The following is a 72,089-nucleotide window of genomic DNA, read 5'->3' as shown; positions in this document are numbered from 1 at the left end:
TAATCCGATATGACCTAAATGGAAATGACACAGGTTATAACTCACACATGCTCCACAGTCACAACTAGCAGCAATGAGCATCTTCAATGTGGAGGCTTCAAGCGTAAGATTATACAACCAGTGTAAAGCAGCACCTTCTTGAGAGGGGTCATCTAGGTATTGAAAAGACAGGGGGCCAGCCGTGCCCTACAAATACACTGCAGAGTACAGAAAAGGAGCAAACTCCCCCAGGACCAGCAAAGCATGGAGGGGAGGCAGGCCAGAAGTAATCACCCTGCCATAGTGACCAATGTTAGCTGCCCCCGCAGATTGACAACAGAGATGCACACATGGTATCTCCTTCCGATGGTGTTCAAAGCCAGGTGACAACCCCGTTCCTGGTGACTGCAAGACTGTGCACTAGTTAGAAGTGATTGACATCCCACAGAGACAGGCAGTGCCCCTTCACAGTAACAGCAGGGCTGCTTGGATAGGTAGATTTCCTCTGCCTTTGGCAAAGCTGTACTCACTGAAGCTATTGATCCCCTCAACTCTGGGTCATGTCCAGCACTTGCGGGGTGAGCAGTTATAAGGTAGTCTTTTGTACATCTTCAGCAGAAATTCAGCTAGTCGACAGATTGGCTGGGGGTCAATCCACTTGTTCCTAGATCATGTCTAGCGCCTGTGTGGTAGAGCAAATCACTGTGTGATAAGACCGTTTTTTGCCAGCCTTCAGCAGAAATTTAACAAAGTGGCAATTCAAATGGGGATCCCCTGGATCGAAGCAGGAAAAACCACCTGGCTCCGTGTGCATATGCCCCTTCAACTGAACAGGGCTTTTAACAACTGTATTCTTTCTTCCCTTAGTGCATCACAGGAGAAAGTTGCCTTTCCCCAGATCACATAGTCAACACTTGTTTTGTGAACCCTTCCATAACCATAGGGAAAGGTGCTGGTTTATGGAAAGCAAACCCCACCAGTACTGTAGGAGGTCCTCCTTAATGGAAACTGAATACCCGGTGCCAACATTTTCAGTGGTGCAAGAGCCTTGTAGTTATTTAATGAAATCCAACCATGAGCTTTGTGCACCAGTAAAAACTTGTCACCTGCAAGCGAGGATATGTCTAAGGATTTCTAGACAAATTTTTTAAATGCCTAGTGGCTTGTAGGCACCTCCCAGAGCTATGTGAGCCCAGCGGTTGTCAAAGATTCCCAGAGGCACGGCCCTGCCTGGGACATGTCTCTGTCTTGCAGCTCCCTCAAAATAGGTGTTTCAGTGTGTTGGGCTCTGCTTCCCTAATTTTATTCCAGCAAATTATGTAATCTCCCTGTCTGCTGAAGGACCGATTAAGTAACCCAAACTCCAGGTGGATCTGTGCTGGTGAAGTGAAGTATGGGAGTGAGAAGATAATTTTATAGCAGCGTGCCGTTATATTGTTGAAAGCTCCTGCACCGCTACCCCTGAATAACTCGCTCCCATATGTGATCATTGGTGTCAGTTTTGATTCCACTATGTGGAGGAAGAACATCAAGGATGGTCCTGCTGTTTTCCTTTAGAGGCATTTTAATATGACAGCCAGGACCACCCCTTTCCTTTTAATGGCTTCTTTCTGGGCAGAAAAGGCAAAGTTTCTGTCAATGATGACCCCCTAGGTATTGATACTTGTATGAGTTTTCAATCCGGAAATCATTCCAGAACAATGTGGGAACTCTGTTTTTCCTGCTGTTGAATGTTATGGTTTTGGTTTTCCTGACATTGATGGTCAGGCCATTGGTCAGATAATAATACCTTGTGGTGTTAAGAAGCTTCTGCAGCCCCACCTGGGTATGACCAATTAAGACCACGTCACTGACATAGAGAAGTCTTGAGATTGTGGATCCCCCCTATTTTGGGAGCATGGGCATTTCAGCATTGCAGCTGTGGTGTTAAATCTGCCACAAAGTTTCCTGGATGGGTGCTGGAACGCACCTATCCAAGAAAATAGCTTGACCTGCACCAATGTGTCCTTGTGAAGAAAGATCAACATGTCAAGCAGGGCCTACAAAATCTTCCAGCTTGCCAGCTTATTCCAGAGTTTCCCCCAGTCGACCTTGTCAAAGGGTCCCCTATAGTCAATGAAGAAGAAGTGCAACTGCATTTTAGCGTTTTTTGCTGCATCCATTATGAAAGAAAGTGCCAGGATATTTGTTGCTGAACTTGACTTTTGTTTAAAGCCAGTCTGGTTAAGTGGGATGATAGAATTAGTGGAGGATGACAAAATGAGTTCTTTGTGCAAGGTCCCAGTGAAGTATGTTGCTTCATTGGCAATGAGTGCTACTAAATGATAATTGGTAGGCAAAGCTTTGTCGCCACTTTTAAATATAGGCAAAATTATAGACACTCTCCATGATGCTGGTAGGATGCCTAGGCTTCTAACCTTGGAGAAGAAGGGTGCCAAAGTTCTGGCCTAGAAGTCAGCATCCTGTTTAAAGATTTCTGGAAGGACAAAGTTGATGGGCCATTTCTGTTTTTTTAGCGGGGTCTTCTGCTATCCTAGAGTAAAATGCAGACTTTCGTCCCCCGGTCTGTTCTGAAAGAACTTAAGTGTTTTGTTTATTGCTTTTTTGAGCACCCTGAGTAGTGCCACCTGTTTGCTTTGCTCGTTCCTGGTGTGGACTAAATGGGCAGATCTCCTCTTGACTGGTGTAGGTAATTCCTCCCAGAAAGTTATGGTGAAGTTTTCCACGAAGCCACTGTGTCACTAGATATTGCCCTAGATTTTGTCAGCATTGCAGTTGTGGCCAGGGACAGACCCTTCGAAGCTGAAAGCCCAGGTGAGAAGGTAATCTCTTGGTGGAGGTGGTCTCTGTCAGATCTGTTCCTTATCCGGTATGCAGAGAAATGTTGAAATACTGGGAAAATAACCAAGGTATAATCCAATGTTGGGCTAAATGTGGGAGAGTGATATGTTACAGTTAATGGATCATCTCCCATAAACGTACCATTAAGTGTTCTGAAGTTTAGCTGTTTAAGGTCCTCCAGCAGTTGCTTTCCCGTTTTATTCAAATCCCCTAGTTGCTTCCTGGCTTGCTCCAGGACCTCCCAGTGTGCAGACTGGGTCATTACAATGTCGCTTGAGGATGAGCCCAATAAATTCAGATTACATTCCAAAGAGACAACGAAGTATGAGGTTCTCTACTACTCTATGATCTTCAAGAGATCTTGTACCAGCTGCCTAGAGGCCTTCAATTTATTTTTCAGATGGAGATATGTGTTAATGAGGACCACTTTGAGTATGTTGTTGTTCACTGAGATGGGGAACTTCATCACGCTGAGGTGAGGGGACTTGACACTCGAGGCCAATGCCAAGGCGAAAGCTATAGTCACTATAGAGACATAAGCTGCTAGCCCACCCAAGAGATGGCCATGTTTCGTCTTTTTCACATCTGGCATGGAAAAGTTCCTAAAGCCTTGTATGTGTGCAGGGTTGGCCAACCAGGTCTCCTGTGGAAGAATGATTTCACATTTCAGCACATGGTCTAAGGTTTCTTTAATTTGGTGCCAAGACTGTTGATGTTCCTGGTGCACAATCGCACTGGAGGCCCTCTGGCTCCTCCTGAGGGCCCCAGGCCAGAGTGCTGTCATCTGCTCATAGAGGAGCGGGTGATTGTTCTTAATGGTCCTCTTTCACCCTTGCTGGGTGTGCCAGTGCTGCGTTCATCTGGATTCTGGTGGGCAATGAATGCAGCCGGTTCCCTTGAGGCAGGCCCCTTGGTCCCCTAAGTACAAGGAAAGTTGATTTTTTGCCTTTGAGAGAGAGGAGGGGTAGGGGTCATCATCCTGGCTCATGTTGTGGGAGGATTTTTATGTCTCAATGGTGAGGCTCTCCATGAACACTCTCTGGACTGCATCAGTTGAGAACCAAGTGACCTTAGCTACTTCTCCTCCAGACACTTCATCAAAGTGCACAAATTCACTTGTGATATCCCTTGACCTCAGATTGGCGACTTTTGGAATTGTTGCTAAAAACCTAAGAATGTTTCCCCTGTTCAGAGTGTTGTAGTTTTCTCTGGAGTTGTATTCCAGTACAATATTTAATATACTGGTGCTGGCCCAGTGGTGCCACTGGATGCTAGTGTGTTTCCTGATGCCCCTCATCCCTTGGCAAGGTAGTAAGGAGTCTATGTGTTGAGTCGGTCCAGAGGCCTCAAAACTGGACTCAACACTAACTGTAGGTCTCTTCCCTGTGGAAGTGATAACACTCAGCCCTGTTGTAAGCCCATTGCTTCCTGCTAGAAGGTTGGGCTTGTTCTCTGTCTGTTGCTTCTGCTCCTTCTGTTTGCCACTCATCAAGATGTTGATTGTTGGGGCTGACTCCATTAAGTTCCCACATACAGAGTTGTCATCTCCTCCTTTTGATAGATCTTTGGTGGAAAGAGAAGGCTGTTGTAGGAAAGTGCCATTTTTGGCTTGGTAACCGCCCCACTCTATGCCTTATGTTGCCAACCCCCAGCACCAGTGTTCTTTCCCAAAATCTGTAACTTTGTTTCTACAATTGGCAAATTCATGGCACACAGTTAAGTCTCTTGTAAAAGGGGCCAATGGTAATAAGGGCCCTGTGGCCAGGGAAGGTCCCCAAGGGCTTCAAAATGTGTTATGCCACCCTGGAGGACCCCTCATCAAGCACATGTACACTGCTCTTGCAGCTTGTGTGTGCTGGTGGGGAAAAAAAGGCAAAGTCGATATGACACCCCTCTCAGGGTGCCATACCAACAAACCACTGCCTGTGGCATAGGTAAGCCACCCCTCTAGCATGCCTTATATCCCTGGGGTAGGGTGCACTATACCACAGGTGAGGGCATAGCTGCATGAGCAGTATGCCCCTACAGTGTCGAAATCCATTCTTAGACATTGTAAGTGCAGTGTAGCCATATTGAGCATATGGTCTGGGAGTTTGTCATTAAAAACTCCACAGCTCCATAATTGCTTCATAATCAAAATTTTCAGCACAATAAACCCACACTGATGGCAGTGTGGGATTTATTGAAAAATTTACCCAGAGGGCATCTTGGAGATGCCGCCCATATGTTAGCCAAACTGCTAGTGCAAGACTGACCTGTCTTTGCCAGCCTGCAGTTTTCAGACATGTTTCTGACCACATGGAGTGACAGCCTTTGTGCTCTCTGTAGTCAGAAACAAAGCCGGTCCTGGGTGGAGGGGCTTCACATCTCCCCCCGCAGGAACTGTAACACCTGGCAGTGAGCCTCAAAGGCTCCATCCTCTGGTTACAGGGCCCCACTCTAGCTAGTGGAGTTTCCCGCCCCCCCCGACAAAGCCCCACTTTTGGCGGCAAGTCTGGTGGGAAAATTCGGGAAAATAGGGAGGAGTGACCACCCCAGCCAGGGCCTTCCCTAAGGCGTCCAGAGCTGAGGTGACCCCCTCCCTGCAGAATTATCCATCTTGGTTTGGAGGATGGGGACCAACACAGTTAGGAATGTGCCCCCCTCCCCAAAGGGAGTGGGCACAGGAAGGGTGTAGCCATCCCCAGGGGCAGTGGCTATTGGCTACCACCATCTGACCCCAGAAATGCCCATAAATCTGGGATTTAGGGGCAACCCTGAACCTAAGTTGTCAGACTCCTGGTGACCTAACAAGAAAGAAGAAGGACTGCATAGCTGAACCCCCAGCAGAGAAGAAGGAAGACGACAACTGACTTGGCCCCACCCCTACCAGCCTGTCTCCTGCTTCAAAGAACCTGCACAAGAACTGTGACACATCCAGCAGGACCAGCAGGACCAGCAAACTCTGCCAAGCTCCAGATGACTGCCCTGCACCCAAAAGAACCAAGAACTCCTGTGGACAGTGGCCCTGTCCAAGAAGAAACAAAAACCAAGGACTCCAGTCTCACTCTGAATGCGTGAGTCCTGACCACTCTGCACCCGACGCCCACGACCCATGTCCAGGTGGCCCAACCAGCTAGAAAGGATCCACAGGTGATTCTGAGTAAGTGCCCACGCAGGGTTGACATCTCCACGCCTCCACCCCTCCACAACGACACCCGCAGAGGGAATCCCGAGGATCCCCCTGACCGCAAGAACTCCGGATGAAGATATCCTATGTCTAAAGACACACTGCACCCGCAGCCCCCAGGCCTTGGAGAACCCATCCTTAAGTGCAGCAATGTTCAGCAGGCAGCCCTCCTCCCTGTCCAGCCTGTGGTTTACCCCAGTCGATGCCCTAGACCTCGCTTGTAGCCTTTGAGTGACCCCGGCGGTCTCCTAATAGAGAATCATTGAAAACCTGACATCTTGTTTGCCCCCTGCACCCGGCCGTGGCAGTGCTGCTGAGGTGTGTGTTTGGTGCCTACTTGTGGCCCACCATGTGCTCCTCTAACCACCCAGCTCTGCCCTCCGAAGACGCAGTTATTTACCTGCCTGCAGATCTGAAACCGAGTGCACCCAGTCTCCATAAGAGCCGTTTTAAATTTGCCTCAACTTTGACCTCTGTGCCCGGCTGGCCCTGTGTTGCTGGTGGTAGGTGTTTAGGATTAACTTGAACCCCCGACCTGTGGACTTTCTAGCCCCAGAGACTGGAACTGTAAGTGTTGTACTTATCTGCAAATTGATCTAACTTTTCTTTCCCCCAGGATTTTCTGAAAATTGCACTGTCAAACAGGTAATTGCCAATATTTCAAAAAACTGTATAACATTGATTTCAAACAAAGTGCTATTGATATATGTGTGAAATACAAATCTATTGAAGTACTCACCTACAACTTGAATCTTGTGGTTCTAGAAATAAATTAAGAAAATATATTTTTGCTTTATAAAAAACATTGGTCTGGAGTTGTCATTGAGTGTGTGCTTCTTGCACTGACTAGGGGGACATTCCTCCTTGGGTGACTTGTTTTTTTCTTTTTAGACCTTTCCTCTTTTGCACCCATCTCTTCTTGGCATTATTTCTTATGGACACTGCCATATTCAAGCAGGAATGTGAGTCAGCTAAGTCAGCCATAGACTCAGGAATATCTTGGACCAGTGCATTCCACGTGATGCCAGTGCTCACATCCCCTGGGTTTCCGAGACATGTCCTTTCATTGCGGCGAGTTGTATCAATCCGGCTGCACCCTTCAGCAGTTGAGGAAGGGCAGATGTGCCCTGGGTAAGTTGGGAGCTCACTGGGTGTTGGTCACCTCTAGTCATTGAAGCCCCCGGTTGAATTGGATTTTGCTTGAAGTCTGTTATAAAATCAAACAGAAAGAATAGAGCAGTGTTGGCCCTAGAACGGCTGCATTGAAGTATGTATCAAATATGTCTCCAAATAACCAAATAACTGCACAAGATAACCACTTCAAATACATAACAAATCTCAAAAGAGGGAGAACTGAAATATTTTTTGCACAGTCTTAATCTTAAAATGTAGATTCATCTATACAGTCGTCACACAAAAACTTCTTCTGTCAATCCATACAGATTGAGATGGAGCCAAATGGATTCCAGTTCATACTCCATCTATAATCAGTACTTTGGACCAGCCGTTGCGTTTCATCCTATCAAAGACTTCATCAGGGTTCACGAGATCGTGTAGACAATTCTTTTTAATCTGATGAAATGGGAAAAAATGTCACAAATGTATATAACACATCTGATAAGTATTCAACCTCAAGTGGGATCTGATAAACAGTATAGCGTCAAACGTAACAACTTCCTGACCGAGTGATTCCACATCTCAAGCATGATAGCGATTAAATATGCCATTGCATTACTATTGAAGTTTCTAAAGAAGGAGACACCCTGAAACTGTATGCTATGTGACCTTCTTTAGATCCCTGACTGTGATCTGAACGTGTATATGACAGACTTGAGTTATTTTTTTTTGTTTTATCACAAATAGCGTTATTCTAATTGAAAGGGCGTATCCTCTAGACTTTCCAGCAATATTAGACTTTGTCATTTGCCATTTACCGTGAACCCATTCAACTTATTAGCATTTTAGGATTGTCACCCCTGTACCCTCAATATCATGTGACTTCCAGAATGACCGCTGACTGTGATTCATTTGTTGCAATAAACGAGTGCCAAGCTTTGAGTTTCCATTTGTATGACAATTTCAGATAAAACCTTTTTTACTCCGGCTCCCTTTTTCCTAATATTCTATTTGACTAAACTAGGATGATGCTAGGTTTCCTCCAAAATCACTAGGTTTTGTGCTTTCTCTTTTTAATCAAAACAGGTGGATTTGCTATCTTTTGGTTTTGAAATGATTTCCTTTTTCTAACACTGAAATACCGTTGGCACGATTTGGAACAACTTTTCATAAGAATAATAATACCAAAGTTCTATGAAACATTTACATATGTAAAGATAATTAATAATGACAATTTTGTTTGTTCCTTTTTCTTTTTTCTTATTCTTTCTTGTCCAGCTCATCCTTCTATGTATTCTCATTTCGTTCTTGATCAAACTAATTATTGTGTTGTGTCCATAATATGTGATATGACTATTGCAAAATATTATGAATGTTACATTATTTAATTATTGTATACAGTCTTTAAAAAGCCCCAGGCCTATGTGACCTACAGGAGGTAAAACATGCTGGCTGGCATATGAAAGCAAATATTGGTTTGAACCAAACTTAATAAAGTGTCTGACAACGCTTTGAATTACCCTTACCTGATCTGTTTTTCATAGATTGCTTTGTGACTTGAATCAAGCTCTCTCTCCAAATCTCAACACCCAATATACTTTATTTAATTGATTTTTTGGTGGGCAGGAGGGGTTCTGCCCATGTTCTGGTTCTGCCAGTTGTCAACTCCAACTGAAGTCAAGTCATTAATAGGTACATGGCCCCCAGTCTTTACCCCTCACATTACTCCCCAATATTATTGAGCATCCTCAGAAACTAAGGTGGCAAACAAATAAAAAAACGTATTTCACGCCAATGATCTGGTGTAATTAAGCAAAACAATGGCTGTACTGGAAAGACTAATCAATAAACTACACAAGTACATTATGCAAAACAATCTGGAGAGCAATCTAATTAAGACAAAATTAGTAACGTATGGCAAAAAAATCAACAAGTCCGGAACATGGATCCCTCCGGCAATAAAATCATTTCAAAGGAACAAGACAAGGTGAACAAATGGATTCGAGAAGCAGCTACAACCTTCAAGAGAAGGTAGAAAATGTCAAAGACTTCCACCCTTTTGTCAGCATTTTTGAAGTCAAGAAGACAGTTTTGAGGTCCCAGTCTCGATCCACTGTATAAAGTAATGAAAGCAAAATTGATACCAACTGTTGCATATGGAATTAAAATGTTATTCGGTAAAGACTCTCTACTGCTGGACAAGCTGCATGCAAAAATTAACAAAACAGTATTCAGGCTCATAAGACCAGCCTCCCCAGCATAGGTGCAGCTAGAATTTGGCTTTGAGGAACAAATCACTAGTCACGTTTGGGTCCTACCTTAAACTGTGCCATAAGTTGATTGCATTTATTTATTTAAAGACTTTTATATCTTGCAAACAGACCCGAGGTTATCAGAGAACTTTACAGAATCATCAGTCATTCCTTAACAGTCATTCACAATTCAATATCATTGTAGCTTCAGAAGTCCAATCATTATCAGTCAAAAGAAAACAATACAGTACAATTGTAGCAACAAGTGATTAGACATTTTAAGGACCTTGGGAGAGAAATGGGTATAATATGGTAGCTTTTCCATATGTGTTAGGAGTTATTATCCGGAGGGTTAAGGTGCTGATTGAGGAGGAATTCTTTTAATTGTCTTTTGAAACTCATGAAGGAGGGGTTAGTCCTGATATGTACAGGGAGTGAATTCCATATTTTGAATGCATTGCCGGAGAAAGAGTGAGAGAGGGCTTTTTGTTGATGTTTTTAGGGATAATCAGAAGAAGGTTGTAGGAGCCTCTTAGGTTTCTCGTTTGGCCTGTTTTACTGATTTTAGATGTGAAGTAGTTTACTTTGCCAGTGTGTAGAACTTTCTGAGTGAGACAAACAGTTTTGAAGCAGCAGCGTGATTTGATTGATAGACACTTTAGATTTTTCCAAGGGGGGAGATGTTATAGTATCTCTTTGCTCAGGTGACCATTTTTGCTGCTGAGCTTAGTGTGGCTCTCAGGGGGGGCTAAGTATGTTTTTGGTGCATCTTTAAAGTTGGCATTCCCATAATCTAGTCTTCATAAAACCAAAGCTATCCTGGTGACATTTAGATCATTTGGAGGAAGGAAGGGATTCATTTTGTTGAGGAGTTTTAGACTGTAGAAGGAACCCTTCACTGTAGACCTAATGTTTGTGCTCATGTTCAAACTTGTGTCAAAGGTGATCCCTAGTGATTTGGCAGAGTCCGCCGGAGTCAGCTTGCAGTTCAGAGCATCCAGGTTAGTTAGCCTTTCTTGGGTCTGTGGTGATTGGCCAAGGTTAGAAAAGACAAGAATTTGTATCTTTTCTTGGTTGAGTTTGAGGTGACTGTGTGATAGCCAGTTCTAAACTTTTGTGGGTGGCATCAAGCCGGGGTATGTCAGTCAGAGAAGATAGTTCCATGTAGAGCTGGATGTCATCTGCATAGAGGGGGTAGGCAATGTTAGCTTGTTTGAGTATTGCATGAGGGGATCCATGTAGATGTTGAAGAGTGTCAGTGAGAGTTCTGAACCTTGGGGGGCACCTCATCACCTATCCTTATTGGCTGAGATCACCCAGTAAGGATAGCCTAGATAAACTAGCATGGGAAAAGATGGCCAATGCAGGAAACTTGCCTGCCCACTGCTACTATTTAGAGGTAAGTAAACCAAAAGTGATGGATAGATCACACTGGACAATGTGTCACTGGAACCACACTGTACCCTGCTGATGAGCCCATAACTAGGGCACAACTGGTCTTTGGTTGCTTCTGTTTCAATTCACTGAGGACCTGGCTTGTCAGTTCAGGCTGGACTGTTCCCACTGGAGCAGGGTCAAGACTGACTTGCATGTAGCTGGATCAAAACAGAGGTGGCATGGTGTGCAAAATAACAATGGATTGGGATGCGGCCCTCAACGTTTACCAGTGGCTGATATGGATTCAACCATTCCATCCATCACTTTTGTATACTTTCGCTATTCAGAGGAGGGACTAGAGGCAGCCTCCACATGGGAAGTTTGGAATCTGAATGTCTTGCAGCATGTCTTAACAAAATGTATTAACAAACGCCCAACACTTCTGCCTTGGGTTGGTGATAAAGCTACATTGGCAGGTAATCTCATGCCTGGGTAGTCATAAACTGTTACATCAATCAAATACCCCAAGGTTATTTACCAAGCACTTTTTCAAACCACATAAAAGACAAGTGCATGGCATTGAGGCTATGGAATTTTCAAGCACTGGAAAACAACATGAGGAAAACACCTGCAGACTCTGTAGGAGCAAAGTGAGTCAGTTATCCATTTTATATGTATCGCCTCAATTCTTCTCAGATGTTAAGAAAGGCCCTGTCACGCGTCCAACCAGGGAATTTACTTATGCAGGCTTACTGTCATAGAGGCTTTGCACCTCAAGATCATGGCTTTGAACATTCAATTAGTTAGATTTATCAGCATAGCAGCAAAAAACTCCATGCATCTGACCCTAAACTGACACCAGACCATGAGGATGTGAACACGTGGTAAACACAAGCTGATCTTTCCAGCATTTTGGATACAAGTTTGCCCTGACCTTGCATAGACAACTGTACAGTGTTCAGACAAAATATCATTAAAAAAAAATTCAGTTGCAGAAATATATATTTTTTAATATGCTGACACAGAAATAGTGTGTGCAAAAATATTGCTGACAAAAATATCAATGTTTTAAATTAAGAAATGTATTTTTTTAAGTTGTATTTATGTGGTTAAATATTATGTTAATTGTCTCTGTTTTATTTTGTTTGTATAATTGTTGTTAATCTTTTAAATGTAGTTTATAATTTTAAGTTGATTTTATTTTTAACTTAGTTGAAAATAGTGAATTATAGTGTCGTAGCAGGTTCTGAGGTTTGCAGGGGTACAGGGTGGGAAGTTAACTGAGTATAATTAATGCATATATATTTTTAATTAATATTCATTATTTAATTATTGAGTATGTCAATTTTGTAAATAATGTTTTAGAGTTATATTGTTTGTGTGGGTTATTGGGTTCATTATTTCTAGATTATGAATTAATCTATAAATGGTGTAATTATTATAATTGTTTAATTTACATTTTAGGTGTGAATTGTTGGGTTTGTAGAGGTATACAGTGGGAAGGTAATTAAATAATGTATTTGTAATTAATTGTAATTAATCATGTAAATTGTGTACATTTCATAACTTTCAAATACAGATAAATGTTTTATGTGCTACTATAGTGTGGAAATGTATTGAAATAGTTAGTAATAATGATTAATTATTAATTATTATTAAAAGTGTTTTCTATATTATTTATTTAAACATTTTGTAATTATTTTAATTGTTTAAATGTTTTTTTAATGTATATATTCAATTCTATGTTAATAGTTTTATAATTTTATGAAATTCATACTGGTATTAAAATAAGGTATGCGTTTGAAGTAAAGTACTTTCTCTACTGTTGCAGAGACTGGAGTGAGAATAGTAAATGTAACCCCTCCTGAGTCCAATGCTTTCCCTACTGTTGCAGTGACTGGGGTGGGAATGGTAAATTTTACCCTTCCATAGTCCAATGCTTTGCCTATTGTTGCACTGACTAGAGTGGGAATAGTAAATTTAACCCCCGTTGATTCCAACACTTTCCCTACTGTTGCACAGGCTAGACTGGGAATAGTACATTTTACCACTCCTGAGTCCAGCACTTTCCCTATTGTTACATGGAATAGGAATAGTATGTTTTATCTCTCTTGAGTCAAACGCTTTTCCTGCTGTTGCACAGACTGGAGTAGGAATAGTAAATCTTACCCCTCCTGAGTCCAACACTTTCCCTACTGTTGCACTGACTGGAATGAGAATAGTAAATGTTACCCCCCCAGAGTCCAACTCTTTCCCTACTGTTGCACTGACTGGAGTGGGAGGAGTAATTTTTACCCTGCCAGAGTCCAATGCTTTCCCTACTGTTGCACCAAATGGAGTGGGATTAGTAACTTTTACCCCTTCTGAGTCCAACACTTTCCCTACTGTTGCAACAATTGGTGTGGGAATAGTAAATGTTACCCCTCCTGAGTCCAACACGTTTTCTACTGTTGCACAAACTAGAGTAGGAATAGTACATTTTATCTCTCCTGAGCCTAACACTTTTCCTACTGTTTCACAGACTGGAGTGGGAGTATGAATTTGTACCCTTCCTGAGTCCAATGCTTCCCCTACTGTTTTACAGACTGGGTTGAGAATAGCACATTTTACCTCTCCTGAGTCCAACACTTTCCCTACTGTTGTACTAACTGGAGGGGGGACAGTAAATTGTACCCTGCCTGAGTTCAAAGTTTTCTCTGCTGTTGCACAGACTGGAGTGAGAATAGTAAAGTTTACCCCTCCTGAGTCCAACGCTTTCCCTACTTTGCACTGACTAGAGTCAGAATATTATATGCATTATTCCTAGAAATGTATAGTTTTATTTATACTGTTTAAAAGTATGTTATTATTATACTTCTGTACATTTTAAATTGTATTTTTTAATTAGTAATGTTTGAAACATATATTATATTTTTAGTCAAATGCATTTTTGTATATTATTAGAAATGGGATCTCTAGTTGGCAGATGTATATACCCTTGTCCAAATAGAGACCACAATCCTAGTCAGGGTAAGTCACAACACAATCCATATTATCTTGTGCCCACCCTCTGGCACTGAGCAGTCAGGCTTAACTTAGAAGGCAAGGTGTAAAGTATTTGTGCAATAAATCATACAGAAACAAAGGGACAATACCAAAAAATACACCACACAGGTTTAGAAAAATAAATAATATTTATCTGAATAAAATAAAGCAAAAATGACAAAGATCCAATAAGCTCAAGTTGAAATGTCACTTTTAAAAGGTTTAAAAGAGCCTCAATCCTTAGAAATCAATTGTTGTTTCTTTGTATCACACAATACTTGGGATGCGTCAAAAATAATGATGTATGGGAACTGCCCAGGAGGAGATGCGTGGAAAAAATAAGGTGTTGAGTCTGATTTTCTGGTGCAGCACAGATGATGTGTTATTTCTTTCCACGCTGCAAGGGGTTGTGTTGTTTTTCAGGCATGCATTCTTGGTGCCTCCCTGCGATACAGGGATATTTTGGCACCCAGGGACGATGCATTGAAAATCCTTGACACGCTTGTAGAAGGATTTTACTGTTGCAAGGCAGGCGCTGTGTCGAATTTCCAGACAGGAAGTCAGTGCTGCATTGTTCCGGTAGGCGATGCAGCGATTTCTCAGCCACGATGCAGGCTTTGCATTGATTTCTGAAGGCATTGATTTTTGACTCACAAGGATTTTCTTGAAGAGGTGAAGTCTTTGTTGGCCCGGGAACAGGAAGCAAGATCATTTCAAGCCCTTGGAGAGTACTTCAGGCGAAAGACAGTATCCTTCCAGCAGAGTCAAAGGCCAGCAGGGCAACAGCAGGGGAGAAACATCACTTACATTGCGGTGAATGCAATAAAATGCATTTACCACGATGCATTTATGATGTATATGCGTTTACCATGCATGGCTTTACCATGAATGCCTTTACCATGAATATACCTTTACCACGCATGTCTTTACAACAAATTTTGTTGTAAAGGCATGAATGGTAAAGAAGTGTATGTGGTAAAGGTTTTAAAGTACAGGTAAGTATCAAGTGGGTTGAGTGATTTTACATATATATATATATATATATATATATATATATATATATAGCGTGTAGGGTGGTAATTGCATTTTTATGTTTTAGGGGTGGGTATGGGTTTTGGGGTGGTAAGGGCATTTTTAGGTTTTAGGTTGGGCATGAGTTTTGGGATGATAAGGGCATTTTTATGTTTTAGGGTGGGTATATGTTTTGGGGTGGTAAGGGCTTTTTTAGGTTTTAGGGTGGGCATGGGTTTTGGGGTGGTAAGGGTATTTTTAGGTTTTAGGGTGGGCATGGGTTGTGGGGTAGTAAGGGTATGTTTAGGTTTTAGGTTTGGTATGAGGATTGGGGTAGTAAGGGGTGTTTAGGTTTTAGGGTGGTATGGGTTTTGTGGTGGTAAAGGCATTTTTAGTTTTTTTGTGGGTGGTTATGGGATTTCGGGGTGGTAAGGGCATTTTTAGGTTTTAGGGTGGTAAGGGGTGTTTAGGTTTTAGGGTGGGTATGAGGTTTGGGGTGGTAAAGGGTTTTTAGGCTTCAGGGTAGGATTCTGGGGTGGTAAGGTAATTTTAAGGGTTTAGTGTAGTTATGTTTTTTGGGTGGAAAGGTGTGTTTGTGTGCATATATATATATATATATGTATATATATATATATATATACATACACACATATATAGAGAAATATATATATATATACACACACAGACACACACACACAGAAATATATATATATATATATATATATATAAAATGGATGTTGTTCTTACCTCTAGTTTTTACCATGCATATGCCTTTACCAACTATGCCTTTACTATGAAATGGTCATGGTAAAGACATTTGTGGTAAAAGCATATGCAGTGTAAAAACATTTTGTGGTAAGTGCATACGTGGTACTGACCATGCATTGTACTTACTGCGTTGTAAAGTCATGCGTTGTAAGTGCATGCGTTGTTCCATCATACATCCCAGCAGGGAGGCAATCCTTCTCAGCAAAGCAGTCCAGATGAGTCTTTTGGATAGCGAGGCAGTTCCTCTGACAGACTGCAGGCTTAGGTCCAGAAGTGTCTGATTTGATGGGGTCAGATACCCCGTTTATATACCCCAAAATGCCTCTGAAGTGGGGAAACTTCAAAGAGTGGTTCCCCTTTCAGCCCAGTTATGTCTGCCAGTATCCCTCTGAGGTGTTTTCAGTCCTTTGTGTGAGAGCAATGTAAGTATGAAACCCTCCACCCACTGGCCTTTGAAATGTAAGTGTGAGCCCCTCCACCTTTCTTATCCAGAAAGACCCATTCAGTATGCAGATGAATTGAGATGTGATTGAGTGTCATTTTTTTGTTGTTGTCTGGGTGGAATAAATAAGGAGAGCCACCAACCAGTTCAGACCAGATGCGGATTAAAGACAGGCTGTAAGGCACAGATGGTAGTAAGTCCAGCGAAATGCCCACGTTTTAATAGTGGCATTTATAAAATAGTTATATTAAATCCAACTACACCAGTAAGCGGGATTTTCTTTTACCATTCTGGCCATACTAAATATGACATGGCTACTCCTTCCAGATCAGAATCTACCACTTAAGAGAATACAAGGGCAGTTCTAATGCTAGTCTGTGAGAGGAACAGGCCTTACAGTAGTGAAAAACATATTTATGGGATTTTCACTACCAGGACATGTGAAACACATAGGTACATGTCCTGCCTTTTACGTACATAGTATCCTGCACCATGGGTAACCTAGGCCTACTTAGGGGTGACTTACATGTAGAAAAATGAGATTTTAAGGCTTGGCAATTACTTTTAAACCCCAAGTTGTAGTGGCAGTGAAACTGTACACACAGACCTTATAATGGCGGGCCTAAGGCTTGGTTAAAAGGCTACTTATGTGGGTGGCTCAATCAGTGCTGCAGGCCCACTAGTAGCATTTCATTTACAGGCCCTGGACACATATAGTGCACTTTACTAGGGACTTTCAGATAAATTAAATATGTCAATTGGGTAAGAACCAATGTCACCATGTTTAGGGGAGAGAGCATATGCACTTTAGCACTGGACAGCAATGGTAAAGTGCACAGAGTTCTAAAACCAGCAAAAACAGTGTCAGAAAAATGGAGGGAGTGAGGCAGGTAAAAAGTTGGAGGATGACCACCCTAATGCTGTCAGTTCTAACATATATTGTTTACTTTTTATGTGTAATTAAACTGGTATGTTTATAAACAAAATTCCAGGTTATTTGTTATGTTTTTTACATTATTTGATATAGTTATAGTTAACTTAGGGCACAATTTATAGTTACTTGAGATAACTCTAGATATAGCTGGTGAATGTTGATGTTTAAAATGTGAGCCTAACTATAACATCCCCGTAACCTTTGAGTTGATGTATACACACACACACACACATAAATAAAAACAAAGGTTAACATAATGTTATAATTAGGTGAATATGCCAGAGACATCATTAATGTTTGGAACAAAAAGAGAAAAACTGAAATTCACCACTAATAGTTAGCAGACCTAACTATAACGTGTGCCCTCACCATGCACTGATGATGACCTCGCCTGTAACATTACTTTAACATTTGTTTTTGCAATGAAAAATAAAATATATATGGTCACTTCAGGTGCTATCTGGAAAGTTTCAGGGTGAGAAAAAGGGGGATCCCACATAAATTTCCCCCATGCAATTTCCCGTAGAGAGTTTAGACATGACTACAGCCTGAACTGCCAAAAGGAATTACCCCAGATTTGGCAGAAACATAGATCTCCATCCAGAAAGATCTGTAATTTGGTGTAAATCCCTTCAGTAGTTTCAGAGTTATTGAAAGAAAAAGAAACATAGATATCTAGGGACAAGGACCCTTTGTGTGTCCTCTCACGGATAATCAGCAGACCTGAAGGAAAAGCAAGGGCCTGATTGGCTGGCCCCAACTTGAAAGGAAAGTTGAAGCCACCATTTTCTTTCTTGCATCAGGCCAATGGGAGGAAAAAAGAATAAAAAACGAACATAAGGGTTTAGGATACATTTATCGTGAACTCATAGATGAGATGAAGGCGACCCTGAAAGACCCCTCATGGGCAACAATTGCCCAAATATTGTTTGTATGGCCAATCTATGGATGCACGGACCCACCATGTAAACTTGTGAAGGATCTGCAGATTCAACAAAAAAAAAAGAAAAAAAACAAACCCACTAACACCCTAAAACCCACTGCACATGGCCACATGGGACAGCATGTTGGATGCATGCAAGGGCTGTGCCCTATGGTGCTTGCATTAATGTAGGATACTTAGATATTACATAAAAAACATACAAATTCACTGCAACAAATAAAGGTTACAGGAAAGTTATAGTTAGGTTGAGGTTTTAGCCATAAAAAACATAGAACTTCAGCAGTTATGGTTATATCTATAGTTATAACATAGAAGTTAAATAATATATACACCATAGAAGTTATAGAAGTTATAGTTATACTTATAGCTACACTCATCTGAAGAAACTATGACTAGTATCGTTAAATAACTTTAGGCCACGAGATATAGGAAACAATGGGATTTAGATTTGGGCTGGCAGGATACCCATCACCCTTGTGACTGTAGTCTCAGTCAATGTTCATAGTCACAAAACAAAGAAGCAGCACACCAAGGTTTATTGGTTCAAAAGGGACAACGCATTTCTGCTATCCTGGAGCCTTGTTCTAACTCAATTCGTTTCACAACCAACCATAGATAAAAACCATACCCGTTCTGAAACATAGAAGACACACTTTCCTAAAGGTAGTCTATCCATGTCATCCTTCAAATCAACTAAAACAATTTTTATACTATACAACCCAAAAACATTTCTTAAATAATGTTATGTGATCTAGTACAAATTCTTAATGCAAAATAAAAAATATATCAAATATTTGTTGTGTAGACATAGAGAAAATCATACAAAGGGTATGGCAATTTAAGTCATTGTGTATCGCATATGCATCCAAGTGCTCATAATTCAGTTCCACCTGAATAATTTTGACCTAGCTAAATATATACTAGCAACGGGATGCACCCTGTTCTCGCAGTGCAGAAAAAGGTTAGGGTCTAGGTTCCTGGGTTGAGGTCCTTGTGGAGCAACCAAAAATGGGGGTTAAGGGGGAATCAGGGCTGTCTGACAAGGCACTCTTAGTGCTCCTCCTCCAACACTTTTGGTGTGGTAGTGAGACCAAATTGGTGTCCTTTCTGAGAGCCGGGCCAGGGCCAAGAGTGCTTCTCCATGAGGGAGAGGTACTAAGAGTTTTGAATGGGCTGTCCTCCCATGTGGGAAGGCTTTCATCCCAAAAGGCTGGTGGCAGTAAAGACCCTCAGCAGCATGCTGAGGTTAGGGGTCCAATGAGTCTGCATCTTCGGGGTATGGGGATCTGGAAGTAGGAGGGTACTGGGTGAATAATTTCCAGTAGGAAGACCACCCACAGGCCCAGGAAGTAGGTTCTAAACCTACCCAGTGTAGAGGCAACAATGCAGAGGCACTGTACTCTTGTCCAGAGGAGTGGGGATGTAGTGTTTTGGATGACCTTGTTTTTTACCTTTTACTGTGAGGGAGCCTCAGAGTTTGGGACTCACCGACAGTAAACGCATGGTAAAATGAACTGCCCATGTTTAACGCTGGTAGTACCTTGTTAAGCAAAGGTTGCTGCGATGCAGCAAGGGTAGGAGGCCCAGGGCTGGTTACACGTGATCACATGTGCATAGGCATTGCACCCATGTGAGGGCTGCACAGGGAGGGTTCCTGGCCTGCGCAGCCCAAAAATTGTGTTAGGTTGGCCTGGTACAGAAGGGACCATGCAGAGTGGGTAGTGACCTGGAGTAGGCCTTACGAGATGGGTGTACACATATGAAGGATAGGCAGTGTGCTTACTGTTTTGATTTTAGTGACACTCCATTATATGTCAAAGGAAAAGGTGGGCCTAGGGTGTAACTCCATTTCTCTAGGGGCCACAGACTCCAGAGTTGCACCAATATCCAGTGTAACCTGTATTAAAAGAATAACACAGTAGGTTACAGGAGCATATCTGTACACCTTATGAGACATCTAGGAATGACCTCTTTCTCTGACTTAGCCCATGATTAGGGCCAATTACTGCTCTGTCCAGCTGCAGGAGTAGGGCCTGCATCAATCAGCCAGGTGCCATTTCGTGCCAGCCCCTCAGCGAGGAAGGACATCTTGGAGGAATTGCTGGGAGAGGCCCTGGCAGGAATGTCAGGGAGAAGGGGCTGAGTTTCTCAGAGCACATGTGGCAACTGACTCCTGGACGCCGCCATTTTGAGCTATCCCAGAAGACTCTGCAGGAAGACTGGGACCGGAAAGAGAAGTGATGTGGCACATCAGGATAAGCCAGAGATTTTACAGAGGGGAGGGCTCTCTCTCGAGGTTTTACTTCTCTGCAGACCACTGGGACTGAAGACTGGAAAGAAGAATTCCATGACTGCCAACTGGAGCAAGGCCCATGACCCTGAATGACCCGAAAATGCTGCAGTGAGGGGGCACTATTGCGATCCCTCAATGATGGCAAGAGGGGCCCCAGACCCTATTCTGGGGCCCCACAGCAAAGTAAGATCGGGGATGCTGCTGATCCCCCCTGCAAAGAGAAAGAGGGGCCCAGGATTACATCCCTGGACCCCGATGGCCAAAGAAGGATGGGGGAGTGCTGCCACACTCCCCTTTGCAGCTAGCCCAACCGCAGTACCACACACATCTGCGTGTGGGAGTGTATAGACTCCAAGTGAAGGTGCTGGCTGGGTGGGGAACCGACCAGCCCAGCTCCTCGAGCTGCTTTCCCACACTGAGGAAGTCCCTGGTGCATCTGGGTGGGACCAGACATCTCCCCAACAAAACCCCAGCACAAAAAAGGAAATCGCCACAGCAGCTCTCCCCAGAGCAGCAAGAGAGCCACTCATTTGTTATGCAAGCTCCAGAGGGAGCACCTCATAATGCCCTGTGGGGCCTGGCCCAAGTCCTTGGCAAAAACCACTCGTCTGGCAAGGTAGTAATCCCCAGGAGAGTGATGATAACAACAGATTACAACAGTGATGAACAGCCTCTAGGGTACAGGCGATATTACTGAAATGAAGTCCTTTGGGAACTTTCAATAAAATGGTAGCATTTTATCCTAAATGTTATTCAAAATGTATGACTGCAGCATTGTGGCTAATGATATGACATGTAGGGTCATATGAAAAGGCACGCTCAAGGGGTGAAAGATAGTTTTTCATAATGATTAACAACCAAGTGATTTCCTTTAGGGACTGTATCAACTGTGCAACATTTGTATGTTGGATGTTTCAATGTGGAATATGATTAACCCTGGCCCACACACAATGCTTAGACATGTTCCTTGTAAGTACTTATTTGAGTAATGAGACTGATAGCCACTAGTGATCAAACTAGATGTACTTTATTGCCAGTATTAGGCGCTCTCACTCCAAGTTACAGTTAAATATTACATTGGAATATAAGTAATTGTTCTGCCATGTGGGTTGTTGGTTCATATCTTCCTTTGATAGAGACAAAAAATATTATGCAAAGTCACTCAAAAGTAATTCCATCAGCTTGTGTATACTTGTAAATTGTTTCATAGTACTGAGTAGTGTGTGTGTGTGTATAATAAATGTACTTTTACTTTACCAAAAGAAAAAACACAAACTGGACAATCATTTATTCAGTGTTATTCTTGTGTGCTTGTGAATGGTGATTACTAGACTACACCACCTCCTTTGAGTAATCTTTGGACAGCTCTGCAACACTACTGTATGAGAGTCAAGGGCTACGATGGGGTGTTTGCTCCCCAGTGGTGTTCAAGTGCAAGCCCATTACTTGTGCAGGCGATACAACTAACAACCCACCGGTCCCATTTCCACAGCCAACATATTACATGCAACATAAATATCAGCAAGATACTCTATTGCAACCCCCATGGTTGTCTACTGTGTAAAATTATGTAAGAATCACTCCCTGCAAATGTAATTCCTTCTAGCCCACAAATAAATTATGTATTTGGGTTTATTTATTTTAACACGATGATAAAAGGAGGTTTCATATAGGCATGACTCCCCAACTAGACAATATGTAAAAGAATATGTATATATAAAAAGGGGGGGCTGTGCAAGCACTATATTTCTGCGATGTCAATGATGGCATAAAAGCTGAGGAGTGACATGATTCAACAATTAAAGTGCAATTGGTGCATAAATATGTGAAAGTATATAATGCAATCAAATAAAATAACAAGCACACATTGACTGTATTTATTAATTACATGATTACGAATAAATCTCATTTTGGCATAATATTAATCTAATGGGGTTACTTATCCAATTATCCCAAGCATCATTTCACACTGAAAATAGAATGTGTTAGACCTGACAGCCTTAGGATGCTCATTCCCCAATGTTAATGTGCTCGGGTATGGTGGGCCGTGTGTTTGACAGGCTGGACAGTTCGTTTAATGGAGTTCTCCTGTATGTATTACCTCTGCATTTCAGCCCCCATCATAAGAAGGGATTATTTTGTGCTATCGCCAAGGAGGTGCGGACCCTGGGGGTCTAAGCCAGGTAGAGCACCAACTGTCACAAACGGTAGAAGGACCTGAGACGCTGGGCACGGAAGACCGCAGAAGCCGAGCTGGGGATGGCCTCCCAATGAGGAAGGGGTGCTCGTCGGACCCTGGCCCCCCATAATGGCCCGCATACTGGTGGTGGCCTACCTTTAGCTAGATTGGCGCTTGAGGGCATCACAGCAGCCACAAGCTGGTGAGTACAGTGGGTATCATTACAACTTATGGCTGGTGGTGTCGCGTGGGCTCTCATTATCCTAAATGAGACTACTGGATTTCTAGGTGGCAGGTTTGTTCCTGGTGTGGGGGACTGAGTCTGATCCACTTGGAATGACCTCTGTCACCTTCAATCCGGTTTTGCTCCGGCTAACTAGCAGTGCATCATCTCTCCCAAGGGGGAGGGATGATTGGGCAGCCGAGCGGTTGACATCTTTAGAACTTCTCAGGGAAGTCGTGGTCACTCAGGTCCCAACCAACTCTCTCATTTACAGTTTGATCTCACATACAAATGACATAGGCAATTTAAGTTTTATATATTGTTTTTAATAAAACGACTGCATTTTAGATAATAAGGCGTGAGCCGCAATAACCAGAACCATACAACACAGTAGGATTGAAATAGTCACGATGAGAGTGAAACATAAAAACAACGCTATCATGGTGGTAATAGATTCTATTCTCTCTCAGTAAGTTATATTTCGAGCACAGCATGTTAAGCTACTAACTTGCCTTTCAGATTTCCTGGGAAGACATCAACCCTCATACCTGAGCAAAGGCCTGTGATCTGGTTCAGCATCTGCAACAAGGCAGTCGGCGTCTAGTTGTGGTTCCCTGGTCGGAATCTCCCTCTCGCGTGTATTAGGACAAGGAAGTATGTTTATAACTAACATGTCAGTGTGATCACAAAATGTCCCTACGCAAGAATGTATCCAAAGACTAAACTCCTACCACGTCTATCGGCAATGTACCAGACTGTATTCTTGACTGGAGCCCAGAGTGAGAAAAAATTTGTTTATTGAGAACTCCAGCGCTGAAGTAGGCTAAAGAGTGTGATATCACAAATAAAACAAGACCGTAGAACTGGCTATCTGAAAAATAACAGTACTAAGCTGAATAAAATGCTTTTAGAGCAGAGCGCACCGAGGCTCAATGCTGCAAGCAAAGGAATAAAATACATCCAGGACAAAGTGCACAAAGGCCTAACGCCTGAAGCAAACGCCCAAAGGATACATAAACCTGACCACACTACAGTGGGGTGGTATCCGGGTGGTGGTTGTGTGTTAGTGTCCTTGTGCGCATTAGCATCATCTGGCAGAGGAGCAGAGGCACCGGCAACAGAGGGATCTGTATCCCACATGACCCTGGAGGCAGAGTCCACTGACGCCGAGGGACCAGTGGGACGGAGGATGAGGGGAGCACCACGACGGAGACTGGAGGGGACAACACAGACTCTGATACCTCTTCCAATGGGAGCTCCCTGGTGTTGGCAGACATCTCTGTGACCACCCCAGCTGCAGGTACAGCCGCCACCCAGTAACAGCACCACCCTCCCAGTAGCCCCTCAGCGAGTTGCCCATGCCTGCTCACCCAGGAGGGTGGGCATCTCCTTTGTCCCAGGAACCTCAGGCCCTGCCCAGTGAGCGCTGCTGCCAGGTGTGGAGGCTATTGACCTCCTGATATCCAACTCTGTAGGGCCGTCAACCATTGTGAATGCCATCCAGGGGCTAGCATCCCAGATGCAGCAATGGAATGCATCCCTGGAGGGCATTCTTGGTGTTTTTGCGGCCCCAACCCACCCCAAGCACACAAACAGACATGCATGCACACAAGGCAACACCCAAGAGTGGCACAGGCAAACACAAGCACCACACTTCATCCCACAGGCACTCACAAATACAACATCCTGTTGCAGACACAGCAACATCCACAGCCTCCACTGTCTCCCCCTCCTCCTCCTCCTCCTCCTCCTCTATACCCCTCCCAGTTACGTCCACACTCAAACCTGCATGCACTACATTAACATCCACTAGCAGCATCACCACACCAAGCAGAACACACACCTCGCTGGTGAACACCTCCACAACATTCATGCACACATCCCCTGTGTCCTCTCCTACTGTGTCTGTTCCCCCTTCCCAAAGGACACAAATGTAACCACTCAGACGCCCAACAGCCATCCACCTCACATCAGCATACAGACCATGCACCTGCACACATAACCAGCACACATAACCAGCAGACACACACCTCCGACAACCACTCCCTCATCCTTCACTCCCATTAACCCTTCCTCCTCCCACCCCAAAGTCTCTAAAAGGCCTTTCCTTGCCCAACGTGACCTCTTCCCTACTCCTCCTGCACGTATGGGCAGGGTACCAAGGACACATCCCAGCATCTCAGCCAAACAGTCCATGGGGACAGTGGTAGCAACACCTACTCGTGGTTGTAAGGATACCAGACCTACGCCACTGAAGGGGAAGAAGCCAGCACCACCAGGGATGTTAGGGAAGAGTCCTGCACCAGCAGTGAGGAAGGGGAAGGGGCCTGCACCAGCTGTGAGGAAGGGGAAGGAGCCTGCACCAGCTGTGAGGAAGGGGAAGGAGCCTGCACCACCAGGCAGAGAGGGGAAGAGCCCATCCACCCCTGAAAGGAAGGGAAAGGAAAGGGATCCCCAAACCATGAACAGGAGGAGAAGAGGCACTCTACGCCAGCGAACACTATCACCACCACCAGCTGTCACGGGGCCCCCACTGCCAGATGTGGATGTGCAGCCATCAGTAAGTGCAGGGGCTGCCCAGGAGCCCCCCCAAACAACACCAGCATGCAACCATCAGTGAGTGCAGGGGCTGCCCAGGAGCCTCCCCCAACCACCACCACCATGCAGCCAACCCCACCGGCAGACACCATGTAGTCCACCCTCCAGGGGCTACTTTGCGTACTGTCCCCTCCAGAACCAGTGGGAAAGACACCCACTCAAGAGCCTGTGGCCTTGCACTCCCCAGGACAAAGCACTGGGCATGTTGCCCACTTCAGAACCAGTGGGGAAGACACCCACTCCAGGGACTGTGGCCTTGCACGCCCCAGGACAATGCACAGGGCATGTTGCCTCCTCCAGAGCTAGTGGGGAAGACACCCACTCCAGAGGCTGTGGCCTTGCCCTACCCAGGACAATGCACAAGGCATGTTGCCCCATCCAGAACCAATGGGTTTGTTCCCACATCCGACTGAAGTGCTCCTCCTCCCCCTGAGGTGCCTGCCTATTGGCAAACTGATTCCCCTGCAGTGTTCTATCCATATGTGCTCAAGATTCAAGTTGGGCATTCTACTTTGCCCTGTGGCCATGTAGGCCCTTTGAACTTTGGACTGGGCAGTTTACCTTTTTGTACATGTGCACATATCTGTTTCATCACCAAATCACAATTATTAAATTTGTTGTTGATCTGATTACAATCACTTTAGTCAATTCCTGTTGTCCTTGCATTATTTGGATTAGTTCTAAGTTTCAATAAAAAAAAGGTTCCAAGGCAAGAACAAACAAAAGCGGTGACAATGGAGAACCCTGACTAACTACTCTATGGAGTGAGAATGAGGGAGAAATAAGACCATTTAGAAAAATAGCTGCTATAATAATAATAACAAAATTTAATTTATGAATTTAGCTCCAAAACCAAACCAGGAAAGTGTGGAAAAAATAAAAGACCAATTAATCTGATCAAAAGCTTTTTCAGCATCTAGAGCTATTGCAGCTAGAGAGTCTTTATATGCCACGGACTTAACTAAGATATAAAATAATAGGCACGTGTTGTCCGATAATAGGCGTCCTTTAATAAAACCAGACTGCTCTTTACCAATTAACTTAGGTAGAAGCAGTTCTAAATGTATAGCAATAATTTTAGAAAAAATGTTATAGTCCAAATTTACAAGAGATATAGGTCTACAATTCTTGCAAACCTTTGGATCTTTATTATCTTTTGGTACAAGAACTATTAATGCTTCTGAAAGCACCCTCCAGAAGATTTTGCTTCAAGAAAATGGGTAAAAAGCTCAAATAATCTTGGAACCAATAATTTAGAAAACCTTAAATAGAATTCAATAGTAAAGCCATCAGGACCTGTGGCTTTACCTTTTTTAATATGTTTTAGTGCACTAAGAATGTCATCAATAGAAATAGCATTATCAATCTCCGAAAAATCAGAAGAGTGAAGTACAGGTGGGTTAATGGTAATCAAGTATTGATCAATAGGATCCTGAACTGCACCAGAATCAGGGGTACACAATTGTGTGTAGAAATGAACACATTCATCCAAAATTTCTTCATTCTTATGTAATAAAAGATTGCAGGAGTTATGAATAGATTCTATCTTTGTTTTATCTTTTTTTATTTTAAGATAACTTGCTAAACGTTTTCCTGATTTATTTTGGCCCCCATAATACTTAGTTCTAGTCTTAAGAAGATAAGAATTAGCAATATCAGTCGAATTTTTATTGAAAGTGAATTTAGCTTAAAGTAAGTCATTAAGACAACTTGTAGATTTGGAGGAGTAATAAAGATTCTCTAATTGTTTGATGCGATTCATTAAATTAAGCAATTTTTTACTAGCCATTTTCTTTTTGTTGGCAACATAAGATATAATAAAATCCCTAGAGTCCGCTTTGAATGTATCCCAGATAACTTGAACCAATATCTGAGGGGTATCATTATCTACAAAGAACTGTGTGACAAATTTCTCAAACAGCTGAGCAAAATTATTATCGAGAAGTAGTGAATTATTAAATCTCCATCTGTTACTTGGCTGATTGCATGCAATAAGGTCAAGGTCCATGCTCACAGGAGCATGATCTGAGATTAATACGGAGCCAATCTCCAAACCCAAAACATGTTGTACAAGAGGTTGTGAGACAAACAGATAATCAATCCTTGATTGGGAAAATTGTACTGGGGAAAAAAAGGAAAGTTCCTGTAGTGTGGGATTACACAATCTCCAAACATCCATTAATGCTCTTTGTTAAACCATGGAGGTAAACTGTGAAAATATGGTGGATGGATCAAATCAATAATTGGATTTGCGATCAAGAAAAGGGTCCATAACCATGTTACAATCACCTCTAAAAATCAAATATTCATCTGTAAGAATAATTAACGTAGCTAATATTTCATTCCAAAAGGATTTATCAGGTTGGGTGGGTGCATAAACATTAAATATAGTGAGAGATACATTATTAATATTCATTGAAACTATAACCCATCTACCCTGCTCATCAGAATCTTGAGATATATCAGTAATGTTCAAAGCCTTATGACACAGTATTGTAACCCCATTTCTTTTCCCGGTACCCGGAGATGCAAAAACATAACCTACCCATTGTCTTTTAAGTTTAGCTACCTCATCACCTGTTAGGTGAGTCTCTTTCAACAGAGCAATATCAGCTTTCAATTTTAAGATAACATTCCATGAATGAAATCTAATTGTCATTTAATATATAGAAAATGTCATATGACTATGCCATTAATGCATATAAACCACTTATCAATATGAAGAAATTGAACCAAAAGAAAACATTTGTTATCCAGAAAACGAAAAATATAACTATGAGCATGAGAAAATAGAAAAAAAAACAAAAGGAAGAAAAATTAAGAGCAGAAGAGGTGAAGTGAGAGAGAAGAAATAGAACAAAATGAAGAAGAAAACATGAAAACTACAGAAAAAACACACAATGAGTAGTAAAAACATACCTATAAGACAAAAAAATAACGTGACAGTGGTGAAACCACAAAGTAAGACGACATAATTATCACTCCACGACCGCAGACACGAAGGGAAGAGGGACCGGGTCACATAGGTTACTACCACAAAAGACGGAAACGTAAATGCATGAAAATCTAAAAAGAGAGAAACATATGAAACAATGAAAACCGTGGATAATTGAAACAATTTAAGATTTCAAAACCAAAAATGGGCATATCCATTGAACAAGAGGATAATAGTAAAACAAAGAAACAAAATAATACAATATTAAAGTCTCTGATATTTTGGAAGTGTCCATTGTGTTGCCCCTACAAGACTCAATAAAACACTGAAGTAATACTGGATCTTCATATGCTGTGGTCTTATTATTTTAGGTCACTTTAAACAAACATGGATGAAAGAGACCATACAGAGCAATAAGTAACTTCAATGCCGGACGCATATCCAGAAATTTCTTTTGTTTGTCCACTGTTGACCTAGCATAGTCCTCAGTGAAAAAAAGGTTAGAACCTGACCACGTGATGCGACCTTTAGCTTTTGCTGCTCTGAGAACCTTTAGCAGGTCTACATACTCCAAAAAATAAAGTATTATTCCTCTTGGTTTCTTTGGCATCAAAGCCAAATGTGAGGGATGACCAAGTCTGGGAGCTCTTTGTATATTCAGGACAGGTGAAGTAGGAAGGTTCAAAATCGTGGGCAGAAATGTTTGAAAGAAAGATAGAGAATCCAAGAATTCAATTCCTTCAGGTAGACCATAGATACGTAGGTTATTCCTATGATTTTGATTTTCTATATCCTCTGCATGTTTTTTTTAACATAGTAACTTCAGAGATTGAATTACCGTCACTGATTCCTCAAGCACTTCCACTCTTCGTTCCAGACGAGAGACTCTGTTTTCCACAAGAGACCATTTGTCGTCCAATAATTGTAATTGTTTGTTTGTATCCTCCACATAGGGTTTAAGCGCTCTTATTTCTTAAAGGAGTAACTCCATAGAAATGGTATCAACAACTTTAAGAGGAGATGGAGGATACTTTTTAGCTCTCTTATTTGAAGATATCGGAACCGTTAGAGGAAGCTTGGACGATACTTTATTAATACCAGTAGGAGGAGAAATAGGTGTTCAGAGTGTAGCATCAAGAGCAGTAGACCCGGCGTTTTCCATATTTGATAAAGGAGCAAATGAGTTTGACAAATAAATATTTTCAGAACCTTTATTGCTCTGTACTTTGTTGGTACTCAACTGAAGGTTCCTATATCTGCCCATAAGCAAAAATTAATAATTCTACCCAAGATATACTAAAGCATGTATTTTATGAAAGGAGGTTCATCTCAAAAAGGAGACCAGCCCAAAATTCTCCTTAAGTTGGGCAAAATCATCCAAAAAGGAAAATACGGTGAATAAAGAACCTAAATATACATACATTAACCAAAAAAGTGCGAAAAGAAACTCTCAGAGCTCCATAAATAGAGCAAAAACAAAGTCATGAGGTGAAAAGTGAAAAGGCATATTCCCCTAACTTTCCCTTTCTTCAGCAGCATGAAAATCCTCAAAAGGAAGCAAACCATCTCCCTGTGCCTCCGTCACAATCAATGAGCTCTGGTGAAGGCGGCCATCTTCTACCGCGCCAAGCCACCCCCCCCCCTTGTTGTTGTTGTTTGACCATGTGGCTGACAGGCAGTCATTTTGTCTATCCAGTCAGTCTCTTGCCATAGGCTTGCATGTGTTGTTTGTTCTCCATGACTCCTCGTTCATCTTTGTTGCTGCAACTTGTTGTTTGACCATGTAGTTGGCTGGCAGCCATTTTGAGCATGCAGGGAGTGTATCTTTGACGTAGGTTTACATTCAGATATTGTAATTATTGACCATTTTTTAAAGTTATTTTTATTCTTTCTATTCTAATTTTTGCATGTTTTAAATTTTAATTTGGGATACCATTTTGTAATTTCATTTTTTCAAATTTCTGTTTTCACATTAAGTTTTATATTTTAGTGTAATTGTTTTATATATTTTTTACCTTTTTATTTGTATTTTTAATTTCTTCTTTTTAATTTTTATATTAATGAATTAATGTATTTATTTTTTAAATGTATTTATGCATTTTGCCTTGCTCCATCCATTCAGATCCATTCGATCCATTCCATTCTTCTATCCAGGCACACAGCTGTACTACAGCATTCAGGGGCTGATTTAAGAAAAGTGATGCTGGACCCAATGTAGCGCCACTTTTCTTGCACCCCTTTGCATCCCCCTACCGCCACCATGTGTGTGCCGAATCTATGATACAGAGCATCATGGCACAGGGTAGGGGGCAGTAGTGTCAGAATTCCTTATGCTATTGATGTACTATGCAGGAGTAGTGCCAACATTTTGGTGCTACTCCTGCAGAGTAAATAGCGGTCAATTGAATTCAATGGCATATCCTTTTTTAATGCCTGCTCTGAGAAACCATTAAAAGTGTCTGAAAAAATGGTGCAAGGAAATTTCTTAGAGTGCAATGCTTGCATTATGCCAATTTACAAATATCGTGTGTGTAAAAAAGCTACTTTAGTGCTGCCTTAGAATAAAAGAAATGATGCTATGGCAGTGCTAAAATCAGGCCCTCAGTTTCTTGGGTATAGTCCCATATCCTCCTGGACACCATAGCTGTGGGGCACAGCAGACAAATCAACAGCATAATTCATTTTGTTAAAGATTGTTCCATTTCTCCTGGACCACCTTGCTTCTATAGGTTATTTAAAGGATTATTCCAGTTACCTTAGCACCTCTTTATGATTACCCCAGGTGTCTCCTTTAAAACAGTTGGAGATAAGGCAAAGAGCTAGATCTGCCTGTTTTGCTGTCTGATTTGAAATAGTTGTTTATGGTGTGGTGGTGTGGTTTGCCTTTACAATGGTTGATTAAATAGGTATCTTACATAAGCAACCAACTGCACTAATATTGCATTTCTCTGAACTATGTTTAACTTACAACAATGGCACGTCTCACTGACTACATGTTTGTCTTGCTTGGTTGTTTTTCAGTGCAGAAGAGAAGAGACCCCACATCACCCTCATTACTGCCCAACAGAAGGCCTTACAGTTACTTCGGTCCACAGGACCCAAACTCTTTCACTTAAACACTTTAGTGCCACTGCCAACCTAGAACTTGAGATAGCCCCAAAGAAAGCTGCTTCCAAGAAAGTGGCCAGTGAGAAGAAGCTGCTTTCTGCCAAGGGCATGCCAACCGCAACCTTTTTAGGAAGATGGGTGCCTGCCACACTGGCCTCTGGGGAGGAACCTGGGAGTAGCACTCCCGCATCAACAGCACCAACCCAACCCAAGACCATGTCTGTCAGTGAGGCAGCCACTGCATTCATGACAATACCCACAAGCAGTGATTTTGAATTGTATTTCTCCCTTTTCGCAAAGTAGTACCCAATTGTTTCAGGAATAAAGCAAAGTGGACTGCAGCTGCAGCCAGATCTTCTCCAAGTTGGAGCAGAACAAGAGGTTGAGCTTCCTGCTGAGCAAGAACCTCTTCTTTTAGAATCAGTAACTCCCAGATCTCCATCAAGAAAACGGAAGGGTACTATTCCACCATCTTCTCCAAGCACCACTTCTGATGATAATGATAGGGATTTGGATTGGACCCTGGCAGAGTCTGGAAGACGCCAGGAGAGGCAAGAGAAAATAAAATTTCCAGAAAGCCTTTGAATCAAGGAAGGGAATGAGGAGGAGGAAGATGATCATGACAAGCCAGTCGTTGTAGAAGCTGGCACAGAGGAACCAAACAGTACTATCCAACCTACTCCGAGGGATGTGCACACTTGTACAATGGAAAGCTGACAAAAATGTTAGCATTGGGCATCCTTCCTTTTTCTAGCGTAGAAGGAGTGGGATTCTTAGAATTTGTGGCTGCACTCTGTGTGAAATGGAAGGTTCCAAGCTGGATCTATTTTGCCAGAGTTGCTGTTCTATAGGTACATCACAATGCGTTCCAATCATTGGACACGCTTTGCAGCAAAGTGTTGTCCACACTATCCACCTGATGACAGACATGTGGACAAGTTGCTAGGAGACTGATTACATGTGCACCACTGCTCACTTGATCTCTTTTCTGGGGGTAAAGCAAAAGCTAGTTACAGATCTGGGTCCTGAAGACATCTTTGAGAGCCATGTTCTACATGTAGAAATCACACACAGCTGCAAATATCATGGAGGAAATTAATAGCAAGGTGTCTGGCTGTGACCCAAAGGTCTTTGAGCTGGATTTATTGCGTGGACAATAGCAGTAACATAATTAAGGCCAATGCGGATGGTGGCTATTTCAGGGTCCTCTTTTTAGTGCACTTTTCAACCTGATTGTGCAGGACTTTCCTAAAAAAGAAGACATAGTCAGCAACATACAGATCACCTGGGACACATCTGCACTTATTTCAGCCATTCTTTTAAAGCCTGGGAACAGTTTCCGAATAATCAGTGTGATAACAGAGTGCCAGTTAAGGCCCTGATACAGGAGGAGCCAACATTCTAGAACTCAACCTATTATATGTTGCATCGTCTGTTTGAGTAGTAAAAATATTTCAATGACTATGTTATTCAAAGAGGAGCTGATGCAATTGGGAAAGCTATGACGATGGATGTGGATAAATGGGGCCTAGTCAAATGCCTCTCACAAATGCTGCTCCCTTTTGAGGTTTTCACGAGAGAAGATAGCAAGGAGGACAGTATAATAGGCCAAGCTATCCTGTTATTGCATCTGCTACAGGAGCAACTAAAGAAGGTATAGGAAAGGTTTGCATTTGGAGGTGCAAACAAAAACCCAGAAGCGCATTGTTTGGTTAATAACCTAAGCTATTGCTTGACTTGTAATGCAAGGATGCAAAATAACATCATCTCCAAGCTACAAAAACATCTTCTACTATCATTCCTTTTTTGGAAGGGGATGCTTCAAAATATAAGAGGTGGATTGGTGAGCAAGCAGGAGAACTGGAAGAAGAATGGCTGGAACTTAGGGCCAGATGGATCATTCTTACCAATAGCGATTACCAAATCATAATTTTTTTGCTAGTCGCAAATAAGTAATCGCTATTGAAATGAATGAAACTCCAGGAGTTTCATATAATGATCCACAAGGGTTCGCAAATGGACCTACCTCATTAATATTCATGAGGTAGATTGCAATTTGCGACCCATTGCGAATAGCTATAATCATAGGGACGGTGTCCTCCTGGGCTCAGCGGACCACCATGTCTGTGGTTGCTTTTAAATAAAGCAGTCTTTTATTTTTTTAATTTTTTTAAATGCAGCCCATTTCCCTTAAAGGAATGTATTTTAAAAAAGAACATTGAAAAGTTTTCCTTACATTTCTTATCACTGCCTGTTCCTATAAAAATGTTCTTACATGCATTCACAAATACGAATGGGGTATCACTAATTTGAAATTGGTGGTAACTGCAATTGTTTTGTGACCGCATTCATGGTCAGATAACAATCATACATACCTCTGCGATTCAATATTAGGACTGGACGCCCTAGACATGTCCCTTCCTAGTACCGAATCAGTATGTAGTCACAAATCCAATTTAAGATTCGGTAACAAGCTACTGAATCGCAAGTTGGACTTTATACATACCAAAATGCGTTTTTGCGATCCCAAACGCCCGTTGGGCAGTTTGTGATTGCAAAAATGTTTGATACATCTGGCCCTTAGAGTCCCTCTCTGCAGTTCTGGAGTGCTGCCTTAAACTTCCAGAGAGGGAAGTCTTATCTCATATCTGCCAACCCCACCAAGAACAAAACCAGCGACAACAGCACCAGAAGAATTGGACCCAACCTCTGCATTGGCTTGGTTTTAAGTGGCATGTTTTAAGTCCAATGGAGAGGCAAGAGAAAAAAATAATTTGAGCAGATGGCAGAACCAATGACTATTCGGAGGATGTTTCAGGAGCATCTGGATGACCCAAAAGAGGTGTATGTGGGCCAAAATCCATTGGTGTATTGGCATGGGAAGATGCACCAATGGCCAGAGCTCAGCAGGGTGGCAATAAAGATTCTGGCTTGTCCTGTAGTAAGCATGGCTGCGGAACATCTGTACAATGAAGCTGGTGTAGCTGTTACAGTGAGAAGGACCAGTCTCTCAACTCAAAACGTGGAGAGTTTGACCATTATCAAAATGAACCAGCATTTTAACCACCTGATCACACAGATCCCAAAACACCATAGGAGCAGAAAGAGGATGATTGGTCAGAATCAAGCATGCTAGATAACCAACTTCTGGGAGAACCACCAGAGTTTAGAGAACAAACTCTACTTCCCAGATTGAGTATGCTAGTAGTACCATAGAACGTTTTGATTTTTTCTTGTTAAGCTTCTTTTTCTCTTTCTTTCTGAGCCAAAAAAAGAAAACTATGTTAGTGCAACATTATATTTGTATCTGATTTTTTCTGATTTTATCCTCTGATTTTATCCTCTTATTCCTCTGATTTTATAGCCACATATAAGCCCAAATTAGAGTTGGACTCATGTGTAGTGAAGAAGCCCCCATATACCCTTCAGAATGTTGGAGATGATGCCTGCCTCCCTGACAGGCCATTCCCTATCCTATTTTTACATCACCTAGCAGGGCTACCCTAGAAGACCATTGATTAAAAAACTTCCAGTGCCAATGCCTAATTCCAATGTGTAGATATCATCAAAGAGGAGGTATTTTGTACAACCACCATGCTTGGATTGGAAGGTGACTAAGTAACTATCCCACCAATTAGCAGTGATATATTCATTGAATGTGATTGGGAATTTGTGAGTGATGAGTGATATATGTGGTGGCTGATGAGGGAATGAGTTTAACAAATTTGTAATCTTGTTTCCTATGATTTGCAATGTTTGGGGGCTGATAGGGGTCATTTTTTCCTGAAAGTGATTGGCCTTTCAAAAGTAGTAAAATTTACCTACAGGGTCTACTCCTTTTTTCTGGTTCCTCATAACAAACTAGCCACTTAAGTGACCAAACACAAATATACACAAAAAAACTTCAGCTCTGTTTCTCTAATTGTTCTTCAACTGCAGTTCTCTTCGCAGGTCTACCTTTGCTCGGTTTGAGACTGGGACAGAGGAGAGAGTTGAGTTGATTTGGAAATGCTGCTCAGCATGTGCTTGCTGCATTGATAGCTCAAACAAGAAACTGCTCTTATGTTCTTGCTCTGCCTCTGAGTCTTCTTGGTACACTCCTGAGTCCTCATAAAGCTTACCTTACTTTCTTTTGTCCTTTTCCTTTACTGTATAATACAACTATGTTTTTTTTTCAATACACAGGCCTTCTCCTAGTCCTCTCCTGCATGAACAAAACTTGAAAAGCTCAAGACTCCAGCTTACCTACAGGACAGGTTCAGAAAGGCAATAGAGTGACGGACATTCCAAGAAAAATGGAGATGCATTACTTAATTTGACAATGCAGAATAATTTTCAACAATCATAATTTTTAGAAATGGGTAGGTTACATTCACTCCTCCATATTTCAAAACTAGAAAACATAACACTTAGGATATACTGGGGTCTCTCTGGGGCAGAAGGACTATTTCCAATTAATTTACTGAACTGTAAAATACTTACCTATCCCTTTGTTCCCTTCCACAACAGATTAATGATGGTGTGTTGCTCAGCACCTCAATGGATATTGTTGTGGTTTCCTTTGTGTAGTATTTGTCTTTTCACAAATTTTCCCAAATCCCCTTTACCACCCACTTTTTCAGCCTGTAGATCTCTTCCCCTGGGTTGTGTGATTTCTTGAGATGTGATATAATTTTGTACCATAAATGAATCACACACTTACTGGGGCAGATAGTGAAAGCAATACCAACTCACTGCATGACCTTCTACCTTATATTACCTAAGAAATATTCCACATCTGCCCCATCTTCATTCATGCCTTGTGGGAGTATTCTGTAAACACTGAATATGGTCCAAACACACTTGATTCTGAGGCCATTTCTCCTGACTCCATGATTTAATTTCCTAAGTTTAATTGCTCAGAAGAAATTAATATTGCTAGATTTTACTCTCATATCAAGTCTTCTTTGCTGTGTGTCAAATACTGTCATTGTGGTAGTCTGGTCTCAGTCTTCCTAAAGTTATGATAATATGATGATGACTCACTAACTCTCTGTTCTCTTTCAATCAAGTTGATAGTGATGGATAACCCTTTGATTAATCCTGTAGTTGGAATTCGCAAAGGTGGGAGTGACACCTTCTGTGAAGTACTGTCTTCCCTGTTAGTGTGCTAGCCTGCTACTAGTGTACCTACCTATCACCCCAATAAGATGCCATCTAGGGAAAAACCCAACAGTAAGAAGACTCTCTCGCTTCATCTATTCAGGTAAGAGAAGAACTATGGATTGAAGTGAACTTGTTTAGTTAGTATTTAACTCCTACTGAAGAAGATGTTGTCTGTGAGTACTGGGTTTATGGTAAGCAAAACAGGCAAGGGCAGTCATCCCCTAGTGGCCAATAAGAGTTATAGAGAGCAATAGAGCAAAGGTTTAAATAAATGACATACACTTTTTTTGCAGATTAAAAATAACAGGCTACACTAAAAGACAGCAGTGCTGTTGTGTAGCCATTTTAGTTATAGCTCCATGCACCTTATTTTAGCATACTAGGCCTGCCAATGTGCACTTTAACCTAGATATATTTTCTTCAGATTCCGTTATTATTTTAACAATAGCCACATTTGCGGTCTTGTTTTATTTCTATCTAGCTGTTCTTTGCTTAGGCCAGCACTACGTTCTTAAACAAGATATTCATGTTCACTCTGTGTTTCTCTCAAGGCTGCAGTAAGACAAGATGCCAGTAAAGGTGGAAACAATTTTGTCTCTGGTATTCACAGAAATATACACATCCTTACGTAGGAACATTTTCTCGGCACATCGGCTATTTTCTTATAAAAACACTACACTTTCCCAGACACATTAGATGGAGATTCCAGTTAGATGACCACAACTGTATGCTGATTGCTGAAATCTTCACTACAGCTGCTTATGAAGACTTCAGGCCTTTGCACAGGTATGGGGGATGATGTCTTCCCAGAGGAGCCTGAGGGCAGAACTAGAGCTTTACACGCTGTGCTCCAATAGACAGTAGGTAGGAATTAGTCTATTGACTCTAGTGACAATATGGTAGCGTTATTTCTATGCTTTACTCTCCTTGTCACAATTTTAATCCTGTCATGTTTTATCATCCTGGTTATTGCAGTACATGCTTTATTATCTAAGATGCAGTTGCTTCATTAAAACATTATTGAAACATATACTGCATCTGCTTGTCATTGTATATGTGAAACTAATGTAACTGAGAGAAACGGACGAGACCTGAGTGACCACGATTTCCCTGAGGAGTCAATTGTGTCATGTGCTCGGCTGCCCAATCATCCCTGTCCTTGTGTAGAGATGAGGCACTGCTAGTCGGCCGGAGAAAAACCCGGATTGGGGTCACAGGTGTCACCTGTCGTGGGTTAGACTCAGTCCCCCACACCAAAGGTGATTTTGCCACTCAAATCCAGGAGTCTCATTAGAATAATGAGAGCCTACGCGACAGTGCAAACTAAAAGTCTAAAACACCAAAATAAAGATTTGAAGTAAAACAAATTCCCTTTATTATTTACAAATTCAAAACCCTCCCTATCCAACCACAACAGTCTCACCACTCTCCCCGAACAAATAACCCATCCCCAAAAAGTCCAATGAAAAGTCTAAAGTCTAGCCCAAATCCCTCTCCACCCTCTCTACCCACAACTCACTCCCACCAAAACAAAAAATTAAAAAGTGACTTAAAAAGGGGCACTGTCAATATGGGTCCAGAGCTGCTTAAGGCGCTGCTCAGTGCTGGCCAGCCAGTTCTTTATCTGGTTCATCCGCTCCAAGATAAGTTGGAGCAATGCCCTGGTAGAGCACATGGGTGCAGCAGCAGGTGCAGACAGGGACCCTGATTAATGGCAGGGGCAGGTGGCTGGCATGCTGCTCTTCTGGGTCCTGGGTGAGAGGCAGCTGTTTCGGCCTCTTCCTCCTCCAGGATCCCAAGGTGCTGATATTCTGTCTGAATGCTCCTCACCCTCTGCTGCCACAGATGGGTTGCTATCTCTTGCCTAATTGGTGGTGGTCGTTGGGCAGTAGTAGCTATATTGAGAAAAAAGAAGAATAACAAAAGACAAATTGTAAACAATGATCTGCACAAACACTTCTTCAAATGATAGATAGTGGGTGGCACAGTAGCACTACACTGCTGGTCCCCAAGGGATGTTGGAATTTGATGTGATTATTTATGAACAGTAGAGTCAAAGGGCCAATATCTTATTTGTTTACCTACACATGCCTCACATAAGAACCACTAATTGTCTGATAGGAAAGAATTAAGGCAGAATAAGACCAGATTATAAAGCTGGTGATTTCATTTGTTTCGCTTTAAAAGGCTTTTCTAGTAACTAAACAGACACATTTAGTGGAGAAAAAAAAATGAAGTACTTCTTATAATGAGTGAGGCATTCTGTGCTATTGTTGTTCCATATAATTGGAGGCATGCTAGCTAGTGCCACAATTACGTTGCTACTGTCTGCAGCACAGGAAGCTGTAACTGACAATTATCTACCTTTAATTCCAACGGCCCTGCTCTTCCCACACATGCCTTTCACTCAGTTTAGTTTCTCTTCCCTGACTACAAAGAAGCAGATGAATAAATAAGATATGTCATACATGTCATGTATAAAATGTACAGATATTTTATCCTGTCTGCCATAAGTAGACGGGGGTTGAAACAATGCTCTGCGCTACCGGGAAGGGAATGGGCAATATAGATTGCATTTGACCTTATTTGTCACAGAGTATCTCCTAAGCCAAACTTGAAATCAAATCGGGCACTTACTAATACCAATTTAGTCACCATCACAAATTCTTTCCAACAAATTGATTTGCTAGGCAGTAAGGAAGGCAAAGAAACTTGACTTACTGTACTACTGAGTAAGGCAGATGGATTAGGCAGGTAGGTCAAGCTTTTGCTATAGAAGAATTGAGGGGTGTCACTGATCTCGCTACAGAAGAAGAACTCCCTTCTTGATTCATAGGAGAAATTATTCAATCGTCCTTTCATTCTTCCCCTATATACACCCATAGCCACCATGATTTATGCTTTACTTTCTGTCATCCAGTCTTTCACCCAAATTCACCATCCTTTATCCATCCATTCAGTACCCACACTATACACCCTTTCTTTCAATCACCCTTTCACCCAGCCATTCATTTACTCAATATCAATACTCACCTACGTATCCTTTTTCATCCACCCATACATAATTTCCTTTCATTCTTTTCAGCCATCCTTTCTTTTAACCTTCTGTTCATTCATGTTTCCATTAAACCATCATTTTTAGCGTAAATTATGTGTGTTTTGATGAGTTGCAGATAGAAAAGCCCATAAGTAACCCAACCACCACTGTAGCTGTAATTTGGGGATTCATGAATCCAATCCCAACACCCCATTGGCTAGTGAGTAAGAGTAATTGTCAATAAACAAGCAATGTGACTTATCAGCACCCATCCCCACTGCCACGTCTCCCCCTTCTCCATCTCTTCCTGCAGCGTGTGAACTTAAGAAGGCTCCACTTGTTGGTGTGGCTATAAAAAAAACTATATACAGTTTTTAGATGTCCGATCTCATTCTTAATATTTTAAATTTAAAAAATGCAATGCAAATGTTACAGTTCAGTTAGCACTGCAGTATGTTCTGTCAAAAATATCACTCTGGCCATTTTGTTGGAATGTTAGAAAAGCCAGGTAGTCAAGCCAACCAAAAGCTTTGTGTAACAGAGGAGCAGAGCTATAGCCTACGATTGACGATGATTCAGAATCATTGAAGACCAGCAAAGGGTGGACTCTTAAATGAGCAATCAAAGGCAAAAAAAAAAGAAAATACAGGGATAACAGGAATTAGGCAAAAATAGAATAGGGGAGTTAAAAAAGGGAGATAGTATAAAAATGTAAACAAGGCAAAATTATAAGAGGCAAAAAAAAGTTGGGAGAGGAAAACGTTAGAGAAATAATAATAAAAATATTAAATAATAGAAATCATTGGGATGAGCAGTTCCATCAGCATCAGCGCTGCTGGATGCCACCTTCCCCGCTCCTGCCGGACCTGCGGGTGCAGTGCCCCTCTTCTTGCCCTTGGGTGCAGATGGAAAATTAGAAAAAAGATAGAAAAATATATTAGTGGTACCTCTAATCTCCACAAAATTATTATATAACAGACAAGTACAATACCATTGCACTTAAATCAGATCTCCTATGGTACTATACTAGTATGATCAACTATCGTTGAGTTGGATGTACTCCTAAAATCTCAATTCCAAATTTCCTTAACAAAAACTACATTTGGAACTAAATAATTGCATTTACAGTTAATGATCTTTCACTCTATTCTCATTTTTCAAACCCCTTGATGGACCAACACACTCTCCCTTTTTTGCAATGCATGCATACACGTCACTGTGAAATAGCTTGGGAATGTACGAGCTACATAAAGTCACAGGGAATGCTAACTCACTGGTATCACTAATTCACTATGGAGACAGGAGGATAGAGGAGTCTGCGTTGAAATGCTACTTAAATTATCAGCCAAAGCGAGTGCCTACCTACAACTATGATGATGTAGCACTGAGCACTTGCCTAGCTCTAACTGGATCACATAAATAATATTCTTAACATAAACTAAATATAACTTACCCCTGAGTGGAAGCCGCGTGCTGTTCTGAAAAAAAGCATTGTAAAAATATAATACTCTGCAATCTCTGGGCTAGCAGGTTGAGCAGGTCCTGCTCACAGTCGATGATATCTGCCCAGTGGTGTGTCAGGTGCTGGGTGGTGCGCTGGACCTGGGTTGCGGCCCTGACCAACCGGTGCGCCCTAGTTCAGTGCTGCTGATGCTCCCACAGGTGGTAACCACTTCCAGGCCTGCTGCCAGCATGGAGTGGAGGTGGCACTGCACATAAAAACAGTGCTGCTTCCTCCTCCTCACTGAAGATCAGCAGAGGCCGCACCCCTTGACTTCAGTGCCACCCACGAGGCTGGCAACAACTGTTGCCCTGCTCTGCCATGGTGCTGGATGGGGTACTGGGGTAGAAAAAATGAAACAGGAGGGAAAAAACACATAACAATTATAACAAGTTAAAGATAATGAGACACGAAAAGATACACTAATACAATTGATAAAAAAATAGGATTACAAAGATTGGGAGTCAGATTGAATTTGAGTCATACACAGAGTGAAAAACATGATAGCCGTGCCTATCCAAACCACGTGGTGCCCTTCACGCGCAATTTTGAATGTGAGTACATATTTCACATTGCATTTGACATCAAACACAATGCAAATGGGCACCACTAAGACCTCTGCCCGCTAGTGGAACTCCGTGTACCGAGGCAGAGCTTTTGAAGCTACTTTGTGGAGTTCCACGTAGCATGACTCCAAGCACTCCGCCCAGGCTCAATGGAAAGCTTATTTTTTAAAGACCAGTGATATTCAAAAATACTTCACATGATACATATGAAAATATGCACATTACATACACATATTTATATTATATACATATTTAATACATATATATATATGTGTGTGTGTATATATATACAAAGGTTAGATGGGTGTTATAGTTAGATTCACATTTTACCCACACAAAAGCACAAAACCATAGAAATTCAGCAGTTATTGTTTTAACCTTAATTACATTTATAGTAAAAGACTATGGGGGTCATTACAATGAGGCTGCGGGAGACAGAATACCGCCATTGCCGGTGGTATTCCTGGCTCCCTATTATGACATCTCCGCTGGGCCAGCGGACGGTAACAGTTTTACTGTCCGCTGGCCCAGCGGAAATGTCACATCAACATTGCTACCGGCTCGTAATAGAGCCGGTGGCAATGCTGATGTGCAGCGGGTACAGTAGCACCCGTTGCGCATTTCACTGCCCGAAATTCGGGCAGTGAAATGCGTGACGGGGCTATGCCTGGGGGCCCCTGCACTGCCCATGCCAAGTGCATGGGCAGTGCAGGGGTCCCCAGGGGCGCCCCAAGTCCCCTTACCACCAGCCATTCCATGGCAGTGTTTACCGCCAGGGACAGGCTGGCGGTCGGGGACTCATAATCCCCAGGGCAGCTGTGCTTGCATCGCTGCCCTGGGGATTATGGAAGCCTGGCGGTATGTTGGAGGGGCCGGCGGTATGGCCGTGGCTATTGCGCCATGGTCATAATTGCTGACGGAACATCGCCACCTTACCGCCGGCCGCCAGGGTCGTAATGACCCCCTATGTATACCTTGTGGCATAAAGTTACGTAATGGCACAAGTTATTGTTTCTTCAGACAAGTATAACTATAACTGCTGAAGTGATCTATCACTGCCAGCAATCTAGCAGGTCCCCTTCGAACAATCACAGCACAGATATCTGAGGGCCAAGGAACCAATGCCAGATACCCTAAATCACAACGTTAAAGTGCCTTTTACTGAAGGCTTTGATTTGCAATTGTGAGCTTCCATTATCATCCGCCACTGCAAGCCCTCCACTGGGATGACCCCAGGGGGCAGTGGAGCATGCCATTCAGGTGCCAGGGTGGGCACCTTTATGCCCATCGCTTACACCAACTACTAGGCCTCTTTCTAAGGAGGTGGAAACAATCTTCATAAAAAGCCACGCTGCTTTTAACGGTTTGAGATATTTACACTAAGCAGTGGCATATACACAATAAAAATTCACTGTCCTATTGTAAAGCACCATTAAAAATCAATATACCAGGATAACTCATTGAGCAAAAATTGTATTTATATAAGTATATTTTTACGTTTTTTACTCGCATATGATACAGTGAATGTGCGTATATCTGTAATTAACAACACATATATATAAATGTTTTCACAGGTGTGTATATTTGTGTGCATAGGGTATTTCAGCATATACATATGTATAATATACAAGTTGTTTCTTCCTATTATATATATGTGTTATAGATGAATAAATTATACTTTAGATATCCAATACATAATGTGTGAATGTTAACTATTTTCAAAAAGAGACATGCGCGCACACACATACCACACAGAGCCCTATGTATGCTGCACTTAGAGCTGCAAACCCCTGAAACACTGAAGGAATATTTCAAGGGTCGTGTAAGGAATGTCAACTGGCTCACAGGGTCACCCTTCAGGATCACCATTACTGGGTGTGGTGGGTCAGACCTCCAAACTGGTTGGATAAAAATGGACTGGTCACTGTGTGTGTCACTGAGACAAAAAAATACATTTCTACACCGATAAATCATTGCTGGTAAGGTGTAGTTATGTTTATGCTTGCTACTCCCACCTCCTAAAGGTGCCTCAAGAGCTGTGGCTCTGCTGTGCTAAGCTGTGCCAAGCGTGCAGTAGCAGCAGTGGTCTCCACTCCTCTTGGAGGCCACTGGGAGTTCTGCAGAACCACCAGATTCCCTGGACCTGATGAATGGCCCCTAATGACTGATGCAGAGCCTCAGTTGTTCACATTTATACCATTATAGACCCTTGGCAAAGCCCCTTTCTGGCCTGTAATTGAAACACCCATTTCCACACCCCTCAGCACACTAAGGGCCCCTACATTGTATTGACAGCTGTGAAGTGTGCATTCAGAATGTTGTGCTCACCATGCTGGGTCAGATAGAGTGGCAGAAATTACAGTTAGATGGCTCCAGCCAAGAGGGAAACTGGTGAAGCCTGGTGCTCCAAATCAGCCCCCAGAACTGCCACCCAACCTTACGCAAAGGTCAAATGTGTACCCAAATTCCGGTCTCACTTGTGTAAATTTTTTATTTTGGAAAATAAATTACATGCACCATAGGCAAATAGAGGACAAAAACAACTGTATTCTAAGACACCAATTGCACAGAGTGTGTTTATCATGATGCTTGGCTGTGCATATTTAGAGAAAAGCAATGACTCGATTAATACCATCAATATATTTATACACATTCTGGCATCGTGGAAGAAGAGGATGGATATGTACAGCTGACTTATTTAGCAGCCTGGAAGAAGAACGGATTGTAAACGCGGATTCTATGGGTCTTACACAAATTTTATCGCTAGCTCAGAATGATACACTCGCCATTGTGCTTGTTTGGTGCAAGGCCGGTTCTGAATCTACTGGGGTGTGCGATACCATTGGAGATAAAGAAGTTGGGGGACCTAGAGTGGGTAGTTCAGCAGCAGATCTAATGGGCAATCCAAACTTTATGAGCCCCACATAGATTGCATCACAAGCACAGGATGATGCACCACAAGCCCAGGATGATGCGTTGGTTACAGTTCTTAGTTGGGATATAGCCAAGCTTGATTTTAAAATGTGAATCCCAGACTGGGGCTCTTTTAGAGATGAGCACAAGATTTGCCTGATCCAAGAGACATGGGCTCTGGAGCCCAAGCACATATTCGGTTTTAAGAGATTTTGTGTCCCAGTACATAAGGTGACTTCTGGAAGACCCTCGGGTGGTTTACTTGTATAAGTTACCAGTTCCATCAAGTGTCAGGTTGAGGAAGTGGACATGGGTTGTGCAGACTTCAAAGGTTTAACACTATCCACTCAAAGAGAAAAACCCCTACTTTTGGTGAACACATATAGCAGGAGTATGGGCAGTAATTGCGAGTCTGATGTTTTGACTGTTCTTGATAATATCTTATTCAGTAGCCCCACTACTCATTACATCTTAATTGCAGGGGACTTCAATGCTACTTTCGAGCCTTATTCCCTGGCCCAAGAGCTTTACCATGAAGAGGACATTCTTTGGGGTATCCCGCAATTAGTAACAAACAAAAGTCTCAGATGAGCAGAACGGCTTACCAAATTGCATATGGTCTCCACGCTTGTAACGGTCACTCCTGCTCAGATGTTAAACCTTGCCCCACTTTAAGACATGGAGCTTATAGGAGCTATATTGATTACCTTCTATTAGACATTCGTTTGTGGGGGCATATGGTCGATATGGTGGTAAAAGAACATGAAGAAAGTGACCACGACCCATTGAGTCTATCTACTAGGAGTCTGCTGCCCATAATAGAGGTCCCTGATTCCAGGGACTATGTGCAGCAGCTTACCATAACAAATAACAAACAGAATGTCAAGTGGGATGTTGTCAATTCTTCTCTAGGCTCCCTTTCATCAATATAAAGCATTTTGGAAGATCAAATGGAGCATATGCTCCATTTATTTGAGGATGATTATAGGCTGCTGGCAGTTCATGTGAAATTATTCACCTCATTATAAAAACTTTTTTTACTAAAGAAGTTGTCGCGAAAACAAGAAACAAGTGTAATGAGAGGTGGTTCAACCATTCATGTAGGAAAGCCAAGCACAAATTATTGAGAAACCTGAGAAGGGGGTTAAGAGAGCCAAAAAGACAGTCAAGAGAGAGCTAAGTTTTGGAAGCTGATTTCAAATGACAGTGGTAATTCCTGGCCCTTGCCTGGTACTTCGATCCTCCCGGCAGTATGGGTAAATCATTTTGGGTCACTTTACTCAGGGGTAAATGAACCTAATCTTATGGAGCTGATCAGCATTAGGGAAACCAATGTCCCTCCAATTAAGTTTTCCCTGGCTGAAACTAAGGCAGGAATAGCTTCCCTCAAGTGGGGAAAGGCCCCGGGTCTTGATAAAATACCTGGCGATCTTTATAAATAAAACTCCAATATCTGGGGCTCCTACCTGAATAGGTTTGTAATGCAGTTGCCGCAGGAGCACCCATCCCTTCAACATGGAGTGGAGCTGAGATAGTTCCCCTTTTTAAGAAAGGCAGTCCCTGTGATCCTTTTAATTATTGTCCAATAAGCCTACACAATAACTTTCAAAAACCTTTTGCAAAGCAGATTTTGTTTCATTTAGAAGAGTGGATTACAGAGAGTGGGGACATCTCTGATTTACCGGCAGGTTTTTGACCTGTGGTTAGTACAATAGATCAAGTCCTGAGGTTTTTGTCAACTAAATGGAGGACTGTGGACATCAGAGGTGGAAATCTATATGTGGCTTTCATTGATCTTCGAGCAGCCTTTGACCTGGTACCCAGGAATAAATTATCTTATTGTCCGACTTCATGAAGGCACTTTTGCACAAATCAGGAGTGGCAAATTAACAGACCCAGTTATCATTGAAGGATGAATAAGGCAAGGCTGTGTACTTGCTCCTACCCTCTTTCTTCTATATATAACCATCTGTATTAAGTATTTAACAAATTGTAATAATGACTCACCTAGGTTGGAAGGCAAGAAAATCCCAGGAATTGCTTTATGCGGATGATACCTTCATCTTGGCAAAATCACCCTTAGGATTGCAAAATCTTGTTGACCAATCCTGTTTATTTTGTAGAGACTTTGGACTGGATGTCCATGTTGGAAAAACTAAGTTTATGGTCTGCAGCTCGTGAAAGAAGAAAGTAAAAGCCAGTATATTAATGAATTCTATTCCACTGGAAAGGGTCAACATGGGTCAAAGGGTCAACAAGTTTGATTAATTGGGGATCAGGCTGATGGACTCAGGTAGATGGGACGCACATATTAGAAAAAGAGCACATATCATATGTCAAAGAGGAGGGGCTTTGGGACGCAAAGCCAGAGCTGTTGTTAGCCCCCCATAAACCCCATTGCAGAAATCTACAAAGTTCAGATCCGGGGAGCTGCACTGTATGGTTCAGAGTTATGGGGCTTTCAAAGACAGCTGGATGTCCTTCAAATCAAAGAGAACGACTATTAGACATATAGCCAGATGAAGAAGGGTATCCCTATAATCCCCCTTGGACTTGATCTCGGGATGAATAGCATTAAAGATGTAGCAGGCTTGAGGCCTCTCTTATATTGGATCCTCCTTTGGAGGACAGAGGAATTGGAACCTTTTCACGAGGCAATCAAAGACCTTAAAAGGAATCAATGTAGCTGGAAAAAGGTCAGTTGACTGAGGGCGATGAAATCAGTCTGGGATGACTTGGGTTTAACCCAATTTGGGGAGAGGCCCAAGTCTATCCCAGCTAACGCTATTTCACTGGTCAAACTGAGATATTGGGAGAAGGCCAACGAGCAGATCCTTCTTAGTAACAGGGTGGGCCGTCTAACATCAGAAATTTTGCTTGTCAAACAGGATCTATTACCTGAGCAATTCCTTGGTCTCCTGATACCTGCACGTGCTCGCACTCTATTCCTTCAGTTTAGATATGGTATTTTACCAGTTAACATTTTTACTGCCCGATGGTCGCAGAACAGTTCTGAGGCCAATAAATGCATACATTTTAATTTATTCACGTAGTCAAACGAACATGTGCTTTTTGTCTGTCCCCTATATAAGAGTCCACGAGAAAAATGGATTATCCCGTTGTGCAAGGCTCTGTTTTTATATGACCGTGCTAATGTTCACAGAATTTCCAAATATGACCCGTCCACACTGGTAGTAAGTGCAGTTACTAAATACCTGTCAGCAGTTTGGTCCATCGCCATAGGGCTATAATGGCACCAGGTTACTATGTTTAGCCTGTATAATGGATAAAGAACTATTTGACCATGTGGTTTGGACAGGGCTTTGGAACAGATTTCTTTTAGATAACACGTGGGTAATCATCCTGTGTTGCTGCTATTTTATCACCAGTGTTGGCTGTAAATCGTTATTATTTTGCACTCCTTTGGTATTCGTGCCATTTTTACATGAATCCGATATCTGTTTTAAGTTACGATATGAGCTTTCTGCCACACTGTGCATGTGTCTTTAACGATTTGGTTGTGCCTAATTTGAGGGTTTCCTTTTTTTTTGGTTGTTTTTTGTCAAATCGTGTCACCCAGTTTCTTTGCTCATATGAATGTGCAGGTAATAGGCTCCTTTTGCCAAAGTATGTTAGTTAAATTACTATGAAATTGTATCATTTCATAACATCAACCTAGTATTTTAGATTTTGGGTCAGAGTACTTGTTTTTACCTTGATGATGGTATTATCCGGGATTTTTTTTATCTGTAATCACTTTTTATTGTTTTGTTGGCCTTTAAATACTTGTACTATTTTAACATGGTGATGCAGATGTTTTAGAAACCTTGGCACCTAAATGTTAAGTTATGCACTAGGGATAATGGTGGACTATAGCAGGCTACGATCTATGATTGACTTTTTATTGCCAGTATCTATGGCTGTAGAGAAGCTAATTTTATTTCAAACTCCATTTTAAGCCAGCGTGGTGCTTTGCAAAGTACAATGATAACGATTGCACTTTCTTTTTCTACTATTTTATGTGTCACTTTTATGACCTATGGTAGAAATAAAGCATGATTTGACTTTGACTTTTATTTAAGACCTGCTCTACGCTGTTATGTTAGAAACATTTTATTTATATGATCATATTTACAAAACAGTTGCACATGATCTATCAGTAATCAGAGCAAACTCTGTACACGTTGGAAGAAACAATGGCTCATTTACAAATCACTGTTTTGCCTGTGTTGATGGACAACAAGTTTCAAGAGCAAAATGTAGCCCCTCTGAGCCATTGGGGTAATTGTGGAAGAAGACAAGCAGAGATTTGGCTGAATGTGCATGTAACGCAACTGTACCTTGTGTGCGCTGAAGAGGCGCACCGTCAATCTGTCTAGGGAGCTCACTGATGCGACTTGTAAAGAAAGCAGGTGCTATGTGGCTAATAAACCTCTCCCCTCTCATCTGTATGTAACACATCCCCATGCCTGGGGCTAAGCAGGGGTAAGATAGCAAAAGGATACTATTTTTCATGCAGTCTCGTGCTTGCCATGTTGTGAGTGGTTTGACCGGGATGGTAATAAATGTCCTCACAGTCTTTGATAGAAAGAGCTATGCCCTGTTCCGCCTTTTAACTTTTCAGTCCCAAAGGCCTGGGGGGTGGAGTCCCCCTACCTAGTAAGGCATAATGGTTTGTAATAGGGCGTTTGTCATTCTTCTTAAGAAAAAACTGCTTTTCGAAAGGCGTAAGGGGCCTCTCTGAGTGCTGCAGCACCCAGTATCATATTTTTGTAGATATTGGATGCAGTCTGCCTTTCCTACAACATATTAGTTTTTTAATTGTTCAAACAGGATTATCTGTTGTGGGTCATACAAGCAGCCTATGCATTTGCAGTGTCCCTCTCACCAGCATCAGAACCCCCTTCTGTGGTATCTCTGAAGTAAAATCTGGGTTAGTTAGGACTGGCATGATGGGAGAAGGGAAGAAAGTAAGACCAGCCTTGGTCACTAATATGTCCCATATCTTGAAGCTGAGCCAATCATTGGGGAGAAATAGAGACCCCATGATTGATGCCTACCGGGAAGCCATGGCTCTTTCCAAATGTGGGAGCCCTGTACAGACTGGTCCATAAAGCACCAGTGCTTTTCGCCGGCCGGTCAACTCCACTCCATCAGGAACCTCAGCTAAGAAGCCTGGTAGTAATGTGCCAGTATGACTACAGCAAGCTGAGCTTCTTGTGTACTGCAATCGAGTAGGTGTTTTTGAAGATTCTCTAGTTGCATAGATCGGAGCATGTGTTTTGGCAGGGCCAGTGGGAAGGCCTGAAAAATGTAGAGAATCCAGGGGGTGGGGTTGACATTTTGGCAGCTGCTATTCTGCCCAGTCAAGGCAGACGTAAGTGGCGCCAAGTGGTTAGGTCCGCTCATACTTGGGAGGTGAGGGCGATGTATATGAGTGCCATGGTCTTAGTTGCAGATTGATCCAACTTAATGCCGAGATAAGGTATAGATTCTTCTGCCCAATCACAGGGGAATAGTGAGCGGAGGTGGGTCTCCAGAGGTGGGGCTATCAAGAAGTTCAAAATCTGGGATTTTTGTAGCTGGACCTGGCTAAACTGACTAAACTCAATATGGCTGAGCTTAGGGTGTTGTGCATGTCTAGGAGGATACCTGATATGAACAAGTTTCGGAAGGGAGTGAAGGTTAGTTCCCCGGATGCCTAGGCCAGGTCAGCCCAAGAGAGGGAAAGGGAGGGGAGTAGTCCCCTCCAACCTCATCACAGAGCTAGATGAGGAAAATAGAGCTTCCATTTCTTCCAGTCCTAACGCTGTCATTTCAGATGGTGGGAAGAGGGCAGGGTACCCTACTCAGGAATCACCACTGTCACGTCCAGAGAGACAGCTTGAGGCCCAATTAGCTTTGATAGCTTTGCAGCAGAAGAAACTAGAGCTAGATAAGGAACAGTGGGAGAAGAGAAAAACAAAGAAAAATGGTGGCAGTGACAATGAAGATGATGTTGAGGTGCCCAAGGGTGAGTGATTTGATTCCAGGCTCCCCAAGTCAAAAGTACCCAGGTACGTAGAGGGTACAGACATTGAAAAATTGCTAATTGCATTTGAAAGGGCTCTTGAGATGTGGGGTCCCACTCCAAGCAGTGGGGTTCACTCTTGTGGAAACTGATTACTGATTCCCATAATTGGGAGTGATATGCTCTTGATTTTGCATGGGGAGGATGCTAATTCCTACACCCACATGAGGAGGTGCTTAGTTGAGAAATTTGGTTTGACTCCAGAGCAGTACAGGGTGAAGTTCAGAGATACCCAGAAAGTGAGTACACAGTCTTCGTGGACTTTTTTGGACACCTCAGAGAGGGCACTAGAAGGCTTGATTGTTGGTAACCAAGTGAGCACATATGAGGGATTGTATAATCTGGTTTTGAAAAAAACACATTTTGACTCACTGTGTACAGGTGAGGTACACTAATATCTAGTCAACTCTAAGCAGTCTAGGCCTAGGTAAACAGTTAAGGGAGCTGATTAGGGGTGCAAAATCAGGGTTTCCAATCAGCATCAGGGGGTGACCAGACAAAAGGAGGACAGGTCCTTTCTCAGGAGAAAGAAGGTCAATTACAGAAGGAGTCCTCCACACCCCCACATAAACCTGAGAAAGGGGGGTTGAGCCACTCCAACTGCAAGGGGAGGTGGTATCAGAGAAAGAATGGTAGGTTCTTTGATCCCTTAAAGGTGGAAAGGTGCTTTGACTGTAGCCAGCCAGATCACAAGAGAGGAGATGCTCTCTGCACAAAGAAGCCCTCCGCTGCCAGGCAGTCCACAGGGATTGCTAGTGTATGTGTGGGGGTGGAGAATACCCCAGAGAGGGATAGGGAAGTGCCAGAGGCAGCCTTAGTATCCTTAGGTGGGGTGGATCTTCTAACCCTTCCGTCTTACCTCCAAACATGGAGAATTACAGGCAGAGACCAATGGTAATGAGGTTGAGGCTCTGAGAGACACAGAATTCAGTGTGACTATGGTGAGGGATACACTGGTGTGTCAGGAGCAGATACTACCTGGTGAGGTTCACCAGGTGACCTATGCAGACCGCAGGACCAAAGTCCATTCAATGGCTAAGGTGGAGTTGGAGTGGGGAGGTCTGCCCTCCTAGTACAGTGTGTACTGGGACATAAACTTGAAGCATCTGAGTGGTAAGAAGTGGAGAGAAGCCTCCAAATGAGATAATTGGAGCTCCCCGAGAGGGTTTGGGCTGTGACCAGGTCGAAGACTACTCAGAAAATAAAGGCTGGAAACTTTAACGCTGAAAAAGGGGGCATGTCGCCATAGACAAGGGTGTTTGGTCTGGTGAGCCAGCCCAGAGAAGTCCAGAGGTACAGCAGGATCTGACCTCTGAGGATGGGACTCCATCCCCACCAGATCTGTCAGACTTGGTAGAACTGAAAGGAGCTGGTGGACCCTCAAGGGAGGAGATTTGCCAAGGGCAGAGAGACTGCCCCACCATTGGAGTCTTGAGACAGATTGCCCTACAGCAAGAGAAAGGGGATTACACTGGATTTCACAGAAACTACTGGGAAGATGGTCGGCTCTATACTGAGGCCAGAAACCTCAGGGAGGGGGCCACCAGAAGGTTAGTGGTGCCCAGAACTACGGAGAGATTATCCTGACTTTGAGTCATGATATCCTCTTGGCAGGACATTTGGGGCAGAGCAAGACTTGGAATCGTTGGTGAACCATTTCTATTGGGTTCATATGTCTCAGAAGGTAAAGGAGGTTTGTAGCTCCTGTGTCACCTGTCAGGCCAGTGGCAAGACAAGGGGCATGCCCAAGGCTCCCTAGATACCACTGATGGTGGTTGGGGCTTCTTTTGAGAGGGTGGGGTGGACATTGTTGGTCCCCAAGAACCACCTACAGCCTCAGGGAATAAGTATATATTGGTAGTGGTGGATCACACCACAAGATATCCTGAAGCAATACCTCTCAGGAAAATAGCTGTTCCTGTGGTGGTGAGGGCCTTGCTTGGTGTATTCACCAGAGTAGGTTTCCCAAAAGAGGTTGTTTCGGATAGGAGCACAAACTTCCTGTTCCGCTATCTGAAAGTGATTTGGGATGAATGTATTGTTACCTACAAGTTCACCACACCATATCATCCCCAGACCAATGGCCTGGTGGAGAGGTTTAGTAAGACCCTGAAAGGTATGATCAATGGGTTGTCTGACAAACTTAGGAAGAGATGGAATGTACTCCTCCCATTCCTACTGTTTGCCTACAGAGAGGTCCCAAAAAAGGGGGTTGATTTCAGTCATTTTGAGTTCGTGTTTGGGCACCCGGTGAGCGGACCATTGTGCCTGCTGAGAAAGTCTTTGGGGAAGCCTCTCAAGGAAGCAAAGGACAATGTGCTGAACTGTGCGTTATGCCTGCACTCACGCATGGCAGAGTACGTGTACAAGGCAAGAAGGAAACTGGAGACCAGCCAGGAGCTCATGAAGCACTGATATGGTCAGAAGACTGCCCTGCCTGAATATACTCCAGGACATTTGGCATTGGTGTTGGAGCCAGTGGACTGGGCCCTCTCTGGTAAACCTTAACACCCCCAGGAACCCTTATAGGGTCCTGCATGTCAATAGATCGAAACCATACCATGACAGGGCAGACATGACCATGTTATTGATCACAGATGAGGGAGAAAAGGAGGAAACTGAGCCAGTGTCTGGCCTCCTCCCCCATGATGTGCAGGATGGGCCAGTGGAGGGAGTTGTACTGTCTCTCAAATTGATGGGCCAACAGCACAGAGACTGCAAGCAGGTACTGGGGCAGTTTGCTGGTCTGTTTTATTTGACCACAGGTGTTACTGATTGGTGTGTATACCACATTGACACTGGAGACAAACCCCTGTTAAAAATAAACTGTATAAGTTGTCTAACCATCTCAGACACAGCATTAAGGCTGAGGTAGCTAAGAAGTCGCAGTTGGGTGTAATTCAGCCTTTTGACAGTCCATGGGCAGTCCAGTGGTGCTGGTGCCCAAACCTAATCCACAGGGGGAATAAGGAATTGAGGTTCCATGTGGACTACAGAGGACTGTATACAGTCTCAAAGACTGAGGCTCACTGTTAGACCTGCCATCCTTAGGGTGGTCATCCCTCAATGTTTTGCCTGCCTCCTTCCATTTTTTCTGAACCTGCTTTCGCTGGTTCTAGGACTCTGAGCACTTTACCACTAATGTCCAGTGCTAAAGTGCATGTACTCTCTCCCCTAAAAATGGTCACATTGTTTCCTACCCGATTGGCATATTTAATTTACCTGTAAGTCCCTAGTAAAGGGCACTACATGTGCCCAGGGCCTGTTAATGAAATGCTACTAGTGTGCCTGCAGCACTGATTGTGCCACACACATAAGTAGTACCTTAAACATGTCTCTGGCATGCTACCACTTCGACTTGTTATTTAAAATGACTTGTCAACCCTTAAACTCCCCTTTTTCTATACAAAAGTCACTCCTAAGGTCAGCCTTATGTAACGCATAGGACAGGGTGTTATTTATGTAAAAGGCAGGACATGTACTTATGTGTTGTACATGTCCCGATAGAGAACAACTCACCAATTTGTTTTCCACTATTGCAAGGCCTGCTCCTCTCATAGACTAGCATTAGAATTATTCTCATATATTTTAAGCGGTAGATTCTGATCTGGAAGGTGCAGCCCTTCATGTTTAGTATTGCCATAATGGTAATTGAAAATCATGATTACTGGTGGAGTTGGGTTTAATATCACTATTTAAAAAATGCCACTTTTAGAAAGTGGACATTTCTCTGCACTTACTGCAATCTGTGCCTTACAGCCTGTCTCCAATCCACATCTGGTCTGTGCTGGTTGACAGCTCTCCTTGTAAATTTCACCCAGACAACGGCAGACACAGGACACTCAGTCACATCTGCATTCATCTGCATACTGAATGGGCCTCCCTGTGCAGTTAGGGTGGAGGGGCTCCCTCTTACATTCCAAAGGCCAGTGGCCTGCCCTCACACAGAAGACTGCTAACCCCTTACAGGGATCCTGGCAGACAGGACTGGGATGAAACAGGAACGTGTGCACCTCAAAACTACTCTTTGAAGTTTCCCCAAATCAAAGGCATATTTGTGCATATAAACTGGGTCTCTGACCCCACCGAATCAGACACTTCTGGATCTACACCTGGACTCTGTCAGAGGAACTGCCTGGCTGCCCAAAGGACTCATCTGGACTGCTTTGCTGGGAAGGACTGCTGCCCTGCATGTTGCCCTGCTGCCTGCTGGCCCCTAACTGTGTGGAAGGACTCTTCCTTCCCCAAAAATGCTCTTTAAGGACTTGGATTGAGCTTGCCTCCTGTTCCAAGTCTCAAGGCCAACAAATACATCATTTACTAGTTTTAAGACAGTTCACCAACTTTAGTGATGCCATTAATGGCTTCAACGACCCCAGCACCGACACCACAGCTGCTCCTGCCTTGTGGACGTCACTGCATGCAACGACCGCAGCTCGATGACAAGTCTGACATTGCCGCAAAGCCGCGGACATCACACAGTGTGATTGTGATACTGCAAAGTTGACTCATCACGTCTTGACTGACTAGAATCATCTACCCTCCTGGGTTTCAACATACTGATGGCTCGCCACCGATGCCGCACCAGCTCCCCCCTGCAACTGGACAGAACTCACGCCTTGCCTCCCCTCCCTCCCAGTATGAAACCGACCCTCACCTCACCGGACGCCGCTCCAGTGAAGCTTCACCTCCACAACTCCATGCAATGTCTTTGTTTCTTTGTTTTCAAAGAGACTGTACCTGGGGTGACCTGTGCATGTGGTGTTGGAAAATTTGTAATGACTCTGTCAATGACGCCCGTGATAACCGCAGTTGGAGCTATTGAGTTTCTAAGCACTTTAGTGGGATTTAATCTTTAAAAATTGATAACTGTAGATTGGATTTTCATCCTTTTTACTTTATTTTATTCAGATAAATATTATGTGGGGTATCATGTAACTATAAGCAGGGTTCCTATAAAAGATGTTTTAAAAACCCTGATGAGGGGAAAATACTGTTCATTTCATTTTTCCCCATTATAGATACCGGGCTCCATAGGCTAACATTGCAATATTATATTATATTATATTGTAAATATAGGAGGGAAAGTGTAGGCACGTCATTAACCCATTCTGTGCCCAGTACATAACCATTACATCCTGGTCACAGAGCCCAGAGGGAGCGCTAGCGCTCCCTCTGTGGGGTTTCCCCCCAACCCCCCCAAGTCAGGGATGGAAGGGGAAGCCCTTCTCCTTCCACCACCGACCCCCCCAACCCCCGTGAAGTCAGCGCGCTGATTAGTCACAGGGTCTCCCCCATTGCGCTGGAAGCTCTGCTTCCAGCGCGATTGAAAGAGAAATGCTCAGCATTTCTCTTTCAATCCCGTGGGGGAGGCCCGGAGAGGCTTCAAAGGGAAGGAAATGTATTCCCTTCCCTTTGAATTCTCTCCCAGGGTTTCAAAAGCCGGATTGCCTGCAATCCGGCTTTTGAAACCCCACTAGACACCAGGGATTTTTTTTTTTTTAAATGGACAGAAGGGAGCGACCCCTTGGGCAAAGGTCGCTCCCGGGGGGGGGGACATTTTTTGGGAAGGCCTTTTCTGCCCCCTCTATTATTAGGGCGATCTGCCCCCGGGGGGCAGAAACCTCTAGGCACCAGGGATCATTTATTTTTCTTTTTGTTATGTTTTTTTTTTTTAGGTGGGGAGCGACCCCTTAGGCAAGGGTCGCTCCCCTAGGGGGGAAATTATATTTAGGCCATTTCTGCCCCCCTTGATGGCAGATCGGCCTATTATGATGAGGCCAATCTGCCCCCAAGGGGGGCAGAAACCACTAGACACCAGGGCGTTTTTTTTTTTACGTGAATTTCACGCAAGGGGAGCGACCCCTTAGGCAAGGGTCGCTCCTTGGGGGGGGGAATTATTTTAGGCCATTTCTGACCCCCTGGGGGGTAGATCAGCCTATTTTGATTAGGCCAATCTGCCCCCAAGGGGGGCAGAAACCACTAGCCTCCAGGTATTTTTTTGTTTTTTTTGTTTTACAGATGGGGAGAGACCCCTTGGACAAGGGTCGCTCCCCTGGAGGGGCAAATTGTATTTAGGCCATTTCTGCCCGCTTTGGGGGCAGATCGGCCGATTTTAGGTCAATCTGCCCCCAAGGGGGGCAGAAACCACTAGGCACCAGGGATCTTTTTTTTGCGCCGTCACGCAAGGGTAGCGACCTTGTAGGCAAGGGTCGCTCCCCAGGGGGGTTGGGGGGGCTAATTTATTTTAGGCCATTTCTGCCCCCCCCTGGGGGCATAAACCTCTAGGGACCAGGGCAATTTTTTTTTTGTTTTGTTTGTTTTTTTAGAGATGGGGAGCGACTCATTAGGCAAGGGTCGCTCCCCTGGGGGGCAAATTGTATTTAGACCATTTGCAAAATGCACAGGTTTGGTAGGTTTCCCTAGGTGCCGGCTGAGCTAGAGGCCATAATCCACAGGTAGGCACTTTGCAAAAAAAACCTCTGTTTTCTTTCAAAAAATGTGATGTGTCCACGTTGTGTTTTGGGGCATTTCCTGTCACGGGCGCTAGGCCTACCTACACAAGTGAGACTTGGGGGAACGCTGGGTGGAAGGAAATTTGTGGCTCCTCTCAGATTCCAGAACTTTCTGTCACCGAAATGTGAGGAAAACGTGTTTTTTTAGCCAAATTTTGAGGTTTGCAAAGGATTCTGGGTAACAGAACCTGCTCAGAGCCCCACATGTCACCACATCTTGGATTCCCCTAGGTCTCTAGTTTTCAAAAATGCACAGATTTGGTAGGTTTCCCTAGGTGCCGGCTGAGCTAGAGGCCAAAATCTACAGGCAGGCACTTTGCAAAAAACACCTCTGTTTTCTTTAAAAACATGTGATGTGTCCACGTTGCGTTTTGGGGCGTTTCCTGTTGCGGGCGCTAGGCCTACCCACACAAGTGAGGTATCATTTTTATCAGGAGACTTGGGGGAATATAGATTAGCAAAACAAGTGTTATTGCTCCTTGTCTTTCTCTACATTTTTTCCTTCCAAATATAAGAGAGTGTGTAACAAAGACATCTATTTGAGAAATGCCCTGTAATTCACATGCTAGTATGGTCACCCCCGAATTCAGAGATGTGCAAATAACCACTGCTCCTCAACACCTTATCTTGTGCCCTTTTTGGAAATACAAAGGTTTTCTTGATAGCTATTTTTCATTCTTTATATTTCAGCAAATGAATTGCTGTATACCCAGTATAGAATGAAAACGCACTGCAGGGTGCAGCTCATTTATCGGCTCTTGGTACCTAGGGTTCTTGATGAACCTACAAGCCCAATATATCTCCGCAACCAGAGGAGTCCAGCAGACGTAACGGTATATTGCTTTCGAAAATCCGACATTGCAGGAAAAAGTTACAGAGTAAAAAAATCGTAAAAATGGGGTATGTCCCAGTAAAATGCCAAAATTGTGTTGACAAATTGGGTTTTCTGATTCAAGTCTGCCTGTTCCTGAAAGCTGGGAAGCTGGTGATTTTAGCACCACAAACCCTTTGTTGATGCCATTTTCAGGTAAAAAACCACAAGCCTTCTTCTGCAGCCTATTTTTCCCATTTTTTTGAAGAAAAAAAAAAGAAATTTCACTTTTATTTGGCTAATTTCTTGGCCTCCTTCTGGGGAACCCACAAAGTCTGGGTACCTCTAGAATCCCTAGGATGTTGGAAAAATTTGGCATGGGTAGCTTATGTGAACAAAATGTTATGAGGGCCTAAGCGCGAACTGCCCCAAATAGCTAAAAAAAAGGCTCGGCACAGGAGGGGGAAAAGGCCTGGCAGAGAAGGGGTTAAAGGACTTAAAAGATTTGTTTTGATGAATCCAGCAATTTGCCATTGGTTAATATATGATAACCTGGACGGCCAAGAAGTTATAAGGCTTTCCTTTCTGTAAGCCAATATCCTTGGGGATACACAGGAATGCCAGAGTAGGCACAGAGCGGAGTTTGTTCGCACTCAGATTTGGTTTTGGCGCTCTCTTGCGAGTGTGACAATTCTCCTGGTCAGCTAGCCCGCGCATGCGAGATCCTGTGTTTTCTTGCACTGCTTCCAGCCATTCCAGTGGCCAAAATGGTCTGCCCACAAGCGCAAACACATTTCTGAAGTAGATTTTCTACTCCAGACCCACTAAATCCAGTCAAAAAGAGCTTTTTGACTACATTTTCTTCTACAATGGACCACGCAATCTGTTATTCAGATTTAGAAGTCTTTTTTTTTCTTTCAAACAGGAAGAAAGGGTGTCAGAGACTCCAATGTCCTGTTCCTGTCCAGCAGGCTACTCCAGGTGCTTTGTCTATCTCCTGGTCACTTTTCACTTGGATTTTGAAGCCGAAGGATCACTTTCTTTGTCTCCTGGATATACCTTTGGATTTAAGGACTTTGCTTTAATGAAATTATCACACAAATAAATAATACATCTATATTTAATAAGGGTGTTTTTGTTTGTTTGCTTGTGTATGCACCAGTATTTCTTTGTACTTTCATTCGATTTAAAAAATGTAGAAAGGTGGATGGCATAGAGTTTAAGTATGGGCCTAGTTATTATTTATTTTGCATTTCATTGATTTTTCACCTTTTGCAAAGGAAATTTGTTGCACAGCTCAGTACCTTTTCTACATGTTTCCATTTGCAATAATATTTTAGTATGTGGCCTAGATTTCCAAAGGGCCATTAAGCAGTCGTCCAAGACCAGTATTAGTAGTCATCAGAGCATATAATACATTTTTCAGTGGTATATGCTTTTAAAACTTTGTTAGGGTAGGGATGGCATTGGATTAATTTAAATGTAAAATGTTGGTTATTGTTCGCATTTCATTTTTTGGAAAAAGTGCCTATATTGTGGGGTAAGACTAGTTGATGGCATAGAAGGATGATGTTTGACCATGTGGCTGACTGGCAGCCATTCTGTCTATCCAGCAAGTGTTTTTTGCCATATGCTTGCATGTGTTCTTGGTTTGCCATGTCTCCCTGCTCCTTGTTGTTTCACCATGTGGCTGGCAGCCATTGTGTGCATGCAGCCAGTATCCCTTTGCCATAGGCATGATGTGTTCTTCTTTTTGTCCTTACTCCTTGTTACTGTTGTTTGTCCATGTGGCTGGATGGCAGCCATTTTGTCCATCCAGCCAGTTTCCCTTGCCATAGGCTTACATGAATTATTTGTTCTCCATGCTTCCTCGTTGCCCCTTGTTGCTGTTGTTTGACGATGTGGCTGGCTGGCAGTCATTGTGTGCATGCAGCCAGTGTCCCTTGTCATAGGATTCTATGTGTTCTTTCATCTCCATGCTTCCTCTTTGCTTCTTGTTGTTGTTTGACCATGTGGCTGGATGGCTGGCAGGCAGCCATATTGTACATGCAGCCAGTGTCCCTTGCCATAGGCTTGCATGTGTTCTTTTTCCTCCATATTTCCTCCTTGCTCCTTGTTGTTGTTGTTTGATCATGTGGCTGGCTGGCAGTCATTTTGTGCATGTAGCCAGTTTCTCTTTCCATAGGCTTCCATGTGTTCTTTGTTCTCCATGCTTCTTCATTGCTCCTTGTTGTTGTTTGTCCCTGTGGTTGGCTGGCAGCCATTTTGTGCATGCAGTCAGTGTCCCTTGCGGTAGGCATGCATCTGTTCTTTGATCTCCATGTTTCCTCCTTGCTGTTGTTGTTTGACCATGTGGCTGGCTGGCAGACACTTTGTCTATCCAGCCAGTGTCCCTTGCCATAGGCTTGCCTGTGTTTTTTTTGTTCTCCATGTTTCCTTCTTGCTTCTTGTTGTTGTTTGACTATTTGGCTGGCAGGCAGCCATTTTGTGCATGTAGCCAATATCCCTTGTCATAGGCCTGCATGTGTTCTTTATTCTCCATGCTTCCTCCTTGCTCCTTGTTGTTATTGTTGACCATGTGGCTGGCTGGCAGCCATTTTGTGAAGGCAGCTAGTGTTTCTTGCCATAGGCATGCATGTGTTAATTGTTGTCCATGCTTCGTCCTTACTCCTTGTTGTTGTTATTTGACCATGTGGCTGGCTGGAAGCCATTTTGTACATGCAGCCTGTGCCCCTTGCCATACACTTGCATGTGTTCATTGTTCTCCGTGCTTCCGCCTTGTTCCTTGTTGTTGTTTGACCATATGGATGGCTGGTAGCCAGCTGTCTTTGAGTTGACATAGGCTTCCCTAGAAACATTGTTAATATTTGATAATTTAAGTTTTTAATTTTAATTTAATTTTTATGCCATTGGTTATTTCCTTTTTCATTTGCATTTTGATTTATATATTTTATTTAGATTTTTCTAGAAATGTGTGTTTAATTCTTTATTTTTTTACTTTTTATTTTTATATTAAATGTTTTTACTTTTTGATAATTTATTGAATTTTTTCATTGTATTTATTTTTTTTATTTATAGATTTTAACATCTTTTATATATTTTTTTTTCTTTTTCTTTTTATGCAATTATTCATTTTGCCTTGATCCATCCATCCGATCCATTCCATTCCTCTATCCATCCATCCATCCATCCATCCATCCACCAACGCATTTTCCCTGGACCACCTTGCTGGCATAGGTTATTTTATTTAAAGGATTTAACCATTTACCCACCCACCTCTCTCTGAATACCCTAGGTGCCTCCTAAACAGATGTAAATAAAGCAAAGAGCTAGGTCTGACTGTTATGCTGTCTGATTTGAAATGTCAGGTTTTTATGGTGTATTGGTGTTGTTTGCCTTTACAATAAATACTAGGTATATTACATAAGTAACAAACCGCACTAAGATTGCATTTCTCTGTACTATTTTCAGCCTGCTGAAACAATGGCATGTTACATTTCATTAACGACAGGTTTTTTCTTACTTGGCTGATTTTAAGTGTATAAGAGAAGAGACCCCACATCACCCACAGTGCTGCCAAAGAGAAGGCCCTACAGTTACTTTGGTCCACAGGCACCACACTCTTTTGCTTCTGCATCTTAGTGCCATTGTCAACCTAGAACTAGTTAAGAGCACCCCAAATAAAGTTTCTCTGATGAAAGTAGCCAGTGAGGAGAAGCAGTTTTCTGACAGTGGTGTGCCACATCGGCCTCGGGGAGGAACCTGGGAGCACTCCCACATCAACAGCACGACCCCAACCCAAGCCCAAGATGATGTTTGTCAATGAGGCAGCCACTGCAATCATGGTGACCCCAAAAAGCAGTGATGTTGAAATTAATTTGTCCCTTTCACAAAGTAGTACCCAATTGGTTCAGGACACAGAGAAGAGTGGACAGCATCTGCAGCCAGATCTTCCAGAAGTTGGAGCAGAACTGGAGGTTGAGGTTTTATTTTGAGCAAGTACCTCCTCCTTTAGAATCAAGGGCGCCAGCAAGAAAAAGGAAGAGTACTATTACTCCACCATCTTCTCCAAGCACCACGTCTGATAATGATGATAGGGACAAGGAGTGGACCTTGGCAGAGTACGGGAGATGCCAGGAGAGGCAAGGGAAAATAAATGTTCCAGAAAGCCTTACAATCATGGAAGGGGATTATGATGAGGATGATGATGACAACACAGTCATTGTAGAAGCTGGCACAGAGGAGTCTGACATTACTATCCAACCTGTGCTGAGGGATGTGGCACGACAGCACGGCCAGCTGCCATATTTGTGAAGCCCCAGCAGAAACTTGCATTAGCCCCTACCTTAGTACAAGTATGCACTGCAAAGAGACAATCAACATACCCACAACCATCTATAGCCAGTTCTTCTTCAGACATTGCCAGTGGCTTAATAAGAAAGTACTCCTCCCCAGTTTGGGACTTTTTTACCATATGCTCCATTTGCCACACAAGTGTTTGTCAAGGTAAGCCTAGTTCATATTATGTTACTGGAGGCCAGACGACACATATGAAAAAAATAACACAATCGAGTGGGAGCAGGACCTTAAACAAATGGCTCAGCATGGTCATGTTGGTGAAGGTGAGGAGAGCCAGGAAACATCAGCTATGCCTGGTCAAATCACGGTGGAAGGTGAAGAAGAAGAGGGTGACATCATCCTCATGCAAAGCAGCCTGTCCCCAGCTGTGCACCAGAATTACCCACCTCAGCTACCTCACAATGGCACAGGAAGACTCAGAGTCAGATGAAGACATCACAGCATACAGTGACTGCACCACCACATTGCGTATTGATTCTACCACCAACTACATCTAAAAAGTTGCCTGCATCAATGGCATCCACAAAAGAAGAAAATCCAGGATACAGTTGTGGGTATGTTTAGGAAGGAGGGACAATAAAACTGCAACCACCCAATGGCACGTTTGTACAATGGCAAGCTGCCAAAAATGTTAGGGTTGGACTTACTCCCTCTTTCTTTTGTGGAAAGAGTGGGATTCTTATAGTTTGTGGTAGTCCTCTGCACGAGATGGAAGGTTCCAAGGCAGACCTATATTGCCAGAGTTGCCGCACTGCATCACGATCTGCTGAAATTGGTTGGACAAACTTTGCAGCAAAGGGTTGTCCACAGTATCCACCTGACAACAGACATGTGGACCAGATGTCGGGTGACTGATTACGTGTGCATCACTGCACAGTGGATCTCTTCTCTAGGGGTAAAGCAAAAGCTAACGTTCGGCGGCATGCAGTTGTAGCTGTGTTCTCCATGCGGAACTCACACGCAGCTGCAAACATCTTGGAGGAATTTAATAGCAAGGTGTATGAATGGCTGCAACCTAGAGGTCTTCAAATTGGATTTGTTGCCATGAACAATGACAGTAGCAAGGCTGTGGCAGATGGTGGCTATTTCAGGGTCCTGTGTTTGGCGCACCGCATTAACCTGGTTGAGCAAGACTTTCTTAAAAAAGAAGACATAGTCAGCAACATACTGACCATGTGCAGGTGCATTTGCACTCATTTCAGCCATTCCTTTCAAGCCCGGAAACAGTGTCATAACGCAGGACCAGTTAAATCCTGATACAGGAGATGCCAACACTTTGGAATTTAACCTATTTTATGTTGCAATGTCTGTTTAAGCAGTACAAACAGATCAATGACTATGTCATTGAAAGATGAGCTGATACAATTGGGAGAACTATGACTATGGATACAAGCAAATGGGGCCTAGTCAAATGCCTCACACAGATGCTGCTCCCTTTTGAGGTTTTCACAGGGGAAGTTAGCAAGGAGGAAAGAACAATGTGCCAAGCTATCCCGTTATTGCATTGGCTACAGGTGCAGCTAAAGAAGGTGTCTGGAAGTTTCGCATTTGGGGGTGTGAACGAAAACCCAGAAGTACATGCCTTGATTACTAGCCTAAGCTATTGCTTGAATTGTAATGAAAGGCAGCAAAATGACATAATCTCATCCAAAGAGTACATCTGTGCTAGCCCAATTGATCCACGCTACAAAACAATTCTTCCCACTATCATTACTTTTTCTGAAGGGGATGTTTTACAATACAAGACTTGGATTGTTAAGCAACCAGGAGAACTGGAAGAAGAACGGCTGGTACTTAGAGTACCATTCTGCAGTTCTGGGGTACTGCCTTTAACTTCCAGCGAGGGCAGTCTTTTCTCACATCCGCCAACCCCACGAACAAGAAAACATGCAACAGCAGCAACAGAAGAATCAGACGCAACCTCTACATTGGCTTGGTTTCAAGTGGCTCATCTTAAGTTCAGTGCAGAGGTGAAGGAAAAACCAGTTGAGCAATTGGCAGAACCAATGACCATTCAGAAGATGTTCCAGGAGTATCTGGATGACCTGAAAGAGTTGTATGTGGATCAAAACCCATTGGCTTATTCATGTGGAAAGCTGCACCAATGGCCAGAGCTCAGCAAGCTGGCAATAAAGTTTACGTTTGAAGCTTGTCCTGTAGCCAGTGTGTCTGCTGAACATGTGTTCAGTGCAGTTGGTGTAGTTGTTACAGTGAGAAGGACCGATACCTCACCTCACAACATGGAGAGGTTGATGATGATCAAAATTAACCAGCATATAATACCACCGGATCACACCGTTTCTGAAACACCACAGGATGAAGAAGAGGATGATTGGTCCAAATCAAGCATGTTAGCTGGCCAACTTCTGGGTGAACCACTAGAGTTTGAGGACAAACTCTACTTCATGGAGTGAGTATGCCAGTGCCACCACAAAACGTTTTCATTATTTCTAGATCAGCTTCTTGTTCTCTTTCTTTGTTTGCAAAAAATGCTTCTGCAAAATTATGTGAGATGTATGCTGCCCCACCACTGATTTTATACTCATATACATGCCTGGCTTGGAGTTGGACCCATGTGCAGTGAAGAAGCCCCCACAGACCTCCCTGACATGCCCTTGACTACCATTTATTTTACAGTACCTAGCAGGGCTGTCCTAGAAGATCATTGACTAAAAGACTGCCAGTGTAAATGTTTAATGCTAATGTGTGGATACCAGCAAAGAGGGGGTATTATTTTGTTCAACTAACTATTAACTATTGCACCAAAGAGTGGTGATATATTGATTGATTGTGATCGTGAGTTTGTGAGTGATGACTGATGTAAGTGGTGGCTGACAGTGAGTTAGTGAGTTCAAAAAAATTGTAAACTTCTTTCCGATGATTTGTAGTGCTTGGGGGCTGATGGATGATCATTTCTTCCTGAAAGTGAATGGCCTTTCAAAAGTAGTGAAATTTATTTTCAGAGCCTACTCCTTCTTACTGGTTTCTTGTAACAAACCAGCCACTTTAGTTACCAAACACAAATCTACACAAAAATACTCCTGTTCTGTTTCTCTGTTTGTTCTTCAACAGTAGTTCACTTCACAAGTCTAGCTCGCTTGGTTTGGGGCTGGGATAGAGTTACTCTGAATCTGGAAGAGGAAGATGGAAGGACTGAGGGTGGGACTACCTCAACATTTGGAAAAGTGAAAGTTTTTATCATCAAAGAGAAACCATGATGTTGGTAACGACTCTGAGGCCTAGTACTCACTGAACTCTGTGAACTGGAGAGAGGTGAGTTGATTTGGTAATTCTGCTGAGTTTGTGGTTGCTGCATTGGTAGCTCAAACGTGAAACTCCTCTTAAGTTCTTGCTCTGCCTTTAAGTCTTCTTGGTACACTCCTGAGTCCTGACTGCTCATGAAGCTTGCCTTGCTTTCTTTTGTTCTTTTCCTTTACTGTATACTGCAACTACTGCTTTTTTCAATATACACACCTCTCCTAGTCCTCTCCTTCATGAACAAAACTTGGAAAGCCCAAGACTTCAGCTTACCTACCAGTTCAGACAGGTACCATAGTGATGGACATTCCAAGAAGAATGAAGATGCAATTTGGCAGTACAGTATCATAATTTTTAGAACTGGATGGGTTACATTCAATCTCCCAGATTTCAAAACTAAAAGACATAGCATGCATTTCTATACTATCTGGGGTCTCTCTGGGGCAGAAGGACTGTTTTTAATTAACTTACTGGATGGTGCCATACTTTCTTACTTATCCCTTTGTTTCTTTCCACAACAGATTGATGATGGTCTGCTGCTCAGTGCCTCAACAAATACGGTTGTGGTTTAATTTAGGTAGTGTTTGTCTTTGTCACACCTTTCCCCAAATCCCCTTTTCCATCAATTCATTGAGTCCCTAAACCTATTCTCCTGGACTGTGTGATTTATTGAGGTGTGACCTAATTTTGTACCATAAATGAATCACACACTTGCTGGGGCAGATGTGGTGAAAGCAACAGCAACTCACCACATGACCTTCTACCTTGTATTACATGAGAAATATTCCACACCAGCGCCATCAACATCTTGATTCATGCCATTTGTGTGTGTGCTGTAAATGCTTCACCTGGTCCAAACACCTTTGAGTCTGAGCCCACTTCTGACTCCATGATATAATTTCCTAAGTTTAGTTTTACACTATAGCTACCCACCATTGCTCAGAATCATTTCTGGTCTTCTTTGCGGTGTGCCAATACTGTCATTGTGGTAGTCTGGTCTCAGTCTTCCTACATTTTTGATATATGATGATGACCCACTAACTCTGTATTTTCTTTCAATCAAGAGATGGATAACCCTTTCATTAATACTGTAGTTGGAGTTCGCAGAGGTGGGAGTGGCACTTTTTGTCAAGCTCTGTCTTCCTTGTTAGTGTGCTAGCCTGCTAATACTACTACCTCCCTAGAACCCCCTGAAGATGCCATCTTGGGAAAACCCTGCAGTAAGCAGAAGACTCGCTCACTTCATCATTTCAGGTAGGAGAAGAACTATGGATTGAAGTGAACTTGTTTAGTTAGTATTTAACTCCTACTAAAGAAGATGTCTGTGTATGCTGGGTTTTTGTAAGCAAAATAAACAAGGGCAATCATCCACTAGTGATCAGTAACAGTTGCAGAGGGCAATGGAGCAAGGATCTTAGTAGATGACATACACTTTTTAGCAGATTAAAAATATCAGGCTACACTAAAGACAGCAGTGCAAACTGAAAGTCTAAAACACCAAAAAAAAGATTTGAGAATGAAGTTAAAAAAATCCCCTTTATTATTAACAAATATAAAACTCTCCCTCTCCATCCACAACAGTCCCACCCCTCTCCTTGAACAATGTTACCCTGTCGTTAAAATGTCCAACCAAAAGTTCAAACTTGAAGTGCAGACCAAATCACTCACCACCCTCTCCATCCACAAGTCCCTCCCACCAGAACAAAAAAAAGTAAAAAAAAAAAGATAAAGGGCTTAAAAAAGGGCACTAAAAACAGACCTCATATAGATTGCAATGTCTCATCCACCAACACAAAACCCCATATACTACACCTATACACATACCCACCACAGCAACAACAGTAAAACACCTTTACTCTCACAGCAAACAATACTCTGTCCATTCCAACTAACACAACCTGCCATTACCCACACAACACAAAACCACATTATACATTACTTCAGTCATCCAGATACACACTCCCTGTTCATACAAACCAACAGCACTATCCTCTATTTTCGACTGCCAGATACCATCTACAAACACCCTTCCCCTCTCTTCACCAATTACACACAACCATATAATCATCACACTCCAGTCCACCACACATATAACCTCTTCCAGTCATCACAACTTACACAAACTCCCCTGACACACATCCATCCCCTCATACACTAATCTCCAAAACACATCAACACCCATGTAATACTCTAATAAAACTCACCAGCACTAACTCACATACAAATCTTTCACAGAAAACAACTACATCAATACCCTGTCTCACTATTCCACAAAAAAATACAGACCACACATATCAGCACATCAAAGTAACACAACCTTTCATTATACTTTCTGTCACACCCACTCCCACCATCATGACTACACAAAGAATACAAATTCTGGCCAATCTTTACTCCTACATTCTCACTATTCACAAACATCTGCCAGAAGCACCCCAACACAGCAATATTCGTGCACCGCTTCTCATCCATTACATTATGATACACATGCTCCTCCACCACCCCTAACCCAATATACTTCCACACTAAACAGATGCAACCAAAATAAACAGCATGCCACTCTTCACCCCTTTGCTGCCCGGCCTTTTCACACTTAGGTGCCAGGCCTTTTTTTGGCTATTTGGGGCAGTTCGTGCTTAGTCCCTCATAACATTTTGTCCATATAAGCTATCCATGCCACATTTGCATCCTTTTTTCCGAACATCATAGTGATTATAGAGGTACCCAGAGTTTGTGGGTTCTCCTGAAGGAGACTAAGAAATTAGTCAAAATACAGCAAAACAACGGTTTTAAAAACAAAATGGGTAAAAAGGGCTGCAGAAGAAGGCTTGTATTTTTTAATTGAATGTGGCATCAACAAAGAGTTTTTGGTGCTAATATCACCATCTTCCCAGCTTTCAGGAACAGGCAGACTTGAATCAGAAAACATAATTTTTCAACACAATTTTGGCATTTTACTGTGACATACTCCATTTTTATTATATTTGTTTCTTTTAGCATCCTTCCAGGTAGAGACAAAAATGGGTGTGAAGGCAATGCTGGATCCCAGAAAGCAAAACATTTCTGAAAAGTAGAAAAAATCTGAATTCAGCAAGGTGTCATTTGTGTATATCCTACAAGGTTTTCTTACAGAAAATAAAAGCTGTAAATAACGTTTTACTCTGTAATGTTTTCCAGCGATGTCAGATTTTTGAAAGCAACATACTGCTATGTCCGCTGGATGATTCTGTTTGTGGGGATAAATATGGCTTGTAGGTTCATCAAGAACCCTAGGTCCCCAGAGCCAATAAATTAGCTGTATCTTGCAATGGGTTTTCATTGTTTACCGAGTATACAGCAATTCATTTTCTGAAATATAAAGAGTGAAAAACAGGTATCAAGGAAACCCTTGCATTTCCAAAATAGGCACAAGATAAGGTGTTGAGAAGCAGTGGTTATTTGCACATCTCTGAATTACAGGGTGCCCATACTAGTATGTGAATTACAGGGCATTTCTCAAATAGATGTCTTTTTTACACACTGTCTTACATTTGGAAGGAAGAAATGTGGAGAAAGACAAGGGGCAATAACACTTGTTTTATTATTTCTGTGTTCCCCCAAGTCTCCTGATAAAAATGGTACCTCAGTTGCATGGATAGGCCTAATGCCCGGGACAGGAAACGCAACACGGACACATCACATTTTCACATTGAAAACTGACGTGATTTTTGGAAAGTGACCAGCTGAGGATTTTGATCTCTAGCTCAGCCGGCACCTAGGAAAACCTAGGAAACCTGTGCATCTTTTAAAACTAGACACCTAGGGGAATCCAGGATGGGGGTACTTGTGGGGCTCTCACCAGTTCTGTTACCCAGAATCCTTGGCAAACCTCAAAACTTGGCCCAAAAAACACTTTTTCCTCACATTTTGGTGACAGATTGAAGTAGAAGTCACAGCACCATAAATAGAGTGCAAAACAAGATGGCCACACCCACTTGTGAACTGCATGGTTCCATTCGCGTGAGATTTTGAACATGAGTATGTACTTCACGTTGTGTGTGACATCAAATACAACATGAGCAAGCACAGCAGAGAACTCCCCCTGCTAGCGTAACTCCAACTAGCATGGCTGCGTTTTTTTGCCACTTGGTGGAGTTTCAATTAGCGCAGCTCTGCACACTTTGTCCATGCCTAAAAACTTTAACCTATTTTTACAAATAGGTGTGGGGTTTTTCTGTTGTGTTGTGTCTCACTTATTGTATCAGTGTTTTTGAATGCTTTACACTTTTGTATGTTAGCCCTGCCTGCTCGGTTACAGCTACCAATAGTTGAGCAATGGGCTCATTTACTGAGACCTTTACTGAAACTTAGAAAATACAATTATATTTTCTAAGATTTTACTGCTTTTGCGTAAAAAAATTATGCAAATGCAGTGCAAAAAAAGTATATATATATATATGGGCTTACATTTGGTTGGTGGCCTTATTGCCAGGGGTAGGTTCATACTTCCTATTACCAATAACCCACTTTCAAACATACCTTAAATCCACACAATTCCCCAAAGTCTTGAAGCTCTGCCATAAAGGAAGGGAAGAATGCCACTGGCTCAGCGAGGGCACGAATCATAATGTCCATTTATAAGCTAAGGAGGTGTTGCTCTCCACCAAAAAGTATCCCAGAGATAGCCGCATTATCTCTAATTCTTTGTGCCAAAGGTTCCATGTATAAGACAAGTAGGTGGGGGAGGTGGCCCCCTTGCCATGTCTCCTTCAGGATAGAGAAGGATTGGAACATTACACCATTGACTCTCATTAACGCTTGGAGGTGGCACTGTAGAGACTGTGAACCCATCTACGGAAGTTATCTCCAAGCCCATATTGCCTGAAGGTCTCAAAGAGATAGGGCCAGTGTACTACCTCAAATGCTTTTTTGGCAATGATTGAGAGAAGGAGGGCCTCCCTCTGGCATCTGTGGATCTTGTCCATTAGGTGGAGAGTGTGTTTGGGGTTGTCTCCACATTGGTTTGGCATCAATGCTTACGAGTGAGATAGGCCTATAGGACCCACAGAGGGCAGGGTTCTTGCTGGGTTTTAGAATAACTGAGATAGAGGCCTCAAGGCCTCAAATATCACATCTGTGAGGGACCCTGAGTCAACAAAAAGTTATAAAGGTGAGTTAGCCATGGGGCCAGGTCTTAGAAAAAAACTTTATTGAGCTGCAGGGAGCAGCTTCAGAAATGGGGGGTTTCTTCAGCTTTAGGCAGGCAATGGCCTAGATGACTTCCTCAATCTGGATGGGTCTCTCCAGACCCTTGGAGTTGTGATGCCAGAAAGGGGTAATTTGGATCGCCTCGAGGTATCCAGGTAGATCACTGCTGAGGCCATCAGATGCACTGTATAGAGGTCTTGAATAAATGTTGAAATTTGAGTGTCTCCACAGACTTCAGAGATCAAGCTGGTACATTTCATTTGGACAGTCCCTATATGGGCTTTGGCTTGGAGATTGTGTGCAAGCATGCGGCTGCAGCGGTTGCTCACTAAGTAAATTTGATGTTTTAGGTGTGCCATAGTGCATTAATTCCTGTTGTGGTCAAAACACTTAAGGATTAGGCTGCCCTTTTCCAGTTCCCTCTACACCCTTGGGGCCCCAGTGCAATTGGTTATAGCCTCAAGTTCTAGGAACTTCTGCTCCAGACTCTGATCTTTCTCCTGCAGGCAATGATTGTCAGTGACTGAGTATGCTATCAAATCCCCCCATACTACTGGCTTCAAAGTCTCCTGTTTAGAGGCCAGTAATGTCTCCCCAGTGTCATTGTTCCAGAGAAAGTCGGGGATCACCTTTCACAATGTTTCTGTTGTGGATTTGGACTGGAGGAGACTATCTCAGAGTCACCAGTGGGAAGCCCTAATCTGAAACAAATCTAACCGCAACACTAGGGAGAGAGGAGCATGGTCAGATAGAGACCCGGAGATATGAAGACTTCTTGGACTTGAGTCAGTCGGGCAGGAGTTGCTAGGAAGTGGAAACTAAGGTGGTCATTACAACCCTGGCGGTCAGTGTTAAAGCGGTGGTAGGATCGCCAACAGGCTGGCGGTAAAAAATCAGCAATTACGACCGGGGAGGAAACCGCCAACAAAGACAGCCACTTTAACACTCCGACCGCCACAGGGGTACAAACAAACAACGCGGCGGTCACCGCCAACAGACAGGCGAGAGACAATGTACCGCACACACTATTATGACAGGCCAATCCGCCACCTTTTCCGGGGCGGATTCACCGCGGATAAAAACACGGCGGAAACAGGAATCCCAAAGGGAAAACGCTCACCTCTACACACCCCACGAGGACGCCATGGACCCGGAACTCCAAATTCTACCTGCAATAGTCTTCCTGCTCCTCTACCAGGAGAACGAACACCAGCGGCGAAGACCACGGTGAGTACTGCACCTACGACACAGGGGACGGGGAGGCAAAAAACAGGGACACACACACGCAACACCCCCACCCTCACCCACTACAACAAACACACTAATGCATATGAATACATCACAGTTACACCCCTCAAACCCCCCAGAAGAATGCAAAGACAATAGAAAATGAGTGTACCCATTGTAATATATTAAAAGCAAGTAGGCAGAAATATATATATACACCATGTACATAATATATACCAAGCATAGTAGTCCAGGTAGTGCTCTAAGAAAGTCCGTGGAACACTGGGACCACACGGTATGGGCGAGGC

The sequence above is a fragment of the Pleurodeles waltl genome, chromosome 5 (assembly GCF_031143425.1).
Source record: "Pleurodeles waltl isolate 20211129_DDA chromosome 5, aPleWal1.hap1.20221129, whole genome shotgun sequence".
Lineage (NCBI taxonomy): Eukaryota > Metazoa > Chordata > Amphibia > Caudata > Salamandridae > Pleurodeles > Pleurodeles waltl.
This window is presented reverse-complemented; position numbering follows the sequence as displayed.